The sequence below is a fragment of the Dendropsophus ebraccatus genome, chromosome 1, assembly GCF_027789765.1.
Source record: "Dendropsophus ebraccatus isolate aDenEbr1 chromosome 1, aDenEbr1.pat, whole genome shotgun sequence".
NCBI classification, from domain to species: Eukaryota; Metazoa; Chordata; class Amphibia; order Anura; family Hylidae; genus Dendropsophus; species Dendropsophus ebraccatus.
The window spans coordinates 171,081,679-171,153,767 of NC_091454.1; the positions used below are offsets into that span (position 1 = coordinate 171,081,679).

At 43.5% G+C, this 72,089-nt stretch overlaps 1 pseudogene; it reads right to left on the bottom strand.

The window, feature by feature from the left end:
* Positions 1–29,540: 29,540 nt before the first annotated feature.
* On the bottom strand, positions 29,541–60,694 carry LOC138783719 (ammonium transporter Rh type C-like; annotated as a pseudogene).
* Positions 60,695–72,089: the final 11,395 nt, after the last annotated feature.

Genomic DNA, 72,089 nt, shown 5'->3' on the forward strand with positions numbered 1-72,089 from the left:
TTATTTATTTTACAGCATTAATCGGGTGGGATAATTAATGTAATGGCTCAATAGACCTGGTCATTACGGATGCGGTGATACCAACAATTTGTATTTTATTCATAGGGGATCATTTATAAAGGGGGGTGGGAAATGTGTATATATATTTATTTATTTATATTTATTTAATTAATTAATTTATATAACTTATTTATGTATTTGTGTGTGTTTTTTTCACTTTAACTTTTAGAGGTACATCTATAATACATTACAACACATGATGTGTGCTGTAATGTATTATAGAGTGAATGAGCTGCGGCAAGGGGTTAAATAACCCCAAGCTTGATGACCTTGGTCACCCTCCTCTGCACCTGCTCTAGTTTAGCTGTGTCCTTATATACAGGTGCCCAAAACTGTTCACAGTATTCCATCTGTGGTCTGACCAGTGATTTTAAGAGACAAAAACAATGTTCTCATCTTTATTACTGTATCTATGGCTCTTTTGATGCACCCCATTAGTTTATTAGCCTTGGCAGCTGCTGCCTAACACTGATCACTAAAGTTGAGTTTACTGTCCACCAATACCCCCAGGTTCTTTTCAGAGGCATTTTTATCCAGTTTTTTATTATTTAGCATATAACTGTACTTATTATTTCTGTGGCCGAAGTGCATAACCTCACATTTATCTTCATTCAACTTCATTTGCCATTTTTCTGCCTAAGCCTCCAGCTTCTCAAAATCCCTCTGTAATATTATATTATCTTCTTCTGTGCTGATTACTTTACCCCGTTTAGTATAATCTGGAAAAATGGAGATTCGACTCTGTAGCCCCTCTGTAAGGTCATTAATACAGATATTAAAAAGAAGTGGTCCCAATACTGACCCTTGCAGTACCCCAGTAATAACTGTTACCCAATCTGAGTATGTTTCAACAATGACCACACTATAGAGACAAGAAAAGTGTGGTACTCCACCGTTGTGGTGGACGAACGGTCACTTGCCAGATGGTGAAGTGTGACTTCACTGTAGTAGTGGTTGGTCGGGGAATAGCTCAGCCAGGTGTTATGTTGTCGTGATGCCAGTGCCGGTTGGGCACACAAGAATGATGGCACACCTGCTTTTATTTTAGGTAGGCTGGCTATACTCTTTCCCCCGTGGTCAGTAACCTGCTGGGCTATTTGGGGGTCCCTTGGGCGCTTATCACCCCGGTCCGGAGTGGAGTTGTGACCCACGCGGACTATCGGTACCGCCACCCACAGAAAGGGGAGATGACCCAAGGAAGATGCAATGGCTCTGTAGGTGCTTACAGAATAACTACTGAGTCCAGTTAAATAAATAACTTCTTCACTTTTAGAAATACTTGATACAGTGACATACAGCGGACTTCTGCCTTGACAATACACTTTAGACTTTAGTGACAGGATCTGTGCTGAGAGCCTATAGAGAAGTGCAATCGTGCTGGCTGGGTTGCGTGCTGAGAGGTAGAAAAGGTTCAGAGAAGTAGAGAGGAGGATGTCAAGAGAGTCCCAACCCAATGTAGTACTGTGCTCTGGCGGAACTTTAGAAGTAGAATAAGTAGAATACTTAAGAGCAGAGAGAATACTTGTGACTGTGTTTTGACTCCTTGGTCTTTGCACCACCTATTGCGTCCCAGTGTCGGGCGACCCATCCGAGAGGGTGACACAAGCCCTCTAGACCTTATTACGTGGGTTGAGCAGAGTGGTCAGAGTTCTCTGATTACACCCACGCTGCAAGATAGAGTATGTAGGCTTCTAGAAACTTTTCTCTATCTGGATCAGTTCCTCTTTTTTCAGGATACTGTCCTGCAAGTTTAGACTTGTTCACAGTGTGGGCTGGGATGATCCCTGACTTGTCCTCTCTGAGAGTACTTAGCACTGTACATTACGTGGAAGTGCTGCTTTCAAGGAAAGAGTGGTCGTTCCCATGTGTGCCTGCTCTATTCAGTGTCTAGACTAAGGGGCCTATTATCGCTCTGTGGAATAGAGACAATGATCAGCCAATGATCGTGTCATCGGCTGTTCGTTTATTTAGGTGCAAACCTAAAATAATCTGGCACCCACTGTGCATTGCTACATGGAATAGCAGTGCGCGGTCGGTGCCCTATGATGATTAAAAACAGCATACATTACCTATCCAGGCTGCAGGGCTTCTCCTGCGCTCCTTGTTCCCAGTCCCGCGCACAGCAGCAGCTTCGATGCGGCGTGTCTGAGCTGACAGACCACTCAGCCAATCACTGGCCAGGACTGCCGCGGCCAGTGATTGGCTAAGCGGTCTGTCAGCTCAGACAGGCTGCACCGAAGCTGCTGCTGCACGAGGGACCCGGGGAGAAGGAGCGCAGGAGAAGACCGGCAGCCTGGATAGGTAAAGTATGATGTTTAAACAAGGCCTGTAAGGACATCAGTAACGGTGTCCCTGCAGCCCTCGCTAAACGATTATCGGGCCGTGGAATAGGCCCAGTAAACGAGCACCGATCTAGCAGATCGGCGCTCATTTACATTGTTGATCGGGCCCCCATCGGCCCGTGGAATAGGACCCTAAGACTCGACTTGTCCTCTAACAGGGGACCTGGCATAAGCCAGGGCCCAACTTGACTGCTGAAGGGACCTTTCTGGCTTGCGTCCTTCCTCTACAGAAACCAGAGTAAGGCTCACTAAGTGTGTGACTACACTTCCTCTCCCCATGTGACAACTTCCTACAGCATATGTAATATATGCTGTGTGTGGGTGAGAAGACAGTGCAAGAGAAAGAAGGATAGAGATAGGTAGATAAGAGAAAGAGCTCTCATTTGTGCACAAATCACAGAACAATAACCCTTCAGTGGCCTACAGCTTCGCAATACTTAAGCATACAATATACATACTAGCGACATCTAGTGGTAAAACTTAAGTACTACTTAATTACCACTGCTACTTTGAAGTACAGGCTTTTGCGAGAGGTGTAAAGACAAGAAACACTGGTGATGGGACACCACAAAAGAATAAATGTAGGTATAGGCAATGCTGGAATATGAAATTTATAAAAAACTGGACTGATCTGTTTACTCCTTACATATGTGCTCAGGAAGTATGGAGGGGGTTCATGAGCTGACCCTTACCATGAATAACCAAAATCAGAGTTACCTTAAATGCAGGTGATCTAACCACCTAAATGCCACCTACCCCCCCTCCTGATTGACCACTATGCCGTCAACTTGTGCTTGCTCACTGTGCTTGCTGACAAGTGGTTGAAAATAAGTGGAGTTTAAAAAAGGAGTTAAAAGAAGGAGTTTCAAGTTCTGGTAAGTGCTGAATCTCTTTCTTTTTCACTGTTTTTGTTGCACTGAGGATGATGGCTAGCGAGATGGAAGGATTCATTCGCATGTACGCACAACTGGAGCAGGTGTTCCAGGGTGAGTACCGCTGTGACAGATGTGAGCATGTTGCCCATCTAGAAGCTCGAGTTAGAGATCTGGAGAAGCATATTGCAACACTGAGGGAACTTGGCCACCTTGAGAGGGAACTTCGGCTCACTGAGCAGGAAGTTAGTGGGTTAGAGATGGAGGGTGGTGATATAGATCAGGAGGCCCAAGTAAGTAGCTGGGTTAATGTAGTTAGAGGGACCAGTAAGGGATCCAAGAAAAGGAAGGCCACTTCTCCTACTATATGCCCAAGCAAAATTGCCAAGTTAGGTGATGATGCAAGGGCATCCGTGTCAGAAATGGCAGCTCTAGTGGAACCTGTTCTCCCTAACAGCCGGTGGAACAGTCCAACTAGTAGTGGGCGGGATAGTATTGTAGGCAGGCCTAGACAGCTAGTGGTTGTAGGGGATTCTATAATAAGGAAGACGGATAGAATAATTTGTCGCCAAGACCGCCTCAACCGAATGGTTTGCTGTCTCCCTGGTGCCAGGGTTCGGCATGTGGTGGAAAGGGTGGATAAATTACTTAGGGGGGCTGGGGATGACCCAGCTGTCGTGGTCCATGTGGGAACCAATGACAGGATACAAGGTAGGTGGAGGTCTATTAAAAATAATTTTAGAGAACTAGGTGCTAAGTTGAAGGGAAGGACCTCCAAGGTGGTATTCTCTGGAATACTGCCTGTGCCATGCGCATCACAGGAAAGACAGCGGGAGCTTAGGGAGTTAAATGCATGGCTCAAGTCATGGTGTAGAGGAGAAGGGTTTGGGTTTTTAGAGCACTGGGCTGACTTTTCATTGGGGTACAATCTGTTTTCCGCAGATAATTTGCACCTTAATGGAAGGGGGTCCGCTGTGCTGGGGGAGAGAATCCTAGAAGGGGTGGAGGGGTTTTTAAACTAGGGATGTGGAGGGAGGACAATGTAGTATGTAATGTAGTGGCAGATAGGTTAGAGAGGGGACAGAACAATGAAGAGGGAGGAGAAGGGTCCTGTGGGGGGAGGATAAGAGCATTGGATAGGGAGATCCATCTGTTGCGGATGAACAGTGAGGATGATTGTAGCCACAGCACAGTAAATCCCATTTCTTATAATGAAGCGGTTAAACTCGATGGTAATATAAAGTGTATGGTTACTAATGCCAGAAGTCTAGCCAGCAAGATGGGGGAGCTGGAGGCCTTGGTTCTGGAGGAGTCCATTGATGTGGTTGGTGTGACTGAGACATGGCTGGACTCCTCACATGACTGGGCTGTCAATATTCAGGGATTTACGTTGTTCAGAAGGGACCGGGTGGGCAGAAGGGGAGGAGGAGTATATCTGTATGTCAGAAATGATATTAAAGTGAGTGTAAAAGATGCAATAGTGGGCGATGACTGTGATAATGTGGAAGCATTGTGGGTAGAAATACAGAAGGAGGTAAAGAGTGAAAAAATTATTCTTGGTGTAATCTATAGACCCCCCAACATTACTGAGGAGGTAGATGGCCAGTTGAATAGACAAATAGAGCGGGCTGCCCGGGAGGGAACAGTAGTGATAAAGGGGGACCTCAACTACCCAGATATAGATTGGGGTCACGGTTCAGCTAAAACCACAAAGGGGAGGGAATTTCTTAACCTCCTGCAGGATAATTTTCTGGGCCAGTTTGTGGAGGAGCCAACTAGAAGTGATGCCTTGTTGGATCTGGTTATTTCTAACAACGCTGAGCTGGTTGGGGATATCACTGTCCATGAACACCTGGGTAATAGTGACCACAATATAGTGACTTTTAGCTTAAAGTGTAGAAAAGAAAAACATGTTGGGAGGGCAAAAACTTTTAATTTTAAAAGGGCCAATTTTCCTGGGTTAAGGGCAGAACTTCAGGGCATAGACTGGGAGCGGCTGCTGTCACATACGGATACAGCTAATAAATGGGAAATCTTCAAATCCACATTAAATAACTGTACTGCCAAATATATTCCTATGGGTAACAAATATAAACAGTTAAAATCCAATCCCACATGGCTTACAACCAAGGTTAGAAGGGCTATAAATGAGAAAAAAGGGGCATTCAAAAAATATAAATCAGAGGGGTCAGCTGTAGCATTTAAACATTACAAAGAAGTCAACAAAACCTATAAAAATGTAATAAAAGCAGCAAAAATTCACAATGAAAGGCAGGTAGCTATAGATAGCAAAAGAAACCCCCAAAAATTCTTCAAATATATTAATGCAAAAAAACCAAGGTCAGAGCATGTTGGACCCCTAAATAATGGTGACGGGGAGTTAATAACTGGGGATCAGGAGAAAGCTGAGTTACTTAATGGGTTCTTCAGTTCTGTATATACAAAAGAGGATGGAGCTGTGGTGGGTGGGGCCAGTACTGAGGTGGGTGGGGCCAGTGCTGCTAACACATGTAATGTACTGAACTGGTTTACTATAAATATGGTCCAAGATAAATTAAACAAACTCAATGTAACCAAAGCTCCAGGGCCTGATGGATTGCACCCCAGAGTTCTTAGGGAACTCAGTTCTGTAATTTTTCTACCCTTGTATGAAATATTCCGTGATTCTTTGCTTACTGGTATTGTGCCGAGGGACTGGCGTAAGGCAAATGTAATGCCGATCTTCAAAAAGGGCTCTCGAACTTCCCCAGGTAACTATAGACCCGTAAGCTTAACGTCCATTGTGGGGAAACTATTTGAGGGGCTTATAAGGGACTACATCCAGGAATATGTAGTGGCTAATAGTATTATAAGTGATAACCAGCATGGTTTTACTAAGGACAGAAGCTGTCAAACCAACCTAATATGTTTCTATGAAGAGGTAAGTAGAAGCCTGGATGGCGGCGCGGCTGTGGATATCGTGTACCTGGATTTTGCAAAAGCGTTTGACACAGTTCCTCATGGACGTCTGATGGGTAAGTTAAAGTCTATCGGTTTGGAAAATTTAATGTGTAACTGGATTGAAAACTGGCTTAATAATCGTACCCAGAGAGTGGTGGTCAATGATTCCTACTCCGAATGGTCCCCGGTAATAAGTGGTGTACCCCAAGGGTCAGTACTGGGCCCTCTTCTGTTTAACTTGTTTATTAATGATATTGAGAATGGAATTAACAGCAATGTTTCTATCTTTGCAGATGACACCAAGCTTTGTAGTACAGTACAGTCTATGGAGGATGTGCAGATGTTACAGGATTACTTAGACACACTGAGTGTTTGGGCGTCCACTTGGCAAATGAGGTTCAATGTGGATAAATGTAAAGTTATGCACCTGGGTACTAATAACCCACATGCATCATATGTCCTGGGGGGAGTTACTCTGGGAGAGTCACACAATGTCAGTCAGCTGCTTCTAAGGCCAGCAGGATATTGTCATGCATTAAAACAGGCATGGACTCTCGGGACAGGGATATAATATTACCGCTTTATAAATCTTTGGTGCGGCCCCATCTGGAGTATGCCGTCCAGTTTTGGAACCCGATTCATAAAAAGGACGTTCTAGAGATGGAGAGGGTACAAAGACGGGCAACTAAACTAATAAGGGGAATGGAGCATCTTAGTTATGAGGAGAGATTAAAAGAATTACATTTGTTTAGTCTGGAGAAGAGACGTTTAAGGGGAGATATGATTAACTTATTTAAATATATAAATGGCCCCTACAAGAGATATGGGGAAAAGATGTTCCAGGTAAAACCCCCTCAAAGGACAAGAGGGCACTGCCTCCGCCTGGAGAAAAAAAGGTTCAATCTCCGGAGGCGACAAGCCTTCTTTACCATGAGAACTGTGAATCTGTGGAACAGTCTACCACAGGATCTGGTCACAGCAAAAACAGTAGAGGGCTTCAAAACAGGGCTAGACAAGTTCTTAGAGCAAAATAATATAAATGCATATGTATAGAAACTATCACCCCTCCCCCTTCCCTGTATCCATCCCCTCCTTGGTTGAACTTGATGGACATGTGTCTTTTTTCAACCGTATTAACTATGTAACTATGTAACTGTCGTCATAACAGCATAACTTCAAGTGCTCGTCAGGCCCGCTTGCAGTTAAAGGGTCATTTGCAGAACCTGGAAGGCCCGCTCAGCTACCTGGTGCAGCAAATGATGACAGCTCAAGGGGCCCAATGTATTACAGGGGTAGGCACAGTTACAGCCACCGTTACAGCTTGCCTGGCAACAGGAGAGACAGAGATCATGTGACCTTTGTCTCAGAATGGAGGGGAATGACAAAGAAGCCAAGACAGAGTGGACCCGGAAGTGAGGATTTTCATGAACCATTTAAAAACATTAGTCCTAAGTTGAACAATGTCTTATAACTAGAGATGAGCGAACCGGGTTCGGGTTCGAGTTTATCCAAACCCGATCATTCGGCATTTGATTAGCGGTGGCTGCTGAACTTGTATAAAGCCCTAAGGCTATGTGGGAAAACATGGATATAGTCATTGGCTGTATCCATGTTTTCCAGACAACCATAGAGCTTTATCCAAGTTCAGCAGCCACAGCTAATCAAATGCCAATCGTTTGGGTTCAGATGGACTCGAACCCGAACCTGGTTCGCTCATCTCTACTTATAACACAGCATAAATTGTTGATTTCAGTAAGGCGTTGTTAGATTACCAATATCTAATACAAGACTAACAGAACCCATTAAGAAAGGAGATGAAGAGAAGGAAAAGAAAGAAATATGAAAAGGTAAACTAATGCTGGGTTTACACATAGCGATAATTGGCCCAATTGTACGATTTCAAAGTAACGATTTTTTTATAATGATCAGCGTTTAGACGGAGTGATATATCGTACAGAAAAATCGTTTTGCGATCGCTTAAGTCTATCTCGCACATAGGTATAAATCGGGGAACGACTGTTTGCGAACAACCAACAACGATTTGAGAACATGTTCAAAAATCAAAATGAACGATTTCTCGCTCGTTGCTTGATCGTTCGCTGCGTTTACACGTACGATTATCATTCGAATTCGATCGTTATTGTGCAAATTCACACAATAATCCTTCCGTGTAAACGCAGCATAAGAGTATAGCCTCCCAAACACTTGGTACTGGCCAGAATGATAAGGATTCACCCATAGAAGTATATGAGAGCGACCGCAATTTGGGAATGTTACAGAAGCAATGTCTGTAACATTTGCAAAAAATTACGGATAACCATAAATTAATGGGTCTTCCAATTTTTTTGTGGATCGCTCCCTGCACATATTTAGATGGGGGAAAAACTTTTGTCCATTTTATGAATATACAGCAAAAAATACCATAAAGGAGGAATAATCGAAAACCTTTTAGTGTTTTTTGATAATGACAGCTGTATAATCATCATGATAATTAATGCCTGTCATTATAAAAAAAAACCGCCATTAATCCGCCTAAAAAAGACATTATTTCACACATTGCTTTATCATAAGGAATGCAGACATAAAGCAATGGATGACACGTTTCTTTCTGGAAAAAATACTGCATACAGAGGTTGGCTGGGAGTCATTAGGGAAATATAAAACACTATGTAGTGTCCACTACGTGTTTTCTTCTCTTCTCTTACACCTTGGTAAAACTGTATCACTCTACTGTCACAGGTTAGGACAGGTTGGCCCCTGTTCCTTACTCCAACCACTAGATGTCACTCTTAGGGCCCTATTACACGGGACAATAATGCGAAAAAATTTAAAATTGTTCGAATTTAAACGGTAAACGGTTCAGTGTAATTGCAGGAAACTTGTCCTTGATCGTTGACTTTTAGATCTGAACCTAAAATTATTGTTAATCGTTCGCTAATTGGTCGCTGTAATTCCACGTTCGTTTGCTCAAGTTCCGCATTTTTTCACTAATCGTTCAGTGTAATTGCACATTGTTCATTGTTTTTCAGGGATCAGAAGGAATAAACGATCATAGTAATGATAGCAGTAACGATCATAGTAACCATCTTATCTAACGATTATCGTTCTGTGTAATATGGTGAACGATTTCAGGTTAACGATTAACAGTCTCATTTGCGATTGTTTATCGTTAGTCGGTAATTGTTAAAAATCGCTCAGTGTAATAGGACCCTTACACAGCACAGCTGTAGATAACACTTAGGTCTAGCTACACATACACTTCTTTTTCTATAGTTAGTTAGTGCCTGGTTGCAGGGCAGGCAGGACGTGTTTATAGTTGTTCCTGCTACTAGTTACCCAAACACTGTGGGTTGCTAGATGAGACCCCGAAGAGAGTCTTCGGCCGTTGCCTACGCCGAGAACAGACTAACTGAATAGGACAGTTGACCACCTTAGAAAAGGGATGGTCAAACTCAAGACTGGACCAACAGTAGAGCAAAGTGCAAAGTGCAAGTTCAGCCTCTCTCTACTGACAAGACGCTCAACTTTCTAGGAAGGACACTACAGGCCAGCTACACCCAAAGCAGAGACCTGGGACTCATACTACTTCAATAGGATTAGTCTCCCGGCACTGTGGGGAAGAAGGTGGTTAGGTGAGACAACTAGACTCATTACCGCTTCTGACCCCCGTGACAAGTAGCCTTCAAAACATCAGAAGCGATCAGCAGGCCCAAGACCAGTTCCAGTAACCATTTAACCAGTAATCCATTTTGATGGCTATTTTTTCTATTGAGTGATGATTTTCCAAAGCACAGCATGCGCAAGCCATGAAGTTTGTGGCATTTTCCTCCCAAAGACCTGTATAGATAAGAAAAAAACATTTATCAAGAGCATGTGTAAATGTGCGTGCTCATTTTTAAGGCATTTTCCCACACACAATAAACAAATTAAATAATTTGTATTGAGAAAAAAATTGCACACCATTTTGCGCTATAGGTACATTTTTGTGACATTTTTGGAGGACAAAATACGCATAGCAAAAAGCATGTCCGAGGGAAGCCTTATTTTTTTCAGAGAGCACGACACAACAGGACATGATCTCTACAGCCAGCAGTCATGTGCAGCTATTGGAGCTGTCAAGCTTTCTTCTCTCATATTCCACAGCTTGCTGTATGAAGTGCAGTCTGCTATCTGCTGGTGAAAGAAGACTCTTTCCCATGTAATGTTCTTTTTTCACCAGCAGATGGCAGACAGCATTACATACAGACAACTGCAAGATGGAAACCAGAAGTGAGGACACAAGGTGTACTTGCATTAGCTCGGTTATCTGCTTATTATTCTTTAATCTTTATTTGTATTTTGACATTTCAGGACTTTGGAAACAGTTAGTAATCTTATATGGAGAGATGGTCTCACATTACAAAATTTTCAACAATAGACATCCAAGGACTAATCAATGTTGTAACTCTAGAGACCATTGTATTATATGTTATAGTATATACTTTATTGTGTTTGCTTTAAAAGTTTAAACTGTATTTTTTTTTTACAGCTGTATTATATAATAATGGTCTATTTCTTACTACTAGTGCTCTGAACTTGCATGGCTATCAGATTTATGCCAAAGCTGCTGGCTACGTATTGTAGTGTCCAGCAGCAGAGTGGTTAAGAGTAGAAAAGAAGAGAGAGCAGAGTTATCCTTTGATGGTAACACAACCCCTACAGTGCATTCATGGTATGAAGTGATAAAAGAGTTAATTAAACCCCTGTTTTGCATTGTTTTCTATCCATACTCTGCTGGTTTAAGTCAGGGAACCATTTTCTTCCCACATTATCACATGAATAGAGACAGGGCTGTTCTGCTCTGAACTAGTCAAACTGTCCACTCAAGCAAACAATTTGGCAAGCAAATTGACATAATTATAAGGAACAGAAAGGTGGGGGAAAGCACCCTCCCTTCTCCTCTTCCCCTAGAGGTCCAATTTGTCTACCAAGGCTTGTTCCAACCCCTGCCGAGTTATTTAGCCCTTTTGTGAACTTCAATGCCAGGTACTGATTGGAGACCTTATGCCCTTTTCAAGGGCTGTAAGTGATTGGCTTCTTTAATCTGATTAGAATGTACAGAGGCTTGTTCATAAGGAGCTTTCACACATACACATGCACACACACACGCACATGCAAACTTTGCTTGCTCTCTTGCACTTAGACAGTGAAGCTCTTGTTTTAACCAAAGAGCAAGTGATCTGAGTAGGTCTTCTTAGTTTAAGTAGCTCTGTGGTAGGCCTTTCAATGGATGGAGTATGATCTAAGCCCACCTGCCTGCTTATTAACCACAGGATTAGAGCCCTTGCCTCCCCCTCTCATCCTCTTACAGCTCAGTATGGAAGCCATCTTTTACATGTGAATTTGTCAACCTCTTTTCTGCTTCTTGCCCTGTACCACAAGGGATTATAAATAAGGCCAAGCCCAATGACTACTTAAACATGGACAGCTTGAGGCTTTCCTCACATGGGAACCTGCCTTCTAGTGGTTATGGTCAATTGCTATATCTCCTCCTACCCAATTTGTACATCTTAATCCTTTAGTGCCTTTCCCCTTCAGCCTTATCCTTAATATTTCCCACACTTCCTGCCTAACCTGCAAGTGACCAAAAGCCCTAATCTTCTATACAATTGCCCTCTGTACAGATCCCTGTTCTCCTGATAATGAATTTCAGCAATCAGATCCTCATGAATCTTAGATGTCTACTAAGTTTGTGTGTAGCGTTCCTGAGGATGAAGAGCATATTAGGCCATGCATTTATCTGTCCAATACAGCAATATTTTTCAGAGCATCATATTTTACTGGGTATTGTTTAGTTTCCACTACTATTAAATCTATTAAAGAGCAAACAAACCATTTACACTCATGCGTTCGGAATAAGAACCACACATCCCATTTTCTTGATATGTCCTTTTAAAGGGAACTTGTCAATACTTTCATTACATCCCAACCATGAAACATGGTCTTGTCCCTGGCTGCTTCTCCCCACCCTACCATCTTTGATTGCTGGATTTTTCCCAGTTTGGGTATAGGAGGAGCTCTATCAATTAAAGCTGGCTTGCTGGGAAGAAGCTGCCAGGGACTTGCCCAATAACCTGTGGTTCAGGCATCATAAAAGTGATGATAGGTTCTGTTAGAGTATGTTATGTTATGTCTTAAGGGCACAAACACACATACCGGATCTGCAGAGGCTCCTGCTGTATGTCGCTGTGAGCAGCTCCCGCTGTGAGTATGTCTTCTCATTGAAAATCACAGGCAAGGGAGCCGCAGCGGATGTTCCAGAAGCTTTACCATTAGAAAAAGAGAGTAATACTTAATAGAGTAGATATTTGATCGATTACACTATTTGAAACACTCGTTTTCGATCAAGCGTCCGACTGAAAATGCAGTAGAATTTGTTTCCCCTCCCACCTTCCCTGGTGATTTTTTGGACCAATAACTATTCAGGGGGGGGGGGGGGTGTTAGAGGCCATAGGAGAACGCTGGCATCACTAAAAAAGTGTCTACATTCATTGGCTGGCTTACTCATGTGACCTCTACAGTATAAGAACTTGGCTTTTCCTGCTCGTCGTCAGATACCATCTCGAAGGTATGCCGGCTGGCATACGTAAAATTTCTGATATATACAGCGTACGCCAGACTTGGCCTAGTTCCAGTGTGATAGCAACGGTCACAGTATTTTATTTAGCTCTGATCCAGGTTTAAAATTTTTTAAAAAATTCTCACATATTGCTGGCTGGCATACGTAACATTTCAGATATATATAGTGTATGCCAGGCTTGGCCTAGTTCTGGTGTGATAACAGCGGTCAAAGTATTTTATTTGACTCTGTGCCATGTTTAAAAAACAGAAAAAAAAGAACTCTCACGTATCGCCGGCTGGCATATGTAAAATTTTAAATATATTTAGTGTACACCAGGCCTAGTTTCGGTGTGCTAAAAAATTAAAGACTCTGCTACGTATCCTCTGCCGCCATATATCAAACTTTATAAATATACTGTATACGCCAGTGTTTGTTTAGCTACTGTTAGCTAAAAGCTTTTACAGTACACTTTATCACGCTCTGCGCAAATTTTGAAAGAAAATACAGGACTCTGTTACGTATCGGCTGCCACTATACATCAAACTTTATCAATACACTGTATATGCCAGTGTTTGCTTAGCTACTGTTAGCTAAAAATTGTCATAGGACAGGTTATTCTGCTCACAAATTTGTCTGTTTTTGCAAAGTATTTCTTGGAATACTTTAGTTACTTGCGTTAAAATAGAACACATAGACATATATTCCGAAACTTTGTAAAAAATTATAACTTTTCCAATGCGGAAGGCTAGCCAAAGGGAGGAGGAGGGGGTGGGGAAATTGTGGTGAAGGCACAAGCCGCGGGCAAGCACATGTGAAAAGAATGCCTGCTTCTGAGGGGCAGCCAGAATTGTGCTCATCCAACATCCATGGCTTCATAGGCCAGTTAACCCCTTAAGGAAATGGCCTTAAGGACAGAGACAAATTTTATGAATATGACCTGTGCCACTTTATTCATTAATAACTTCGGGAGGCTTTTACCTATCTGGCTGATTCTGAGATTGTTTTCCCATGACATATGGTACTTTACATTTCTGGTAAATTGGAGTTGATAATTATAACGAATCTTTATGAAAAAAAAAAAATAATAATGTGAAAAATTGTGAAAAAATGCATTTTTCCAACTTTGAAAATTTTCTACTTATACAGAAAATGGTTATGCCACATAAATTATATATCAAATAGCATTAGCAACATGTCTATTTTATGTTGGCAACATTTATTAAACCATCTTTCATTTTTTTTAGACAATAGAAAGCTTAACCCCTTAAGGTCCAAGCCAATTTTCGTTTTTGCGCTTTTGCTTTTTCCATTTTATGTTTAAAAGTCCATAGCGCTTGCATTTTTTCACCTAGAGACTTATATGAGTGCTTATTTTTTGCGAAACCAATTGTACTTTGCAATTACAGGCATAATTTTGCCATAAAATATGTTGTGAAACCGGAAAAAAATCATTTGCGATGTCAAATTGAAAAAAAAAACAAATTTGTTTTGATTTCGGGGAGTTTTGCATTTACGCCGTTCGCCCTATGGTAAAACTGACTTGTTATGCATGTTCCTCAAGTCGTTACGATTACTATGATATATAACATGTATAACTTATATTGTATCGGATGGCCTGTAAAAAATTCAAACCATTGTTAACAAATATACGTTCCTTAAAATCGCTCCATTCCCAGGCTTATAGCGCTTTTATCCTTTGGTCTATGGGGCTGTGTGAGGTTTCAGTTTTTGCGCCATGATGCGTTCTTTCTACCGGTACCTTGATTGCGCATATACGACTTTTTGATCGCTTTTTATTACATTTTTTCTGGATTTGATGCGACCAAAAATGCGCAATTTTGCACTTTGGGATTTTTTTGCGCTTACGCCGTTTACCGTGCGAGATCAGGAATGGGATTAATCAATAGTTCGGGCGATTACGTGTGCGGTGATACTAAATATGTTTATTAATTTATTTATTTATTAATTTATATTTATAAAATGGGAAAAGGGGGGTGATTTGGACTTTTATTAGGGGAGGGGATTTTTTATTAATAAAAACACTTTTTTACTTTTTTTTTTACATACACTAGAAGCCCCCCTGGGGGGCTTGTATATACATAGCACTGATCTCTCATAGAGATCAATGCTGTGTATATACACTGCAAAGATCGATGAGATCGGTCATAGATTACTATGGCCTGCTGCAGGCCATAGCAATCTATTGCCGAGCCGGGATCAGCGTCATTCCGACGCTGAGGCCCGGCACGGGCAGAAGAACGGATCTCCCCCCCGCGATCGCATCGGGGGGGGAGATCCGTGCCACTAGACACCAGGGATGCACGGAGGAAAGCACTTCAATGCAGCTGTTAGGTTTGACAGCTGCATTGAAGGGCGTAATTAGCCGGCGCAGCAACGGGACCCGCGCCGGCTAATAGAGGCACTGCCCGGCTGCGGATTGCACCCGGGATCGGTGCCGTTCAGAGCGGGGTCCCGGCGGGACCCCGCTCTGAACACCCCCTGCGGCACCATGACGTATTTAAAACATTAGTAGCAATTTTCTAAATTTTCGGTAAAATTTCAAAATCAGATATTTTTAGAGACCTGTTCAGGTTTTAAATGTTTTATAGGGGACTGTATGTTAGAAACCCCACAAACCACCCCATTTAAGAAACTTTACACACTCCCCCCCCCCCCCCAAACTCTGCAAAAGCACAAGCAGAAAGTTTTTTAACCCTTTAGGGAAGACACAGAAATAAAAGCTAAGTGTGTAAGAAATTAGAAAATTTTAATTTTCTGTGCAGAGATTTTATTGTAATCCAAAATTTTTCATAATTATAAACCTATTACCAGAGAAATGCACTCCAATATTGATTGCCCCGTTTCTGCAGTTTCTAGAAATACACCATAAGTGGTCCTACTGCGCTCTTTGACGCACCCACAAGCCTCAGATGTAAAGGAGCGCCTAGTGAATTTCAATGCCTCCGTTATATTTGGTCATTTTTGACTGTACCACTTCAGGTTGGCAGAGGCTCTGGGGTGCCAAAACCTAAAAAACACCCCTAAAGGGACATAATTTAGAAAACTGCGCCCTCCAGGAATGTAAAAAGGGGTGCGGTGAGCATTTGGACCCCACAGGTGCTTCACAGATTTTCAGAACAATGTGGTGTGAAAAAGGAAAAATTAAATTTTTTACACTAAAACGTTCTAGCCTTCATTTTTCATTTTTACAAGGGGATAAAAGAAAAAAAAACACCAAACGTGTAGCGCAGTTTCTCCCGAGTACAGAAATACCCCACATGTGGACATAAAGTGCCAGGCGGGTGCAGGACGAGCCTCCAAAGGGAAGGAGCGCCAATTGGCCTTTGGAAGCTGAATTTCACTGGAATGGATTTCAAGGGCCATGTCGCATTTCAAGAGCCCTTGTGCTGCCAAAACACTGGAAACCCCCCACAAGTGACCCCATTCTGGAAACTACACCCCTTAAGGAAACTAACATGTGGTGCAGTGAGCATATGGACCCCACTGGTGATGGGCACAAATGTGGAACAATGTGACGTGAAAGTGAAAAATGTCATTTGTTCACTTTCACAGCACAAATGTGCCCGTCATCAAGGGGTCCATATCCTCATTGCACCCCTTGTTAGATTCCTTGAGGGGTGTTGTTTCCAGCATGGGGTCACTTGTGGGGGGGTTTCCAGTGTTTTGGCAGCACGAGGGCTCTGTAAATGCGACATGGCGTTCATCATCCATTCTGGCCAAATGCAGCCTCCAAAATCCAAATGGCGCTCCTTCCCTTTGGAGGCTTGCCCTGCGCCCACATGGCGCTTTATGGCCACATGTGGGTTATTTACGGACTCAGAGGAAATTGCTCTACACATTTTGTGTGTTTTTTTTCTCTTTTAAACCCTTGTGAAAATGAAAAATTTAAGGCTAAACCAACATTATAGTGTTAAAAATGTAATATTTTATTTTTACGCCACATTGTTTGACATTTGTGCCCGTCACCAGTGGGGTCCATATGCTCATTACACCTCTTGTTACATTCCCTGAGGGGTGTAGTTTCCATAATGGGGTCACTTGTGGGGGGGTTCAACTGACTTGGCAACACAGAGGTCTTTTAAATGCAACATGGCTTTCGAAATCTATTACAGCCAAATCCAGCCTCCAAAAGCCAAATGCTCCAAAAGCCAAAGCGCTTCTTCCGTTTGGAGGCTTACCCTGCGCCTGCCTGGCACTTTATGTCCACATACGTACTCAGGGGAAATTGCTCTACACATTTTGTGAGTTTTTTTTTTTTTTTATCTTTTAACCCCTTTTAAAATCAAGACAAGATCAATAATTTAGTGTAAAAATTTTACATTTTTTACACTAAATGTTGGTCTAGCCTTGATTTTTTTCAAGGGGTTGATTTCTTGATTTCCACAAGGTGTTAAAAAAGAAAATGAACGCAAAACGTGTAGGGTAATTTCCCCTGAGTACGAAAATACCCCACATGTGGACATAATGTGACATATGGGCATAGGGCAAGCCACCAAAGGGAAAGAGCACCATTTAAAGGCTGGAATGGAGGATGGAGGCCATGTCGCAATTACAAAGCTCCTGTGCTGCCAGGACAGTAGAAACCCCCCACAAGTGACCCCATTCTGGAAACTACACCCTATAAGGAATCTAACAAGGGGGGCAGTGAGCATATGGACCCCACTGGTGACTGGCACATATGTAGAACATGTGCCGTGAAATAAAAAATACCATTTTTTTTTTCATTTTCATGGTACCAATGTGCCCGTCACCAGGGGGCCATATCCCTGCTGCCCCCCTTGTTAGATTCCTTATGGGGTGGAGTTTCCAGAATGGGGTCACTTGTGGGGGTTTCTACTGTCCTGGCCGCACAGAGGCTTTGTAATTGCATCATGGCATCCTCTAATGGGAATGGAGGCCATACCTATTTAACTGGGAAAAAGGGACCATTCTAATTTATTTGGGGGTATTAGGCTAATTATTAGTTTATAAGGTTGAAAAGGACAGGTGTCCATCAAATTTAACCTGTGTTGATCCAGAGGAAGGCAAAAAACCCTCATAAGGCAGACGACAGTAGCCTCATCACAGGAAAAAAATTCCTTCCCGACTCCATAATGGCGATCAGAATAATCCCTGGATCAATGTGATCCCTGAAATAGTAATAAGGGACAGAATTTAGATAATGTAGAACTCCAATGACGTGTGGTACGCCTTGAAGCGATCCAGTATGCAGAGGCCGGGGTGATCAGGACAGGTATCACACTGGAAAATGGTGTTCTTCCTGATCCCCCTGTTACACAGCACTCTGCACTTCTTCTGGGGTCTCCTGTTTTCCAGTGTGGGGGACGTCTCCTGGAAAATGTTGCCCTGGTGCGATATGGAAGCGCTGGGTCCGCTCCATGGCTGCTAAATATCAGGGCTCTATTACTGCTTTTGATATTTTCGGATTGTACAGTAGCTCAGGCAGCGGGGGACCGTAAGAGGGAATGCTGGTATAAAAGCTATCCCTGTACAGATATCACGTATTAAAATATAACTTTTAATAATTAGTCTAAAAGTGTTAAATCAACTACAAAAAATAAAAAAAAAACAAAGCAAAATAAATGGGCACTTCACAACAATGCTGGAGTGTTGAGTCTCCAAAATCCCTGTCCCAACCACATGAAATGATGCTGGTATAGATATAAGGCCGGAATCACCATCTCGGGCACGTTGGGGGCAGTGAGTGATCCATGTGGGGACATAAGCTATGCTGTATATTGCAGTTGTGCGATTAGAATGTAGCACCTACCTAAGTGTATATGACACTAGATGCTGGTAACTGTGTGGGATTTATCTATTGCCGCACTGCACATTTCTTGTTGGAGATTATGGAATAATGTGGATGCCTTGCTAGGTATCAGGGTACATGATATATACATTGAGCTATTGTGGATGGCAGTATATCAATCTATATAAACACTTGGTCTCTGTTGGATGTAACCCTTTTCTATTATAGAACAGCTCTCCTCTAACAGTGTGTCAATCCTACACTATATAATTGATGCATGATATATCTGTCTAATTGCATCATCTTGATCAAGCGCTCCAAGCGTTTATCGGGGGCCGATCTTCTGATGATGCAATGTACAGTTGCTAATATACACAAATAGACAGAAGGCATTACCTTGTCCCCTCATATCCCCCATACAGGTGTGTATGCATGCATTGCCCAGCCGGGCTGCATGTGCAATACAGCCTATTTTATAACCTTTGTTGAAAAGATACATGTTGATGAACTATTATGTTATCCTATGGTCTCCTGATGATCCCAGAGTAACATCTGGGAGAAACGCGTAGAGACAGAGATAAAGACATAGAGACATCTGTGTGAACCTGCCCCTTATATCTATACCAGCATCATTTCATGTGGTTGGGACAGGGATTTTGGAGACTCAACACTCCAGCATTGTTGTGAAGTGCCCATCTATTTTGCTTTGGTTTTGTTTGATTTTTTGTAGTTGATTTGGTTATTTAACACTTTTAGACTAATTATTAAAAGTTATATTTTAATACGTGATTCCGGTATTTAGTTATATATTATTCCACGTATTTCTGACCAGTACTATCTGCGCAACTTATCGTTTGACACAGCTGTGATTTCTCTATCCCTGTACAGGTGGTAACCTTTATCAGTTCCTGAACGATCTTCCCACTATCTCTAAGGATGGGGGGGCATCTGGGGGCTGGATTCGGGTGTCCCTTCCTTCACACACTCTAAGGATACGTGCACACTGCGGAATGGCGAAGGATAACCCTTCATGCATTCCGCAGCTGGCACCTGCCGGCGGACTGATGCGGGCGTGCGCGTCTCCACTAATGTCACACTCCATTCTATGCACGGGCGTATTCCGCCCTCTGTCCAAAGAATGTGTTCATTCTTTGGACAGATGACGGAATCTGCCCGTGCATAGAATGGAGTCTATGACACGGGCGGAGAAGCGTGCCCGCATCAGTCCGCCGGCGGGTGCCAGCTGCGGAATGCACAAAGGGTTATCCTTCACTATTCCGCAGTGTGCACTTACCCATAATCTGTAAATGTACCCTGAGGTACTCTCACAGAGTTTGTAGAATTTGACGCCATACCGTCATCTCTTATTGGGACGGTATTGGCGGAAAAGACGTGTCTGGGGGGCAGCGTACGCTACGCTACCCCCAGACTTGTCACTGGATGATGAGGATGATGAGGATGAATCGAGGAAAGAAGGATTCCCCCATTCATCCTCACTGGCTGTTTTGGTGTCGGAGGCAATAATATCGCATGCCTCCGATGCCGAAAACCACTGGGGGCCATCTTTATACAGGGATTGGTATATGGGGTATGTAAATGTGTAGTGGTGTAGTGTAAAACTTTATTTCATGTAGTGTGGTGTAATGTAGTGTTTTTTTCCTTTTTTTTGACAGCAAGAAAAAATATACCTCCGCCAAGAAAGGAGTTGCTGATAAATGCCGCACTTATGTGCGGCACTTATCAGCAAACAGTGGCGGTAGGATATAGGAGGGAAAAACGCCCCTACGGCAAAAAGGAGGAGTTGCTGATCAGCGGCGCACTTACAAAATAAAAATCTTTTTAACCCAAAGCAACTGATTATTGAATAATATTCACTGATCAGCCGCTAGGGGCAGTACAGCGAAGATTGCCGAAGCCCTGCCGAAACCCAAAGAGCAGAAGATTGCCGAAGACCCGACGGCGTACCCGACGAAACCCAGAAGTCATCCATCGAAGACAAGAGGATGCCACGGACCGGCGATCGTCGCTGAGGGGTGCAGAACCCGTGATGGGCCGGGCAGCCCATCACGGCGATCGTGGGGGTGGCACCGGCGCCATCTTTCCCCAGGTCACTAGAGGCGATTGGTGCTGTCTCGGACAGCACCAATCGCCATTGCTTTCCGGGTCACCGATGACCCGGAAAACTGTCTTAAGCAGCTATATGCTGATCTGTATTGATCAGCCTGTAGCAGCTATCGTCGGCAGGGGGGGGGGGGGTTAATCGCCCCCCGTGCCGACGAGCAGAGATGGCCTGCTATACATTATAGCAGGCCATCTTCCCCCTTCGCTGTGTGTGAACACACAGTGATCGGGGAAACATCGGGCGTAAGTGTACGCCCGTTTGTGTTAAGTACCAGCCTGTGGGAGCGTACACTTACGCCCGATGTCGTTAAGGGGTTAAGCAGGGTACACCACTGTTGAAGCCAGAAGAGCAGGAGCAGGTGGTCAAATGGATAGTGGATAATGCTTCCAGTCACCTGTCCACCACCCAGTCGTTCACACCTGGGCAAGTGTCATGTCTAGCACGGAAAGCAGTACAGAGGTGGAGGCATGTGCAGCACCGCAAAATGCATGAAGATGTAGTGGGGTGGCCAGAGGCAGAGGACAGTCTCAACTCTCACTTGTCTAACTAAATTTTTGGAGGGCTCACCTATCTTTGGAAGGTCTCAACTTTGACTTTTCTAACTCTTCTTTTGGAGGGCTCACCTCAACGGCACCAAAATCAATCTTTGGAAGCTCTCAACTCTGACTTCTAACTCTCCTTTTGGAGTCTTTCAGTTATTGTCCTCCAATTGTAAAACATCTCAGCAGCACTAGGTAAAAAAATAATTGGTCTCCTTGGTCACAGAAAAAGTATACAATAGTCAGAGGACATATACTAGAAATATAATTAGTGATGAGCGAGTACTAAAATGCTCGGGTGCTCGTTACTCGAGATGAATATTTCCCGATACTCTGGTGCTCGTTTCAATTAACAAACCCCATTGAAGTCAATGGGAAACTCGAGCATTTTTGCAGGGGATCCAAGCTCGGCACAAGGAAGGTTTTGTGAAAACCCGTCAACCTCAGAAAATGATGGAAACACCACTGAAATGGACAGTAAACAGCAGGGGCAGCATGCATAGATGCCTCTGAGGCTGCCTAATTGCACCATTACGCCAAATTCTGGGCAACAGCATGGCAGTGATCACACAATGAACCATTAAAACAGAGGTAGCATATGAACCACCCCAAAATTTAGCCTTACACAGCGTGGCAGTGAGAACACAGGGAACCATTAAAACACAGGTAGCAAATGAATCAACCAAAAACTTAGCCTGACACAGCATGGCGGTGAGAACACAGGGAACCAATAAAAGTGAGGTAGCAAGTGAGCCTCCCAAAAATTATGCCACACACAGCATGGCGGTGAGGACAGAGTGACCGAGGTAGAGCGGTAGCAGGTGAGCCTCCCAAAAATTATGCCAGACACAGCATGGCGGTGAAGACAGAGTGACCAAAGTAGAAGCGGTAGCAGGTGAGCCTCCAAAAAATTATGCCAGACACAGCATGGCGGTGATGACAGAGTGACCCAGGTAGAAGCAGTAGCAGGTGAGCCTACCAAAAATGATGCCAGACACAGCATGGCGGAAGAAGAATTGGCTGTTGGCTGAGAATTGAAGGTGGAGGAGGAAGAGGAGGAGAGGATATACGAAGAATCCTCATGTTGAACTGCTTTCCCTGGGTGGACAATTGAATTCAGGTGAAATCCATGCTTTGTTCATTTATATAAACATCAGCCTTTAAGCGCTGTCAGTTGACAGGCGGGTGGGCATATTAGGGATGATGCCACCAGCTGCACAGAAGACCCGCTCTGACAACATGCTAGCGGCAGGGCAGCCCAGCAGTTCCAAGGTGTAAAACGCCAGTTCGGGCCACGTATCCAGCTTTGCAACTCAGCAGTTGTATGTAGCAGAGTGATCGGAAGAGACGTTGGTATGGGCAGCAAGGTACTCCCTCACCATCTTTCTAAAGGCCTCCCTCCAGGGGCTTAGCTAGAGGCTCATGGGCACTGGTGCAAAAGTTCAACCTGCCCCCCCCCTTTCCCTTCTAACTGGCCTCCTTGCCTGCCAATAACCCTGCAGAGTGTGCTGACAGGACAGGGAGCCGTGACTAGTTACAGCCCAGATGACTAGTTCATGGCTCTCGTCCTGCCTCACGTGCAGTATTAAAATGCATTTTACCACACATACAGCCCACAGAGCCCGGATTCCCTGGCACCACCGGAGAACCATCTGCCATGTACATGCAGCCGTTCCGGGAGCGTGAGAAGCACAAATGTGCCAATTGGTTCCCTTTAAAGCAGATGTTTTTACAAACATTTATCTATATAAAGAATAGATGAAGGGTGAGGAACCTCTTAACTACCAAGGATCATTTGGATATTCAAGCTGCCCATGTAAGGTGGTACATTCATAAAGGATTACAACCCCCAACATGCGCATTAAATTGATACATGATTGGGGTTGTAATTTTTGCATGGTAGCGAAAAGGCTCATTGACTCCCTTATAGGATGGTGTGGCTAGTTCATAGTTGGCTAATTAGCTGGCGGTAACATGGATGCAACTGTATACATAGTGCACAGAAGCATGGAGCACAGTGTACACCATCAGGGGCAAGCCTTAAAGAGGATGTACCACCCGGTACATCCTCTTTAACCCGAACCCACGGATCGAATGGCACCGGCAGGGGGAAGCCGGTGCCACGGTCCGTTTTTCGGAACGCCGCCCGGTTCCCGAGCACGGCACCGTTCGATCCAACGGTACCGGTCCCTGCTGAAGCACTGGAGGCCGGCCCGCCCCCAGTGGGAGGGAATTCCCTCCCCTGTATGACACGGCTTCATTCATTCTAAGGGAGCCGCGTCATACAGGGGAGGGAATTCCCTCCCACTGGGGGCGGGCCGGCCGGCCTCCAGTGCTTCAGCACCTAAAGATCACATGGGTCAGACAATCCTTACTGATGGAGTACACGATAAATGTATGGTCACCAGGAGGATTGGAGAGTTGCAGAGCCGCCACCAGGTTGCGCGCATTGTCACACAACCATGCCTGGTTTGAGGTTCCGCGGCGCAAGCCAAAGTTCGGTCTGCGCGTGATGCCCTGCAACAGCTCCTGGGCGGTGTGCCTCTTGTCTCCTAAGTTCACCAATTTCAACACCGCCTTTTGGCGCATACCCACTGCAGTGCTGATGCATTTAGCGCTAACAAATGGAGGCAACGTGCACATGGAAGGTAATAGAGAGGAGGAGGAAGAAGAGGAGGAAGAAGAGGAGGAGGAGAAAGAGGTATACAAATTATGAGAGACCGCAACCAAGGTAGGCCCTGCAATCCTTGGTGTGGGCAACACATGAGCGGAACCAGATTCTGTCCCAGCCTCCACCAAGTTGACCCAATTTGCCGTTAGGGAGATATAGTGTCCCTGCCCGCCAGCAGTTGTACACGTGTCCGTGGTTAGGTGGACCTTATCACTGACCCCGTTGGTCAGGGCACGGAAGATGTTATTTTACATGTGCTGGTGTAGGGCTGTGACGGCACACCGTGAAAAGTAATGGCTGCTGGAGAAAGAGTACCGAGGGACAGCCACAGGCCATGAGGTTCCTAAAAGCCTGTCTCTACCAGCCGATAGGGCAACATCTCCAGGCTCAGCAGTTTGCCTATGTGCACATTTAGGGCTTGTGCATGTGGGTGAATGGCAGTGTATTTGCGTTTCCTTTCAAAGGTCTGTTGTAGGGAGAGGTGAACGCTGTGCTTGGACACCTTGCTGGAGGGTGTGGAGCATAGTGGAGGTGAAGGGGTGGGTGTAGGGCGGGAAGCCCTTGTGCCTTGGGCCTGGGTGGGGGACTGACAGATCCAGCACGTGACACAGGGGAAGCAGCAGGGGTGTGACTTGCAGTAACTGAACGGCCTTGGTTTCACTGAGTGGGGTGTTTAGCACTCATATGCCTGCGCATGCTGGTAGTGGTTAGGCTGGTAGTGGTGGCTCCCCTGCTGATCCTGGTGTGGCACACGTTGCACACTACAGTCCGTCGTTCATCCGCAGTTTCTTTAAAGAGCCCCCAGACTTGCGAACATCTAGGCCTGGCAACGGGAGTTTGACTCCGTGAAACAGTTGCTGATCTACTTCCTCTTGCCCTGCTTCTCCCTCTGCCCACCCCTCTTCCAACCGTTCCTGTGGCTGAACTTGCCTCCCCCTCAGAAGCACTGTCTTCACTAGGCTTATCCACCCAGCTCGGGTCAGTCACCTCGTCCTCATCCACCAGCTCTTCCTCCAATTCCTCACTCTGCTCCCCACTTTAGTTACATACATCACAACAACGTCACTGTGTGACAACCGGGTCTCATCATCATCATCATCAGACACCTCTTCAAACCCCGCTTGCAACTCCCCACTCTCATCACCCAATGACTTTGTGAGCTGCATAGTTTGGGCATCGAGACAGATCGACTGCTCTGGTTGCTCAGACTCAGGAAAGAGTACAGAAAATAGTTCCTGGGAGCATGGTGGTGGATCTGAATCCCTCCTTTCCCTGGAGGGGCCAGGCTGTGGGGAAGGAGGCTGAGCTGCTGGAACAAGGGTTTCACTCCCTTGGTTAGTGTGGGTGGACTGCGTGGAAGACTGGGTGGTGGATAAGTTACTGGACACATTATCCGCTATCCATGTGATTACTTGTTCACACTGCTGCGGTTTCAATAGCAGTGTACCCTGAGGCCCCCGTAAGTTGCGAGAAGAAGCTAGGGAATGAATGTCTGCAGTGTGCCACTGCTCCCTCTTCAATGGGTGCTACTGTGTCACCCTGCTCAGAACCACGGCCTCTGTCCACTGCATCACTTGGAACCCCACGCCCATGCCCTTGTCCTCGACCCTTACCCCTGGGGTTCACCATTTTATGGACACTGCACAGTCAAGACTGAGCTAGCTGCACTACAGATCACAGCAAGCCAAGAAAATATATTACTCAGACTACTTTTGGAGGTATTCGTATAGAGTCTGTGTGTAAGTGGTGCTATATGGTGTATGCCACCCTCTTACACAGGACAATGAGCAGTGAGGTTGGATATTGCTGCACTAAGAAATAAAGCAACCCTGTAGACTGTCTGCAGATGATGAAAGATACTGGTCACACTGGTTTTTGGAGGTTGACATATATAGTATGTGTGTAAGTGTTGCTATACGGTGTATGCCACCTCTTACACAGGACAATTAGCAGTGAGCTTGGATGTGGCTGCACTAAGAAATGAAGAAATAAGAAAATATACTGGTAAGTGGTGGTATATGGTGTATGCCACCTGTTACAGAGGACAATGAGCAGTGAGGTTCTATGCAGCTGTACTACAAATCACAGCAATACAATGTACAACAGCAGCAGCACCAGACACAAAAAATATAATAATACTGAGGACTTCTTTGGGGTCTGTATGCAGCACCTAATGTCCCCTTTCTGCCAGCAGCCGATCACCACAGCGTGCTGCTAAAATCGTGGTAGCTGCACTGCAAGTCACACTGCCTACTGAAATGCTAATTCCCTCCCTAACGCTCTCCCTGACAAGCAGCAGTTCTGTCCCTATTTTCTTCCAGCGTGCTTGTGAGCCGAGCGCCGCCAGCCCAGATTATTATATGGCAGGGTCATCTGATCTGGCCAACCAATCGCTGCTATCGACATGTATGGGTCCCACGTGATCGTAGGATGTACCAAAGAGTCTCCTGCATGTATATTGGCTGAGAAATTGCGCCCAAACTTACAGGAAAAGGATGAAGCCCTTCTCTTGAGTATCGCGAGATGCTCGTCCGATTAATGAGTACCATCGAGCAGGGCCGTCTTACCCATTGCGCAGGGTAGGTGGCTGCCCGGGGGCCCTTGCGCCCTAGGGGGGCCCTGACCTCTGTGACCTGTATTTTTCGCTTTATAAGACCCACTTATAAAACAAAGTGTGTCCTATAAAGCGAAGACGGCTCCCAAGCAGTGCCGAGCACCGCAAGGAAGCCGTCCCGCCCACTATGCATATGCATAGTGAGCGGCCCTGAGCGACCCCCTCCGCCCGCCCAGCCCACCCCTTCTATCGCCGCTCAGCTGTGCCGATCAGAAGCCCAGAAAAGTGCAATGAGCAGCACTTTCCTGGGCTTCTGATCGACTCAGCTAAGTGGCGATAGAAGGGGCCCCAGCAGCTGATGTCTCCCGTCAGTGCGCTCCCGTCATCTTCCGGCACAGGCAGTGGGGTACAGAGACGCTGCCTGTGTCCCGGATGTGTCGTGCAGCCGGACACTTCCAGCACAGGCAGTCTCTCTGTACCCCGCTGCCTGTGCCGGAGGATGACGGGAGCGCACTGACGGGAGACATCAGCTGCTGGGGCCGCCGGACAGGTGAGTAACTGGTTTGTTGTTTTGGGGGGCACTGGCTACTATGGGGGGCACTATATGGGGGGATTGGCTACTATGGGGGGCACTATATGTAATGATGTGGGGGATTTGATGGCGGCGGTTGGGGGGTCAATACGCACCTCTGCCCAGGGGCCCATAATGCTGTTAAGACGGCCCTGCCATCGAGTACCCTAATACTCGAATGAGTACCAAGCTCGGACGAGCATGCTCGCTCATCACAAGATATAATGTATAGTAAGTGATATAATAGAGATATAATTAGTGAGATGAGATTTTGTTTATATTCGGATACATCCCACCATGTGAGTAGTGCTGATGTATTCCACCTTCTATTACAACACAGCTTGTGTATCCTTCCATCCTCCATTTTCTTACATATTGTTTTCTCTACATTCCTTATCCCTTAACCCCTTTAGGACCGGAATTTTTTTGCGCTCCTCATGTTTAAAAGGCCATAGCGTTCGCATTTTTTCACCTACAGCCACACATGAGCCCTTATTTTTTGCGCCACTAATTGTACTTTGAAATTTCAGGCTTAACGTTTGCATAAAGTGCGCTGCAAAACCAGAAAAAAATTAAATGTCTGATGAAATAGGAAAAAAACACATTTTTTAAATTTGGGGAGAATTTGTATTTACGCCATTTGCCCTAGGGTAAAACTGACTTATTATTCATGTTCCTCAAGCTGTTACGATTACAGCGATATGTAACATGTATAACTTTTATTTTATTTGATGGCTTTTAAAAAATTAAAACCTTTTTAATAAATTAATGTTCCTTTAAAATCGCTCCATTCCCATGCTTATAGCGCTTTTATCCTTTGGTCTATGGGGCTGTGTACTTTCTATCGGTACCTTGATTGCGCATATGCGACTTTTTGATAGCTTTTTAATACAATTTTTTTGGATTTGATGCTACCAAAAATGCGCAATTTTGCCCTTTGGAATTTTTTTACGCTTACTCTGTTTACCGTGAGAGATAGGGAATTTGATAGTTTAATAGTTCGGACGATTACGCACGCGGCGATACCAAACACATTTGTTTATTTATTATTTATAAAATGGGGAAAGGGGGGTGATTCAAACTTTTATTAGGGGAGGGGGTTATTTATTAATAAAAAAACATTTATTTACTTTTTTACACGCATACTAGAAGCCCCACCTGGGGGACTTCTAGTATGGCTGCTCTGATCTCTCATAGAGAGCTATGCAGTATAGATATATTGCATAGAACCATGAGATAGGCACTCTATTGCTTTCGGCTGCTGCAGCCGAAAACAACAGAATGCCGAGCCGGTATCAGCGCAATTACGGCGCAGACTCCAGCCAATATGAGATGCGGGGATCGCTCCTCTGCGACAATGTCACGGAGGGACGATCCCCCTCACTAGACACCCCTGAACTCCCCCACCCACATGAGGACGTACAGTTACGCCCTCATGCAGGAAGGGGTTAAAGCAGGGGTGTCAAATAGTTGCAAAACTACAATTCCCATGATTCCTGGACAGCTAAAGCTAGTTTTGGCTTTCTGGTACACCTGGCTGCTCCTCCGGATATGCCATAAAATGTCCCAGATGAGGGATACTTGTCTGACCTGGTGTTCTATGTCTGGGACAGGGTCATTAACATAGCGTGCACCCTGCACAGGAGATAGATTTGAAAAAATGGACTGTGCCACAGGGATTTCGGCGCCAGCACAGACTAGGTTATACATTCGCTTTAATTAGGATGTGACTATAGAACAAATGACACAGTGAAGTAATATCAAATACATTATTCATGCTCACGTGAGATACATTTAGAATAAACAAAACCATCACTGCATGCCAAACCCAGTTGTGAGAGAGCTGTGAGATGGTGGCTGCTTTGTGCCAGGTTGAAATTGAAGTAAAAAAGCAGTAACAGTTGCCCTGTATTCTAGACATTAGACTTGTCTAGACTTTACATTGACTAGACATGCATTGCAACCTGAAAGAATATTGCACATACATTCCTGAGTAGGTGGCAGCACTGAATACAGGCCCTTCTACTGTAGTGCTTCAGGAAAAAACTCTACAGATGCATGGAGACACCGCTTGACACCAGCCTAATAATATAATTTAACATGACACCAGCCTATTAATATAATTTAAGTTGGTAACATGACCTTTAAACTTTCATTATATTTACAAGATAAATGACAGCAAACCTGAACACAAAATGTTATTATATTCCTCTGTAGAAAAGATCCCATCACATTGCATGCTTTACTTTTCTTCTAAAAAACAGACTGCCACCAAAAACCAGACCTTCCTCACCCCCCACTCCCACCCCTACCAACACACATTTTTCTCCTATTGTTCTATAGGTAGATGACACAGATCCCTCCATTTGAATCAATTCTGAAACAAAACAATAAATTGATACTCTAATAAAATCTAAACGAAAATGCAGTAAAAAACATGATGTACAAACAAGAGATAAGGTTTAAATATTCCATGACATGATACTCCATTAACAAATCTATGAGGTTTTATCGATTTGCCTCATTTCAGGTACATGAGTCGCATAATGTTTGGGAGCCTCCACATCTTCACTGTCGTCTGAAGGAAGCTATAGAAATAGAACAATAAAAAAGAAACGAATGCCTAATTTAGGAGCTCTGACAAGAATAGGCCAACAACATTTGATGCTGCACTTTATTATGTACAGATTATGTGCAGTTTATGAAGCCAATGACACAACAATGTAAAATATGTTGTCTTATGAATAAATGTTAATTTAGTGTTAGAGCATATTGCTGTGATATATGTGACCCCCACCTTCTTTTGACATGTCAAAAGTTTTTCTTAAAGGGGTAGTGCGGCGCGTGAACAATTATTCACTAAATAACACACATTACACAGTTATACAACTTTGTAATGTATGTTATGTTAGTGAATGATCCCCTTCCCCCGTGTCCCCCCACCCCCGAAAGTGTAGTGCTCTATACTCACCCAATGCGTGTCAACTCCGGCCGCCATCTTGGGGACAATAATGTCCCCAAGATTGCCTGAGCACAGTTATGCTCAGCCAATTCGCGGCTGAGCAGCTGATGACGCCGCAGAGGGGGGCCGGCACGAGGGACGGTCGAAGTGGTCCGGCCAGGGTCGACACGCATCGGGTGAGTATAGAGCACTACACTTCCGGGGGTGGGGGGACACAGGGAGGGGGGCCATTTACTAACATAACATACATTACAAAGTTGTATAACTTTGTAATGTGTGTTATTTAGTGAATAATTGTTTAGCGCCGCACTACCCCTTTAATGACAGATACACTTTAACATTAGAGATGAGCGAATATCGAGCATGCTGGAGTTCGTCTGAGCTCGAGCGTTCGGCATTTGATTAGCGGTGGCTGCTGAAGTTAGATAAAGCCCAAAGGCTATCTGAAAAACATGGATATAGTCATTGGCTGTATCCATGTTTTCCAGCCAACCTTAGGGCTTTATCCAACTTCAGCAGCCCCCGCTAATCAAATGCCGAACGCTCGAGCTCAGACGAACTCCAGCATGCTCGATATTCGCTCATCTCTATTTAACATACATATACACAGAAGCATTTTTCAAATTAGTTCAGATAAAAATGTATGATGTAAACAATTATTTGATTGTGGGACCCCGTTGTTAAGAATCAGTATACAGTTTAAGTTTTAACAATTTAGGCAACCACTTACTAAATATATAAAAAATTTATTGAAATCTTATGAAGTTATCTCTTAAGGTGCGTTTACACGTAACGATTATCGTGCGAATTTGCGCGATAACGATAGAATTCGAACGATAATCGTACGTGTAAACGCAGCGAACGATCAAACGACGAACGATACATCGCTCATTTTGATCTTTCAACATGTTATCAAATCGTCGTTCATAAAAAATTCGCAAATCGTTCCGTGTGAACAGTCGTTCGCCGATTTAACCAATGTGTGAGATAGGTTTAAGCGTTCGCAAAACGAATTTTCCGTACGATATATCGTACCGTATAAACGCTGATCGTTATGAAAAAAAATCGTTACTCCAACATCGTTAATCGTACGAACGGGCCAATTATCGTTTCGTGTAAACGCACCATTAGGATAGGGGATAACTAGCTGATTATTGATGGTCCCCAAAACAAACAGTGTCTCCGTTAATTTTCTATGGGACCCTCAGCAAGTTCAGCAACCCTTAGAGCAGTGCTTCTCAATTCCAGTCCTCAGGCCTCACCAACAGTTCATGTTTTGAGGATTTCCTTAGTATTTCACAGGTGATATAATTATCCTCAGTGCATCAGGTATTATCACAGGTGATCTTTGAATGGGATATCCTCAAAACATGACCTGTTGGTGAGGCCCGAGGACTGGAATTGAGAAGCACTGCCTTACAGAATATATTGAGTGTTTGGCTGTGCATGGATCGGACCTGCACTGATCAGCTTGTGGTCCTCTATCTAGCTGATAAGAGATAACAACATGAGATGGGAATACCCTTTAAAAGGCAATATTAAGCTAACAGAATAAAGAAATTGGACAGATGCACAATGCAGGATTTTAAAACTTGTGCAACCAATAAGAATACTTTAATAAGACTTCTTTTTACAGTAGTTATGCCACATTAAAATAACAGTAACCTTACCTTCCAATATGGAGAATCACTAAAGCACTCCTCATCTGCCGGATCCCCCCAGATTGGCAATTTCAAGACGAGTCCTAAATGAAAGAAGGAATGTAACAATGATCAACTAAATTCCTTGAACACTTGTGTCAATTGGCTACAGAAATTATGTAATTGTAATGTCTGTTTGTTATGTACCTACAAGGAAGAGGACATGCACTGGGCAAAATCTTGTGCACTTTCCCACACTTTATATGTAATAATAGTCTATGGCACATTTGTTTGAAGTGGTTTTAATAGAAGACAGGTAGCTGAGTGTTCTTAGGACATGTGAAAAGTTTTGACCCCGTCCAATCGCTAAGGTTATTGGTATGGAGTGTGCGGCTAAGTACTAATTCAGCTTCCTCTGACAACGGTAATCAAATGCAGAGCTTTCGGGCTCAGACGAACTCAAGTGTGCTCGAGCTGGGGGGGCGGAATCTAGGTCCGCTTAATTTATTATTTTTCACGTCGAAAAATGATAAGGAAACCTATACCAACTCTGAGCTGGTGTAGGTTTCCTCGGGCACACACTGGTGCGCATGGGATTTATGTAAAGGCAGTGCGCCTGTACATAAATCAGCGAAGTGTTGGAGATGCGGGGACATGTCCCCCTAAGAGTTTTTATCTAAATGATATGAGAATGTTATATATGTATGGTCAATGGAGAGTGAGCTCTTTCTTACCTACTGCAGTGCCTCCACAAAAGGCAAACGCCAGAGACACACAGATACCCGCAGCTTGATATCCTCCTTGTATGCTAAGAGTTCTGCTTGCATAGTCCCCTTCAAATTCGAACAGAATTTTCAATCTAAAGAAAAAAATGTTGTCATTACATTGTGCCCACATACGTATTATATATATATCACTGTGAAAAGTACATTAATAAGGGCACAGCTGCTTTGTTTGTCCCATTGTTCTGCTCTGTCACTGGAACAATACAACATGAATACAGAAATATCAACTGCACACCATTTGTCAAATTGCCTTTAATCTTTATGTTTTTATTTTATGTGCTTAAAATTTTGTTTCCAACACAGGTAGAGAGGATTTAACATAAGTTTTGGTGTACCATATCACTATTGTGGACGTTTCGGTCGTTTACGACCTTTATCAACATGGTATACTGTGCTCAAGAGTTATAGCATACACTGTGTGTAGGAACTGCATAGGAGTAAGTGATGGTGTCCATGGAACAGAACAACAGGGTAAGCTGTGCTGGCTGGGCCATTGCGACCTGGACATCAACATTGACTTTAATTGAGTGTGCTGGACTTCAGCATGGTGTCCAGAATTTGCATATTGTTCTTGCACATAGACCCACTACTGTCACTTCATGTCATCCATGTAAAATTTCAGCAGACTTTAATCTGCATTTATATAGTTATATACATGTGAGGAAGAATAATTTACATCAAAAAACACCAATGCAGTGCATGGCTTTTTTTCATAGGGTTGCTTTTTTAGTGGTGTTTTTGACTTTATGTGTGAATGTGTTTTTTTGGGTGTTTTTCAGGTTTTTACCCGACCCGACCTGAATGCACCCACTCGAGTAAGGAAGGGGTAAAGTGTCCCCTTCCTTGCTGGAGCGGGTGGCAGACACGACACACAGAGTTTTCCATGTGCCTTGTCGCGCAGCCAGGAATGGGGTTAAGTGCCCCCTTCCTTGTAAGGATGGGTACAGTGCTGGGGGGAGAAGGAGGGGGGGGGAGTCTTTCTACTCACCGCAGTCATCTTCTTTCTTCACCAGAACCTGACACACTGAGCTACAAGTGTGCCAGGTTCTGGCTTTGCAAATCTGAAAACAGTGAGTCTGCAGCTGCAGACGGGACATTGCTTCAGCCACTGATTGGCTGAAAGGACAAGCCACAAGTGTTATTTTAGCCAGTCAGCAGCTGAGGCAGTGTCCCTGCTCAGCCACTGAGTGAAGACAGGGAGAAGACTGGAGGGTAAGTACATACACACACCCCACACCCACTGGGGACCAGATTGTCACCCCCTGGACCACAGTCTGGCCCACAGGGAGTTAAGTTAACCTCCTGGGAACCAGGCAGTGGCATTTTTCTCCCTGAAAAGTGCCACTAAAAAGCACCATATGCATAGGCTATGGCATTTTTTTGTGGAGCAGAAGACTTCCATTGAAGTCTATGGGAGAAAAATGCCACAGTTTGCCAAAAATAAAACACCAAACCCTCAACATGCTGTGTTTTGCAAAAACTGCCACAGAGCACCAAAACACCAAGGAGGAGAGACAAATGCCAAAAAACAAACATAAAAACGCTATTTGTGCACAGCAAATCATAAACTTCTATTGACTTCCAGCTAACATCTGGCCGCTGGTGTTTTTTTGCAAAAAAAAAAAAAAAAGAGGTAGTGTGAAGCCAGCCTTACAGTATTCTGGCATTGCCAATTTCCTTATATATCAATTACCACAATTTGTTCTCATTTACTAACACGGCTATTCTGTGCAGTATTAAAGCCATTACTTGGAATGGATTTGCATGGGTGTATTGCAGCCAAGGATCAGATGACTTAGAAATAAACATTTCTGACCTCACAGTACAGGATCAGATCCTATGCTTAAGATACATATGCTTAACAAATCCCTCAGCTAACATGACAGATGGTTGGCACATCACTAGTGCTTTTCAGTAAGAGTTATTCTTTAGTATTCTCTTGTGGAATTGATCTTATTTTCAAGAAGGGATTTAAGTGTTTTTTGCATTTGAATTGTGATTCTCACTTTTGGACACTAGATGGTGCAATTCCATTACAAGGCAGAAGATACCAGATTATCCCCTTTAGAACAGGGCTAATTTTCTTTTAATAGTTTGGGCGATTCCGCATGCAAAGATAGCAAATATGTTTATTTTTGTTATTTTATTATTTATTTTTATTTTTAAAATGGGAAAACAATGGGTAATTTAAACTTGGATTTTTTATTAATGAAAAAACTTTTTATTTTTACAGTAACTTAAAGCAAATGTGTACCGGCATGTAGCCGCCCTCAAACCGCCGATATTGCGTTGTAGAAGTCCTTGCACTATTTATATGTATTCACTTTAATTGAGGCTATGTTCACACTACGTATTTTTTAAAACAAGAATGGCGGTTGTTAGTAAATAAAACAACAGTCGTTCTTGTCATAAATTAATGAGCAGCATTACAATCAAGGAAACAGTGACCGTTGTTAACACAGTGTATTGCGGCCCTTGTAGCGAAACAGCGACCGCAAAAAACTGACAGTTCACACACTGTGTGGCTGTCATGTCGGCCGTAGTGTGCCTGGAAATCAATGCTTAATTGATTTACAGGCACACCCATATAGCGGGCGGATTTCAATGATTTTAAAATAATGTTCATCCAGCCGATAATGCTGTATTGGCCAGTTGTACATGTAAAACAGCGGCCGTTCTTATACGTCGAGTGAACATGGCCTGATTCTGTAGGATAAACAGAGACAGACTGAAGAGGAACACGCTAATAAACTGTATGAGACCTCAACATTATTTTAAGTAATGCAGTTTTAGGGGAATCTGTCAGCTGCAATTTAGCTGGATTACATGATAAAGAATCACAATACTTGTACTGAAAAAAAGTGGAGGGAATAAAATGCCAGAGAAAAAAATGCTTATAGTAATTTACACTAAAATGAGAAAATGCCAGAAAAACCTGACAGAAAAAGGGCTATAGTAATTTACACTAAAATGCAAAAATGCCATAAAAAATGCAGGAAAACAGGAAAAACTGCTGACTTTTTTTGTACGTTCTTTGAGCTTAAAAACAATAGATTCACTGTGTGAATCCAGACTTCAAGTATGTTCACACATTGAAGGTACTAGTTATTGTAGACTTGCTGCAGATTTGTTCCAGATTTTGCCATTTACCTCAACAGGAAATTCAAAATCCGCATCAAATGCACAACAAATCTTCTGCATGGCCGCAGCATGTGAAAGAACCCTTAAAGAGATCATGTTTACTTCTTTCTTGAACCATATCTCACCCTTCATCTGTGTAAACACCACCGGTAGCACAAGCTGCTGTTATTGCTCCTACAATCCCTCCAATTATTCCAGGCATCCCATGAAGATTGTGGATTCCACAGGTGTCATACATATGAAGCTTAGTGTTTAAAAAAGGCTGAAAGGTATGGTATGAAAAACGTTAACATGTTGCAAACTTTTTAACACCAAACATATTATTACAAGTTACTGTATTTAATTGAATGAATTGCTGGATTAGAAGCCGTATGGCATCTTGCTTATACTTGACATTGTTAAGGAGCTTGCTATGCATTGTTATCTGCAATCGTCAGAAGCCAAATGGTGTGCATTGTTTAACAGTAAACAATCTCGTAGTAGATTCAATTCAATAACAATAATTTAAAGTCCATTGTCTTTAATGAGGACCTGTCAGCTTTACTAAGACATCATTCACACGTCCCGGGAAATTGTCCGTGGTCGCGGATCCGCAACCATGGACAACTTTAGGGCCCATTAAAGTGATCATTTACATGATCCGTGCCGCGATCCGCACCGCGAAAAAATAGGACATGTCGTAGTGCGGATCGCGGCACAGATCCCCCTCCCCCCCGGCCGCAGAGATGACAGGAGAGCATGATGTGCTCTCCTGTCATCTCATCTACAACTCACCTTCTCCCTGCACTGGCCGGCTTCATCTACAACAGAAGTGTCCGGGACTACGCTACCTTCTCCTGGCAGCGTAGTCCTGGCCACTTCCAGGGAGCGCCTATAGGCGGTCAGTGCGGGGAATAGGTGAGTAGTAGATGAGATGACAGGAGAGCACATCATGCTCTCCTGTCATCTCTGTGGCCGGATGGGGGAATCCGTGCCGCGATCCGGATGAGGATCGCGGCACGGATCCCCTAGCCGGAGCCCCCACCGCTGCTCGGCACGGATCCCCCCCACCCGGCCGCAGAGATGACAGGAGAGCATGATGTGCTCTCCTGTCATCTCATCTACTACTCACCTATCTCACCTCATCTACTAATCACCTATAGTGTGAAAGAGCCCTTAGGCTAGGTTCACACATCATTTTATTTTAGTAAAGAACGGACACTGATTGCAATGGCCTCAGCGTCCGTTCTTTACTGTGTTCATACATTGTTATTCTAACACCCGATCTTTAGAACGGGCGTTAGAATACTGGTTCTTTAAGACTACATTGTTTAGCTCTAGTAATATTTTGTTGGCAATTTTTAAATAACTCCCTGGGCCCATAGACATTTATTGTGCTGCCATATGTGTCCTCATATATAAATAAAATTAACAAACCATATAACTTACCGTAATGCTGCGTTTACACGTAATGATTATTGGCCCGATCGTACGATTAGCGATGTCGGATTTACGATTTTTTTTTTATAACGATCAGCGTTTAGACGGTACGATATATCGTACGAAAATTCGCACTGCGATCGTTTTGCGATCGTTTAAGCCTATCTCACACATTGGTTAAATCGGCGAACGACTGTTCACACAGAACGATTTGCGAATTGTTTGCGTACGATGAACGACGATTTGCTGACCTGCTGAAAGATCACGATGTAAGATTTATCGTGCGTCGTTCGATCGTTCGCTGCGTTTACACGTACGATTATCGTTCCAATTCGACCGTTATTGCGCAAATTCGCACGATAATCGTTACGTGTAAACGCAGCATAAGGTAGATAAATCCAAGAACGGAAACTATTCCAGCGATGAATCCAACTATCAGAGCTCCATAAGGTGTCAGAAACATTTGTGCTGCTGTTCCAACTGCTATCCCTCCAGCCACGGTTGAATTCTGGATGTGTACCTAGGAGAAAAAAAAACTTTATAAATCAGTCTGGCGTTTGCTATAAAGTAATAAAGAGATACAAGAGATATTGCACATGCCACATCAGAATCATGCCACATTATTTTTAGCAGTAACATTTGGCACACCTGACATGTCAATAGGAGCTGTATACTTACAAATACACTTGGCTCCCCCTAGAGGAGGGTGCAGGTAGCCTAAGTTTTATCATTTGCTGTGTGAAGGAAAGAAGTGCTCTAAGGGGTGGATTTATCACTGGTGTAAATATATTGAAAAATTTGTTTTTCAGTCTAAATACCTTATTTATGAAACATTTGTACCACTTTTCCAAATGTATCATTAATAATGAAAGGCTTAAAAGTTAGTACATTACAGGTGCAATTTGTGACAACACAGACACTAGACCAGTAATGGCTAACCTTGACACTCCAGCTGTGGCAAAACTACAATTCCCATCTTGCCTGAACAACCAAAGATATGGCTTTGGCTACCCAGGTATGATGGGAATTGTAGTTTTGCAACAGCTGGAGTGTCAAGCTTCGCCATCACTGCACTAGACAGTGTGAGATCCTGGCGCTGGACCCACCAGTCTGTCCCTTACTTTTGGGGTACCAGACTCCTTAATAGGCTGGTCAAAAATACAACAGTGCTTTGGTACTTAGTGGAATAAACAGCAGCAATCTTAGTAGGCAACTTGACGTAAGATATAGTAGAAATAAAGCTGTAACAGTATATATGGACCAGATAGGAGCACTTGCCTAAGTAGTCCTGCACTCTGCTGGCATGTGTGTAAAGTGTGTGTCTTGAAGAGCTCCTCATATTCACGTTTAGATAAGTCTTTATCTGACCGCTTTCTGCCTCTCAGTATCGGTCACCACCTTGCGAGGTAGTACAAGAACCAGGACTCTATCTCTGGGTGAAGCTAACTAGTAGACATTTTCCTACGTAGTTGAACATTGGTAGAGAGAGGCTTACTTGCATCTGTGCTCTATTGTGGATTAGTCCCACTGCTTTTTCTCTCTAGGGGGTGACTGTCCTGAGGTGAAGATCCACGGTATGGCAAGAGGTTACTCCTGTAATACTGGTTACCCCTTAGTTAGGTTCTAGCAGAGCATATCTGCTGGCACCAGTCTCTTAATAGAAAGTTGTAGTCACCATCGAGGCTTTGTCCTAAGCCAGTCCTGCTTAGTTACTGCAGCAGGAACTCTAGTCTGTGGTCTGTCTCTCATACACTGTCTAGGAAAAACTAATTAGAACAGGAAACCCCCCTAACTTATATAGGGTTGTGTGAAAGGGAGTGTGGAGGATAGAGAGAAGAAGTGTATAGAGTGTAAAGACCGTTAGATACAATACACAACAACATAGCTTAACCTTACCATATACTGCAGCTGTGCCCAGGGGGGGTGAGACACCAAGTGGCTGCAGTAGAGATTGCAGCAAAAAAATCACTTGGTGTGACACCTGTAGGAGTTACATTATCTGGGTGTGTAAAGACAAGAAGAACCACCCAAAGTGTGATGCTACAATATTTTGTGTATGCCCCTGTAGGTTGGGAATTAGAATAATACTGATATCTAATTTGCTCCAGTTTCATATGACCTTGTTTTATTAAAAGAAGAACATTTGTGTTGTCCCAGAATCATGTAAATGTAATGTAAATGAACCTGAGACAAGGTAAATCAGAGATTGGGTTGGTGGCATGTCAACATAATTAGAGATGAGCAAGTACCTGATTCATCCATCCATTCATGCCTGTTCTGACATGTTTTCCATTGATAAAATACTATTTTTATAGAACCAATTTTAAAACACGATATGGAAGGAAAAAATATTTACTAACAATATATTTACGACAAACAAGCAAATGTTGGCACTTACCATGGTTGCTTTACCCTCTTTGTTTACCAAACTGGAAACGGCAAAAGTTGTTACAGTACATGCAGCCAAGGAACAATATGTGTTAATGGCAGCCCTGTGCTGTGCATCCCCATGAGGTGATATTGCTGAGTTAAAACTGGGCCAATGGACTTCCAGTTCCAGCGCGCACAGGATGGCAGCACTGTAAAGGAGCTCCCACAGTAACTCGCTATAGACTCGGCTCCCAGTTGTTACCCGTTACCACGGTAAATACCAGAACACCTGACATACTCCTCTACCCGTTAGGGACATGGAGAAACAACAGCAGCGCGCTGGGAAGCAACACAGAGCCCCCTCTTCCTCTATACCTCTCCCACAGAGGGAGAAAACAAAATCCAAGATGGCTGTGTCTCCTCACACAGCAGCGCAGCAGATCACCACAGGAGACACAAATATAAATCATTCACCTCCTGCTTCTTCTGAAATGGTCACAAATGACCCCAACACTGAATCTTTTATTCCTGGACTGTCTATTTCCTGTAAATCACTAGCCATGGAAGTGGCCAAAATAATAATACCAGACATTACTGCTTCCTTGGAAGCCACTATAATGACCTCACTATCTGCTATACAGGGAGACATTTCTCATCATACCTCCCAAATACATGAATTAGAAGAGCGCCTAGGGTTAGTGGAGGATGAACTAGCCACGACTAAATCTAAGCTACAAACAACTATGAAACTTACAGCAACATTAAGGGACAAGACAGATGATCTAGAAAATAGATCAAGACGGAGTAACCTTCGCATAATAGGTCTGCCTGAAAGCATAGCATTGTCACAATTATCCATCATCTGTACCTCAGAATTACCACAGACCCTAGGTTTACAAGGCTCTTGTCAAGTAGAAAGGGCACATCGTATAGGCCCTCCAGCAAACACTTTAACCCCTTCCAAAAAGGCTACTACTAACAAACCGAGACAAGTGATAGTCAAATATCTTAATTATGCAGATAAAGCGTTACAGGCGTTTAGGAAAATGAAAACTGAAGTTCTTATAAGAGGTCACAAAATTCTGATATTCAATGACTATTCTGCTACAGTAGTCCAAAAACGAAAAGCATTTGCACCAATATGTACGGCTCTAGTACATCAGCAAATAAGATTTGCACTGCTCTTCGCTGCTATTCTAAAAGTCTTCAAATCAGATGGATCTACCAGTGTATACCAGACCCCTGAAGAAGCTTCGTCTCTCCTAGAGAATTTGAGAGACCCGACTTCTGCTACTCCTCCTGGGGATAAGAACAAGAGACGACGTCTTGATAGTCCTACATCTCCTTCAGCAGATATGGAGTGATGAACTATACTGACTAACATGTCTAACAAGAGTCATCATCTTACTTCAGATATTTATTTATATCTCCTATTCCTTTATATTCCATCATTTTCTCCCTTTACTTATGCTCCTCCTATTCTACTATGACTTCCTAAGGTTTCACCTTAAAGAAAGAGTTTTCCTTTACCAAATTAGTCATGGCATTTGTTTACTTGTACAAATCCTGCTTGAATAGGAAAATGTATAGGAAGAGATATTGCTATGTAGTATTATTGATATTAGCGAGTTACGTTTTCTCGCCATGTTTCTATTTGTTTTCTATTTCTTCTTTTTCTTGTATCTTTCTATTTTCTCACCAGGCTATATGCCCGCTCGGAGTCAGCGAATACTCCGTATGTTTCTGTGTGAAAAAAGTGAAGTCTTATACCAACTTTCTTTCGCTTATTTAGTTGTAAGATTTAGATATATTGCAATATTATTGCTATACTGCTCTCTGTATATATTATGTAAGGTTTTTTTCAGTTTTTATGCTCTCAGGTGTAATTTTAACATGAATCTCTCATCTATATTTTTCTTATCCCTACTACTGCTGTGTGCTCTTGGGGTGCCTGCCTCTTATCACTTCATCCGCTCCTGGCTTTTATGAAAATCGTTTCTTGGAATGTAAAAGGTTTGCGCTCTCCTTCCAAAAGAGCGCTCATCTTTAAACACCTTAGAAGACTGGGAGCGGATGTGGCGTTATTACAGGAATCTCATTTGTCTGAATCAGATTATGTTAGAATGAAAAGGTTTTGGGTAGGTGAGGTCTTTGGATCTCCTGCTCAACGTAGGAAGCGTGGTGTGGTAACTCTTATTCATAGAAATTTTGTCCACTCTATTGTTTCTCAAACCTCAGACTCAGAAGGGAGATTTCACCACATGGTTTTGGATACTCCATCTGGACATATAAGCTTATATAATGTTTATGGCCCTAATAACAGACAAGCTCCATTTTTCCAACACTTAGAATCGTTCCTTCTTCAAGATGGTGAATCCAAAATAATAGTAGGCGGTGACCTCAATACAGTTTTACACCCGCATGAAGATAGGAAACATTCCACTCCTCTGACAAGGAATTCTCCTCCTCCTGAATTATTTTTAACAAATCTGTTATCTAGTACTCATCTAGTGGATTCCTGGCGTCATCTTCATCCTGAAGAAAGAGAATTTTCTTTTTTATCACATTTTAGATGGCTTGGCCCAGACTTGACTATATGTTAGTCTCACAGGGAGCCTTGAGCCTACTAGATGACTCTGTCATAAATGATATGGTTATATCTGACCATTCTCCGATTACTTTAACCCTACGTGATTCTTACCCTAAAGGAACAGACATTATTTGGAGATTCCCAGCAGTTTTAGCTTCAGATGAAGTCTTCAAAAATCTTCTTAAAAAATGGTGGTCACAGTTTTGCGACACTAATTCGCAACATACCACAACTCCTATACTGTTCTGGGAAACTGCCAAAGCTGTACTAAGAGGCAATATAATCTCTTATCTCTCTGCACGTAAAAAAGAAGCGACCACCTCTTACAATACTCTTACTACTAAACTTCGTAATGCATACACTACCTTCTTATCTTTACCTTCTGAACAAAATAAATCCCTTTGGTGTATAGCAAAAAAGGAATTTGAATTAGCTCAAGAAAAACTTAATAATTTATATAAAGATCACTATTTTTCTCGTCTTTATAAATATGGTAATAAAACAGGAAAATTATTAGCTAACTTAGCAAAGAGTAAACGCCCTATTTCCCATATCAAAAATATGAAAGATCATAATGGTTTATTACATTCTGATCCAAAAACTATTTCTAATATTCTTCAAAAATTTTACCGATCCCTTTACTCTTCTGATCTTATAGATCCTTTAGCGGGTCAACAGTTTCTCCAGTCTCTGAATCTTCCCAAATTGGATGAATCTTCTCTGGCATCATTAAATGCCCCCATCTCTCCTGAGGATATCTCTAAAACAATATCTTCCCTTCATAATAATAAAACACCAGGGCCAGATGGATTTAGTGGAGAATTTTATAAAGTTCTAAATACTGATCTGGTTCCAACTCTCCAAAAAGTATATCAACATATAATAGATAATAAATGCATGTTACCTTAAGGGGAAATGGCCTATATTAGTTTACTCCATAAACAAGGGAAAGACCCACAACTTCCATCCTCATATCGGCCTATTTCTCTTATAAATCAAGATTTAAAAATTCTTACAAAAATTATGGCTGACCGGCTTGCTTTATTTTTCCCTAAGTTGATTAGTAGCCACTAAGTTGGCTTTATAAAGGGCCGCTCAGCGATAACTCATATTAGGACAGTTCTAACCATACAGGAAGTAGTACGACGAAGGGAAAATCCAAACCATTCACCAGGACTGCTTGCCTTAGACGCTGAAAAGGCATTTGATAATCTTAACTGGGAATGGATGGATATGACCCTCTCTCGTTATGGCATTACAGGACCTTTTAAAGATCTTATCTCTACCATATACAATAACCCAATAGCTCGCATTCATACACCTGGATTCTTGTCTGACACTTTCCCAATCCTTAAAGGAACCAGACAAGGTTGCCCAATGTCCCTCCTTCTTTTTGATTTAGCATTAGAGCCCTTAATTAGATTTCTTCTCCTCACACCTGAATTTAAAGGCATTCAAGTAGGCAATGAAGAAGTACGTATAGCTTGCTTCGCTGATGACACCTTATTATTCCTAGAAAATCCCACATCACACATCCCTGGTGTTTTAAAAATCTTGAAAAACTTTGGCTCATTTTCTGGTTTTAAAATTAATATTACTAAAAGCCAATTGTTACCCTTAATACCACACTTGGCTCCCCATATTTACCCTGAAGGTATAGGTATAGCAAAACAACACCTTTTATATTTAGGAATTAAAATTGGACATACCCCTTCTTCTCTCTACTCATTAAATTATATCCCAATCTTCCAAAAAAGAACAAGAACTTGATAGGTGGAAAAATTTACCCCTTTCAATCTTAGGCCGTATTCATCTTATTAAGATGATGTCATTTGCTAAATTATTGTATCCCTTACAAATGATCCCCTTACTACTAAAACATAAGGATATTTTTCGACTCAGATCAGCCTTTACCAAATTTATTTGGAGGTCAAAACGACCAAGAATAGCATATGATACTCTCAGCCTCCCCAAACATAAAGGTGGTGCTCAATTACCTAATATCAGATTCTATAATTTGGCCTCCATCTTCAGACACATCAGAGACTGGATTAACGGTACTTCTTTCTTTTCTAATTATTCCTTGGAGTCTGCTCTTTCTTCTCCTTGGCCTTTGGCCTCGCTTCTTTACTTCTCTATTTCAGAACTACCCTCACATTTAAAACACAATGTTATTATCGCTGATACCATGGCCACATGGAAAGCTTTAAGAAAATTGTATAAACTCCCATTTAGTCTTTCTAAGTTTTTCCCATTATGGGACAATCCCCTCTTTCTACATGGTAACATCAATCCTGACTATATGGTATGGAAACAAAAACAAATCACTCACTTAAGTAACTTACTGGACTCAGACAAGGGAGAGTTGTTATCTTGGGAAAAATTTAGAGACATGTATGATATCCCTCCCCATCACCAGGTTTTATTTGAACAACTGTGTTCTTTTGCTATTAATAGAGTTAAATCTTGTGCGAAGGCAGAAAAAACTAATGATTTTGATTTTCTATGCTCCAATTCTTCTCCCACCTTATCTCTTTCACAAATATACCGTAGGATATGTGTTGATTCCTTACACAAATCTCCTCCCCCTTTTCTTCGGAAATGGGCTGCAGAAATACAAACAGATCATTTGGAACAAAAATTGCTAAATAGCATCCGATATGATACTGCAGCCACTCCCAGTGTGAAATTGAGGGAAATCCAATTCCGGCTACTCCATAAGGCAATTTACGCTTTTAACTTTTCTTACTCCACCATGCCAGATGATTTCTTGACATATTGTCCAAAATGTAAAGAACCTAGCGCAGATTTATTACACTGTGTTTGGTCTTTTTCTCAAATTCAGACATACTGGCAATTAGTACAAACCTTTATTCAGAATACATGGAATGAATCCATACCTCTAACTCTACTCAGTTATATTTTTCATGTTGTGGTGGCCGGGGATGGAGATCCCTCTGAAAAACCTATAGCCTCAAAATGTATTCATCTTACTCTGTTATTAGCCTTAAAAGGCTTACTAAACTACTGGATCTCTGACACACTTCCCACTATTTCTGAGCTAACAACCTCGCTTAAAGAAACTCTTCATTGGGAAATGCTAGATGCAATCCGCAACAAAGATGTTTCCACAAAAAATTTCATTAAAAAATGGAAATTTTTTCTCATAAAGGTTATGTCGCAGGAGGAGATGGAAGCTGTCATTAAACACTTTTGTAATACTGTTTGGTATCAGACGGCGGAGGCAAGGGGCACCCGAGGAGTACTCAGAGTTCCTTAATTATATTAAAGATAGAGATTCTTTATCTACATTTCTTTTGATCCTGTAGAGCATTAATTTTTGTTCTTTAGATTCTATTGTTTTTTATAGCAAAATTGTTTTCAAACTTACTATATTGTATCCTATTTATGTCTTCCTTTGATATGTAACTGTATTGTTATAGATAAAATTTGAAAAATCTTATAAAAATATTTGGAAAAAAAAAACTGGGCCACTGCATCCAAGGAAATAGGGTTCCTGTATTAACACAAAAGATGCATTTATTCTATGGTCTTTTGCAGTATTTGTTCACTACTTCAGTAACTATAGTATAATCTGATGAAATCAGGATGTCTGGTCTGGGATCTGATCATAAATCTCTTCCCTGACTTTTAAATCAATCTTGGTGTCCACCCATTTGTAGTCTGAATTAATTCAATGGTTTTGTCTGGAGAAGACATTGTAACTTAGAGCCACTTAGTAAATGAGCTTTGATCTTGTTGATCTGCTCTTGTTTACTAATTACACAGCTCGGTAATCGTGTGGCCTGGGCTGCACAAACGATCATTAGCTTGTTCATGTGACCCTTTACTCTAATGGTACCCTTAATCCGCCCCTGTTGCTAATTGTTTCTCTTTATGCCTTTTTCAGGTCAATCGTACTTGGACTGTTTTCAGAGCCCCTATTCAATTTGAAATGGCACAGTGCGTAAACCACGCTCAATTTTTGCATCGTTATCTGAGTTACCATTGTGGACTTGGAAACCTAAATTCGAGCACTTGGAGTTTACCAAGTCACAAGCATTTTTTTCCCATAGACTTTAATGGGATTCGACATTCGATCGAATAGTCGAGCATCGCGATCTACTCTAATCAAATTTCGAACTTTCGAATATTTCACTACTTGCTCATCTCTAGAAAGAATTGCATTCAGGCATTCCATACTTGTTTGAATCAGAAGGTGGAAAAGTATGAAGTATGCAAATTCTGTAACTATTTTGACATTTCCCCTTAAAGTGAATTTGAAATTCTAAAAATACTCTTTAATCTAAAGGCACCGTGTTACAGAGGAAGAGCCAAGCAGATAGATATATAGCTTCATGTGTAAAGATTCAGTATAACCTGTCACTTACTCAATTAAATCTCTGTTTATTTGATGCTTTGGATTCCTGTACACAGTTCCTCTGAGTTGCTGACAGTCTATCATATATGAGTGTACATATGCTGTCAGTCACTCATTAGAACCACCCACTGGACCCCCAGGCCTAAAATGAGCAGAAGTTCAATCTAAGAAATGACAAGTATCCTATCTCTTTCTCTATCAGCTTCCTTCCTTCTGTTCTATAACTGCTCCCATAGTTTATTGTGACAGGTTCCCTTACCATATGAACAGAGCAACTCACCAATCATGGAAAACAGATCGGAGACATATGTTGATCCTTCCTTGTTGTTATTTTAAAGAAGATGTGGACGCCTTAAGACCGTAGCGACTGTCATTTCAAAATATGCCCCAAATATGTGGATTGTCATTGATCCACCAGCATCAAGGACCTGTGGTGGGATATAGAACATATCAGCGTTACTTGCTGTAAGATGTGATTAGGAAATACAGGGCAACCTGTGTTATTGCACAGAGCGCATGAATTGTCTATGCTGAAGAAGTACCCTGTGACCCAATGCTCATGACCACCACTAATTATAATATAAACTGTATAGCATTGTATAGAATTGAGATTCCTTTTAAATCTATGTAGAGAAAATGTTAAAATTCTTACATATCTGTTTACTGTATGATAGTATGAGGGCAGCACCAAAAGGTACCACGCTGGTACTATCCAACCTAATTCTGGACCAGGACTTCATTCATATTTCCATACTTGGAGCAAAAATTGGTCAAAAAATGTAAACAATAATAGTTTTAATGTAAGTTTAGTTTTTAAAAGTCATCTGTTTCTTCGTTGTATTTGTTCAAAACAGGTTTGTTTAGGGACAATCCATCCTCTAGTAGCTGAAGACCGTGATTATATATAAAAACTTTTATTTGCATGGGTAATATGAAGATGTGATATGAAGTTTTATTATTGCTACGGGTAGATAATAAAAGAAAAAAATACAATTCTTGTTTGGCAAGGTGTCAGGAATTACTGATAAACAACTCCCAATCCTTAGAAAAGTCATTTACATCAGATCCATAGAACTCCAAGAGAAAGATCATCATTACCAGTCTAACAATTGCCACATCCCTCCTCTACCCAAATGACACGCTGTGGTTTAGTGCCGTAATTATTTTTAGGGAGTGGGTTATCCTCTAATGACTTATCAGAGACAGCAAGTCACCTGCAGCTAATATCAATGTAATAAAGCTGCTACTATGACTGGTAATGTGTAATACTTTATTAACCCTGTGGAGGTGCTACAGAAGAGTTGAACACCTACTTTCAGGACCTCCCACTGGTTAATTGAACTTTTTTTTTTTTATAGATTTTATTTAGAATCTCCAATTATTGCTAACCTACTATAGAACACTACCCTAGTGTTCTATAGATTGCCTCTAAGAATGTCCACCAAATGTTTTCCAGTGTGGTGGTCACACATGCTTAGTAGCTCAGTCCCACTAGCAGGATGATCTTGTAGACAGGTTATTCCTACTACAGTACAGGCCAGCCAATAAGAATCAATAGAGCACTAGGGGGCACTATGCCACAGAAATATCTAAATTAGTGTTTATTCATGGGAAAACATTTCATTATATAATAAAGTGCCTTTTCTTTGCATTCAATTATCTTGAATTACATATCATTAGTCAATTCTACAAATGGGTTTTCAGTGGTTTCTTCCCCTATATCTGGAATTTGACTACTAAGGCCAATGATACAATGAACAGTATATGTAACAGGACCAGTGGCAGAGCTGGGGCAGCAGTGAGTTTTGGGGTGAGTTTTTGTTTACTTTTTTACATTAAAGGGGTTATCCAGCACTACAAAAACATGGCCACTTTCCCCCTACTGTTGTCTCCAGATTGGGTGGGGTTTTGAAACTCAGTTCCATTGAAGTAAATGGAGCTTAATTGCAAACCACACCTGAACTGGAGACAACAGTAGGGGGAAAAGTGGCCATGTTTTTGTAGCGCTGGATAATCCCTTTAAGTCCAGTATGTTGTCCAGTATGTTATCGGAAAAGCCATATAAACCCTGGACCTCAGAGCAGCTGAAAAGTAACCTATTTGGTGTTATCTCAAACCGACAGAAAATGTAAAATTAGCCTTGGTTATACAGTAAGATGTATTTGTTTATGATAAGGAAAACAAAGCTTTGAAGGCAGGATTCTTCACCAATTAATTTATGAACTAGTTGGATTCACATACAGAGATAAAGGCCATTAGATGTATATCTTGCATGTAGTTTATCGAGAAGAACGTATTCATTCACAGAGAAGAGGGTCACTTGAAAAAGAGCCATTATCATTATTTGCACAGGGCTGACCCTGCCCAGAATAGCTCTAAATGCAATTGCTACAGAGCCCGCACAGTAGTCGGCATTGATTAAGCTGAAAAAGAGAACATCAGGTTATTTCTAATTTATAAATAGTCATCTGGACCACATTCTTATTTATATTTTTTTTTATTATTTTAACATTTCTTTTGAATTCATAACAAACACATAAAATGGTGGTGGTAGTTTAAGGATATGTTCATACATCACAAACAACATTTTTGTCGTATTTAAGGACAACTGTCATTTGAAGCAAAAATACTGTATGACAGTATTTTGTTAATTACAGCCGTAAATAATGATCATGCTCTTTATTTACAGCCATTATTTAGAAGTAACTATTCAAATAGTCAGCGAATGCCTTATCCCCATCACTAACTAAACTCTTGCAGCAGAGCCCATGAGTCATTAGCTATATCCCTGTCTACACTACTAGTAGGTAACAAACACCAGTCTTAGCTAATGTGCTGTAGGCAATATACTAAACTAGCAGTATAATTGCCTCCTTCTCAGCCCCAGGGTTGCTCACTCACACCTTGTTTTACATTTACATGTATATTAAGTCTTTCTCTCTATGAACAACAAAAATGCACTTTGTCAGCTCACCATTGACATATTGTAAAAGGACCACCTGCTGTAGAACACAGGACAAATAGTCCGGAGCAGTGTCTGAATCCAAATTGTTAAAACCTCTGTCTTTAGTAGAACATTTAAGACAGGTACATAGCGACATCTTGTGGCGAAACTTTAACACTACTACATCACCACTAACATCCAAAAAGTACAGGCTTTTACGAGGGATGTAACTACTAGCAACACTTGTGGTGGGACACCACACAAGCCCCAGCCTGAAGTGGATCTGCCATGATTTGGAAGGTGAGGGAGACCTCCTGGGTCAGAGTACAGTGCTGTAGATCATAGTGCTATGCAGACCATGCCCCTCCCCGTACTCCCCCTCCCACACAGCACAGGGAGCTCTTAAACCAAATCAATTCTCTTAAACCAAGTTACAATTTTGAAAAACTGTGAGCTCCTTCTGCAAAACACTCTCAATCCAAGTTACTCTAAGGCCATGTTCACATGGCGTAAGAGACCGGCTGTTCTGTAACCTGGTCGAGTCACAGAAAGGCCGGTCTCTGAAAAGATCCGGCCGGACGATCTTTTCGACCACAGTGTTCTGATGCGGGCACCTCCGTGCGCCCCCGCATCAGAACTCCCCAAAGCACACTGTGAAGCTTGCGGACGGATCCGCTCGCTCCACAGTGTGCACTGACAGGGGATTCTGCGGCCGCTATTCACTGAAAAGCGGCCACAGAAAACTGACATGTCAGTTGTTTGCGGCGCCGCAAGGGATCCCGGCCAGATCGTTTACTATGTGTATACACTTCGGCCGGGATCCCATAGGCAACAACGGAATGTATATTATCTTAATAATCACGGCCATTGTACAACGGCCGTGATTTTACAAAAATATACATTGTGTAAATGTAGCCTAGAAACTGTATATTGCATATAATCCAAACCATTATGTGGATAGAAATTACTGAATGAATAACATTATATTCTGTTCACCTTGAAATGCTGACTTGAATTTTTCCACCTTCAAACGTGTGGAGCCATCCCTGCATAAGAATAGCCCATTGTATTGAAAATGCTGCCACCAAGAAGTTTAACCCAATAGCGCTGAAACCATAAAACTTCAGGAAAGTCATGAGGAAACCAAAGCCAAGAAAGATGATGACATGGATATCTTGAAAACCTAGAAAACAAAACAAAACAAAAAAAAAAACAGCATTGGTTTATTCTTCCTATAAATTGGTCGAGATCTAAACAATGTGGAACATCTTTATGAATTAAAGGGGTTTTTACAGATTTGATTGATGTCATATCCACAAGGTAGGTTGTAAATTACTTGTCAGTGGAGTGCCACCAACCAGTACCCCTGTCAATCAGCTGTTCAGCTCCCTCACAATGCAGTGAACCTGAAAGCGAATGTACCACTAGTAAATCGTTTTTTACACGATGCCAGTCTATTACCGAGCACTGGCTGGGCATTATGCACTGGAGATGCTTAATGGTCAGCCACCAGAGTGACGATCTCCCCTCTGTGACGCGGCTCCGTTGATTCTAAATGAGCTGCGTCACAGAAGGGAGGGCAGATTGTCACAATGGGACCTTGACACCGGTATCCCCACACTGGAGCCCATCTATTCATGTAAAAAAAAAAAAAAAAACAATGTACTAGTGGTACATTCGCTTTCAGGTTCATTGCATTTTGCGGGAGCTGTACAGCTCATGTCAATTTTTTAAGCGGAGAGCGAAGGCGCACGAGAAATCCCATTGAAGCAATGGGACAGGCCCTAAGACCTAAAGCAATGAGAATGGGCCCTAAGACCTAAAAAATTAAATGCTCTCAAAACTAGCTGGCCTTACTCACCAAGTCCCCCTCAGTATTTTGAGCCATCTCCTGTCTTTCTAGACGCTGCCATTCCTGAGTTTAGACGTTTTTCTAAAAGCCCTTACTATTGCACAGTAAACACAGGACTGTTTTTTTTCACTGTTTTTGCATCACCCCAGTATGTATTCCATACTAGCTGATGAGCTAGCTGGTGTAGCTATGTTCTGCATAATGGGCATCTCTTTACCAGGGAATGAGGGGTGTACTGTAGGTTTAGATCTCTGCTTGCTGACTGTGAATGAAAATATTCTAGTTTAACTTTTGTCTCTAAGAACATCCATAACACTTGCACTATACAGAACTGAGACAAAAAGACATGTACATGGTACATGACAGGCCTGCATTCACTGACAGCAAGCAAAGGTAGAACTATAACTTTTCATATTACAGAAACGTAGGCCCAGGGACACATGTAAGTCTATGGAAGCAGCACAAGTGCATGGAGATTATGCAGATTATGTCTCCTGGGGGTCGGGTTACCAAGTCAATAGACAGCTAACCCGCCCCCCAGAGAGGAGTTTACATTTGTGATCTGTGGTTCACAACCATCAGCCCTGAAGGTCCAGCAATACATCTGCCAACAGCAGCAGTTATCAGAGGACCGTACTACTACTCCCAGCATATTCGAAGGGCTGCAGACTGTGAACTTGGCCGTCCCCTTCCTCGACCAAGCGCGTGTTATTGGTATATATATACATATAATATATATATATATATATATATATATATATACAGATATTACCAATAATACCAGTATATAGGAAGGAAATCCAGTATACTGAGACCAATATACCAGTATACAAGGGGGAAATATTACCGCTACGCCATAACCACTACCATCACCACCATATTGTTACTGACTAAATCCTGTATACTAAATCCAATAAAACACAGTAAAACTCTCAGTTATGCTCAGCCAATCGCTGTTGAGCAGCTGATGACGCGCTGGAGGAGGGCCGACATGAGGGAGGGCTGGAGCGGTCCGGCCGGCCTCCTGAAGATGACGTGTTCGACCCAAGATGGCTGCCAGGGTTGACGGTGATTCGGTGAGTATACAGCATCACACTTTCGGGGTGGGGGGAACACAGGGAAGGGGACCATTCACTTAAATAAAACTTGCATTACAAAGTTGTATAACTTTGTAATGTATGTTATTAAGTGAATAAATGTTGAACACCGCACTACCCCTTTAATGCTTTTTTGCTCTAATTTCTGATAATAATCAAGCATATTTGGGCTAAGTACAACATAGGTAGTTAGATATTAAGGGGAAGATTTATCAAACATGGTGTAAAGTGAAACTGGCTCAGTTGCCCCTAGCAACCAATCAGATTCCACCTTTCATTTTCCAAAGATCCTGTGGGGAATGAAAAGTGGAATCTGATTGGTTGAGCCAGTTTCACGTTACACCATACACCATTTATAAATCTCCCCCTAAATCCTTAAAGCGACTCTGTACCCACAATCTGTCCCCCCCCCCCCCCCCCCCCAAACCACTTGTACCTTCGGATAGCTGCTTTTAATCCAAGATCTGTCCTGCGGTCCGTTCTTCAGGTGATGCAGTTATTGCGCTAAAAAAACAACAACTTTTAAACTTAAAGCCCCAAGCCCTACGGGCGTATCTGTGCCCTAACTTTGCACCACCCCTCTGTCCCTCCTCTCCACCCTCTTCATCATTAGGAATGCCCCTGGCAGGATTTTCTCCATGCTGAACATTGCACAGGTCCTTAACGATCCAGCCCATGTGCTGGGCTAAACAGGTGGTGAATAGGAGGCAATCAGCCTGGAGCATTCCTAATGATGAGGAGGGACAGAGAGGTTGTGCCAGCCTAATGCATACACAATCCAGGCCACTCCCGTAGGGCATGGGGCTTTAAGTTTAAAAAGTGTTTTTTAGCACAAAAACTGCATCACCTGCCAAACGGACCGCAGGAAAGATCTTGGATTAAAAGCAGCTATCTGACGGTACAAGTGGTTTGGGGGGGTCAGATGGTGGGTACAGAGTCACTTTAAACTCAATTCAATTACACCTACAGTATGACCCTGTATGCAGAGTAATAGGTCAGTCACAATTTAAAAAAAAGGCACAAAATTCAAATGAATTAAAAAATAATAAATCCAAGATGTTCACGCAAAGGATTTCAATCAAACAGTCTTTTGATCAGTATTTTTTTTTTAAACCAAAACCAGGATTGGGTTGAAATCACAGAAGCTGGTCAAATGTTTCCATTATAAATACTGACAGAAATACTGACCAAAATACAATGCGTGAACCTAGCCATAAAGATAATTGGGAAAAATCGCAACAGATCTGCAGCATTTCAGTCCTTTACATACTGTACCCTGCTTGGACACACAGGGAAAAACCATATGGAGTTCTCTGCAAAAAAATCCTTTTATTAATTTCAGTAGGAAACTGATAACAACGTTTTTAGCATGGAAAAAGAATCCTTTCTGCATGGAAGCTCCCTTTGAAATGTTGAAATAAGAAAGTTCATGAGTTTGAAAAAGAAACACGTGAAAATCCTAATTTAGATCAACACCAAAATGTACATGGCAGATTCTGCACAGATTTTTAAGGTTTTATTTCAAACATGCTTCTTTCTCATGTGAGCATGCCCTGAGGGCAAACACTGACACTGTCACCCCCTTTTTGCATTATGACTTCTCTACACAGGTTTAAAGAGTAAATTTTGTGGTTTCCATACCTTATTTTATATCATACATCATGGTGCTTGTTCCAGTAAAAACTGATCTTTTATCATCTGCGGATTGTGCTACCTGGGCTGGTCTTCGTGGGCGCATCACCACTTAGCCCCAACCACATGACCACTGTATCCCCACCCCTCCATGACGCCCACCCCGCCCACTGAGGGGCTATTGGAATGGGCCGGCCTATGCTCAGATGACGTCACGGAGGTGCAGGGCTACTGTGGCAATGTGGGTGGGGCTAAGCGCAGAGATGAGCGAACTTTTCAAAAGTTCGGTCCGACTGGACTTTCAGATTTTTTTCGGAAAGTTCGGTTTGACCAAATTTCGGATTTCTTCAGATTTCATAGTTTAAAGCATCTATATGATATGGGGGTAGTGTATTTGGATGAATTTAGGGCTCTACATGTCAGTAACATCATTATCTTTTCGATATCTCAAAGTCAAATTTTATTTTTAGACTTCAATATTCACCATTACAGGGTCTATGCAGGAAATTCACCATTACAGGGTCTATGCAGGAAATTCACCATTACTGGGTCTATGCAGGAAACTCACCATTACAAGGTCTATGCAGGAAAAAGGTCACAAATGCAGTGAAGGAGCAGCAGTAGTCATTGGAGGCCAGTGGAGGCCCAGCAATAGTCATTTGAGGCCAGTACAGGAGCAGCAGTAGTCAACATGGAGGCCAGGCAGGAGCAGCAGTAGCCAACATGGAGGCCAGGCAGGAGCAGCAGTAGCCAACATGGAGGCCAGGCAGGAGCAGCAATAGCCAACATGGAGGCCAGGCAGGAGCAACAGTAGTCAACATGGAGGGAAGGCAGGATCAGCAGTAGCCAACATGGAGGCCAGGCAGGAGCAGCAGTAGCCAACATGGAGGCCAGGCAGGAGCAGCAATAGCCAACATGGAGGCCAGGCAGGAGCAACAGTAGTCAACATGGAGGGAAGGCAGGATCAGCAGTAGCCAACATGGAGGCCAGGCAGGAGCAGCAGTAGCCAACATGGAAGCCAGGCAGGATCAGCAGTAGCCAACATGGAGGCCAGGCAGGAGTAGCAGTAGCCAACATGGAGGCCAGGCAGGAGCAGCAGTAGCCAACATGGAGGCCAGGCAGGAGCAGCAGTAGCCAACATGGAGGCCAGGCAGGAGCAACAGTAGTCAACATGGAGGGAAGGCAGGATCAGCAGTAGCCAACATGGAGGCCAGGCAGGAGCAGTAGTAGCCAACATGGAGGCCAGGCAGGATCAGCAGTAGCCAACATGGAGGCCAGGCAGGAGCAGCAGTAGCCAACATAGAGGCCAGGCTGGAGCAGCAGATCAGCAGTAGCCAACATGGAGGCCAGGGCAGGAGTAGCGGTTGTAATGGGGTGACATGAGCAGCAGAAGCAGAATAATGAGGTCCATGGACAGGCGAGAGGTAGCAGGGCAGCAGGAAGGGTGGAATGACCAGTAAGGTCTAGTTCACATATAGGCCATAATAGATGCAGAAAAGGTCCTACATCTTGGTGACAACAGGACCAAATCCTACTCTGTGGTATCAGGAGCAGGTGTCACAAAGTCTCTATCTATCCATGTGGCGTTCATTTTGATGAAAGTCAGATGTTCCACACTATAACAGGACAATCTGGTTCTCCTGGGACTGACAATATAACCTGATGTGCTGAAAACTCACTCGGATGGCACACTGCTGGCGGGACAGGAGAGTATGTCTAAAGCAAATTCAGCGAGTTGTGGCCAGACATCTAGTTTTCCCACCCAGTAGTCCAGGGGTTCGGGGACGTTAGGTGGCAACATAGAGTCTAAAAACACCTGGACTTGTTGTTTGAGGTGTGCCGCCATGTCCTGCTGCTGTGCGGGTGCTCCTTTAACCCCGGCCTGTGGCTGCATGAAAGCGTGCATCATGGACATCAAGCTCAGACTGGTGCCGCTGCTCATGCCACCCAAGCTGCTAGAGGAGGATGTGGAAGAGGCAGCGCTGCTGGTGTGGCCCTTGTGAGAATGGCATGAATGAGAGCGCTGTGTTCCAAAGGCTGCCACTAACTGTGCACCCAGCTCCTCTCTATAATAATTCATTTTTTCTTCCCGTTGGAAAGGGTGAATGAATTCACAAAGCTTGTTGCGATACCATGGGTCCAGTAGTGTGGCCAGACAGAACTCGTCCCTTTGACGAATCCTTTGCAAGCGTGGGTCAGCCCGAAAGCATATCAACATGCGCTTAGCCATTTCCACCAGCGAGTGGGAAAGAGTCCCCGCCTTCGTCTCCACAGCATACTGCCAATGGATACTGCCTCCATCCTCCTCATCCTCCTCATAGCCCTGCATATCCTCCTCTGGCCCCCCCCTCTGGTCTGGCAGGAAGGCTTATCTCCTTCTCCTCCACCTGTCTCCCCTAAGAGTTCCTGTGCGTTCAGGTACTCCTCCTCCTCAACTTCCTCTCTCTCCTCTTCCGCCAAGCCTTCCTCCAGCGACCCAGGCTGCGACTGTGGCAAGACCTCTTCCCTCTCGCCACTGAGTCGCAGCAGCATCAGCTCCAGTACATGAAGCATGGGTATGATGGCGCTCAGTCCTGTGTCTTGCCCACTGACCAGAAAGGTGGCCTCCTCAAAGAGTCGTAGCAAGCGGCAGGTGTCACGCATGAGCTGCCACTGGCCGAGCTCCAGGTTACACAGGGGAGTTGCAATCAGTCAAGGCCTTCCTCTGCTCGTAGAGCCGGTCCAGCATGTGGAAGGTGGAGTTCCACCGTGTGGCTACATCACAAATGAGACGATGGTTGGGAAGACCATTCTTCCGCTGCAGGTCGAGGAGGATTTGATGAGAGCGACTTGAATGGCTGAAATAGTTACACAGCTTTCGAGCCATTGACAGCACAGTCTGTAAATGGGATGAAGACTTTAGAAAGTGTGTAACTATACCTCCTCGAAGCAGCGCGTAGAGAATTTTGCTCCCATTGTCACTCACCACCATCCTAACTTTAAGATGGTGTGGAGTCAGCCACGAGAAGATTTCCGTCTCAAGCAGGCGATGCAGCTCTTCTCCTGTGTGTCTCCTTTCACCCAGGCAGGCTAGATGCAGCACAGCGTCACACCTCCGAGCTACACCCAAGTGGTACAAGGGAGGAACCCACTGGAGGAGGTGGAGGAGGACCACGACACAGAAACCCTGCTGTGACAACGGGGTGGTGTCATCGCCCTTCCCTGGCCAAGTTGCTGGGGGTCCGCCGGCCATATTACATTTACCCTTCGAGCATTAATGGACATATACTGCCCTTGCCCGTAATTACAGCTCCAGATTTCTCTGCCTGGGCCTGCTGTGACCCACTATCACCCCGTTTCTCCCAGGTGGAAAGGTGGTGGTGCTTCATATGGGCAGCCATGGCGCTGGTGCCAGGATGGCAACTCTTGCCTCTTTTAATGCGCCTGTCGCACAGGCGACAGATAACCACATAGGTAGCCTCCGGGCACTTTTTAAAAAACTGCCACACAGGTGAGGTGTAGAGTCTAGTACCGACAGGCTGCGAGGATGGGCGGGCGCTGCCGATACTAGGACCTGCAGTGGAGGAAGGTTCCCCAGTGGTCATCTGCTTGTCCCGGCTACGCTTCCGACTTGTTAGTTGACAACTGCTGCCTGTCTGCTTTTTAGTTGTGGCGGGCCTGCTGGCAGACGGATTCCCGATTGACGAATCTGTCGAATAAGCCAACTCCTGCCGCGGATCCCATGTAACATCCGATGTAGCATCATCCAGTTCCAGAATGATGTTATCATCCTCATCAGGCTCCTGCCCAGCCCTCTCTCGTCTACTGCCTACTGCTCTCCTGCCAGGCCTAACATGGGCCTGCTCTGATATCGCCTCCGACACAGTTATGCCCTGCACTTGATTGTCCCCTGTCTCTTCCTCTACGTGCTCATCGTCATCAAAGAGCAGTTCGCTGCTCATAGACGCCAACAGTTCCCTTGCAGGCGGCGGGTCAAAAGTTAGCGGGATGTTGCTGAGGATGTCAAATGGAGGACGTGGGGGAATTGCTGCGTGCCTGTGCCAAGTCAGGGTCGTGTCCGAGGTACCCACAGATACCTGGCTGACTGTCTCACTACTCATCCTTGTGAACGTCGAAGTGTGAGCCAGCCACTCCAGGACTGTGGAATTAGACCTGTGGACACGACGCTGGTGTGACAAAGGAATCTCAGGCCTGCCACTGGACCCTCTTCCTGCGCTACTTCCTCTTCTGCACCTTGAGCCAGACTCTCTGCCCTGCCCTCTGCCTGAAACGCTTTGTGAGATTTCCTGCTGCCGCTGTGCGATGACTTTATATTCAAACTCTGATTTCTACACTTGGTAGATGAGAACAGTATTTTCTGTAGTATATAGGACTTGTATATATATATATATATATATATATATATATATATATATATAGGACAACTATAGAAATTGTCTATATATAGCACTTTTTTTAAGATACAATGCTATACACCTGAACCAGGTATTTTAGTCTCTCAGGATAAGACAGATGTGATACACACACTTTCAATCAGAAGGGTCCAAGTATGGAAATTGGGTATATATATATATATACATATATATATATATATATATATGTATGTATATATATATATATATATATATAGCACTATTTTTAAGATATAATGCTATACACCTGAACCAGGTATTTTAGGCTCTCAGGATAAGACGGATGTGATATACACACTATCAGAAGTATAGGACTTGTATATATGTACTGCACGTTTTGGTTCCGTGCACCCTTTTCTGTCCTATCCCTAATCTATCTATCTTTCGCCCTCTCTATATTTCTCTCTCCATCACTAGATGTTTCTCCTCTCTGCTTTCCTAATCTTTCCTTTCCCACAATATCTTCTCAGTACTGCGTGGTGTGGTCATGTGACCGCTCCTTTTAAAGCAATACCGACGTCACACAGGGGGTGGGTTAGTACAAGATTTCTAAAAATCCGAATCCGATCGGAAAATCCGAACCGGCTCCCATTCCGTGCGAACCGGTTTGCTCATCTCTAGCTAAGTGGTGCTTCAGCCATGAAACCCCGCCCAGATAGCACAATCCACAGCTGACAATGACGCAATGGCCTGTCATGCCCAAGAAAAAAACAATTCAACTCCACCCACTCCCAGTTTGGCACTCTTGTTGCTGATACTTGACCCTCCCACAGGGCTGATTCTAGATTTGCTGCAGCCTGAAGCACACCTCAGGCGGCTGCCCCATCATGAAACCTTGGATGCCCAACTGCTGCCGCCGCTCTTTCACATTAGCATCCCCCCGCAACAAGCTAACCCAACTCCCAATCCCTTGCTTACTATAGTACATATACCTTTGCCACATCCTGTTAGTATTTTATAGTAAGCAGAAAATGGACACTAGTCTTGCACATGAATGAAAAAGAGGGCTGCACTTACCAAAAAGTCTTTAGGTTGATGCTTTATTAAGTCCCAACAGCAGAGTAAAAAAAAAAAGCATAACAAATTGCACAAAAATGGCCATTTTGCGTATCATAAAGCATCAACCTAAGGACTTTTTGGTGAGTGCAGCCCTCTTTTTCACTCATGTGCAAGACTTTTGCTAATCATTTTAAGACTGTGCACCTCCTACCTTGTTCGTGTTGAACCACACCAGTGCATATTTGCAAATACTCGCCCCCTGTGTCCCATTGAGCGGTGGTTGCCGTCTATCTCTATTGCTTGGACAGACAATAGATACTTACGCTTTTATAAGCCTTATAGTATTCCACATATATTTTGCTGATATTGTACTATGGTTCCTGGGATTGCCCCGGGTGTTTGTATTATTCTTTTTTTTTTTTCTAAAAACTTAATAAATACAGATTTACAAAAAAAAAACATAGATTGATAAATACATAGTCATCATTTTCATTTGAGAGGTGGCTACTTGTACAGTAGTCACAGCCTTAATGACAATCCCAAGGGTTATCCCAATAATAAAATGTGTATCCTATCCACAGGGGATAAGTATGTGATGGGTAGTGGAAGCTGTTTTAGGAAGAAAGCTACTATGTTTGTGTAATCCTGTACAACCCCATTAAATGAAAGTAACAGTCACAAAAGCCACACAGTTAGGGGCTCTGTTTTTGGAAAAAAGTAGACATGTTTTTCTAATCATGGATAACCCCTTTAAATTTTAAATTAAGGCACTGCAAACGGGAACATAACTACAATGTGTTGCCTAGTATTAGGTTGGGGGAGCTCTAGGAATCTTTGAGAATTTGCTGGTGTGTTGCTGATGGGACAATGTTCATATTGCAATGAAAACTTTTTAGCCTTTAATCGATTTACTATATATGTAAAATCTAAAATGTATGAAATTAGAAGATTTATTCCAAATTTCCCTTTCCCTGACATTGTACCAAATCTTGTTACCAAGGTTATGAAATAGTCTTAAAAGAATATGTTGCAAGAAGAAACAACTGTTATACATGAGTAGATGATGTACTTACTTGGAAACCTGTAGTAGAAATCATTTTCACCATCACTGGTGATATTTAGGGCTATTTTCTTCTCTCTCCAATGGGGATCAGCATCAATATCATAGTGAGCAAAAACTCCAAACAGTATTATCATAGCAATCTGCCAGATGAAGCAGATGAGGGGCAGCTTCAATCGCATGTAGGTGTTCTTTGCCATATTGGATGTCTAGCGTTATATGGTAAGGCAATGCTGGCTTATGACATATGGATGTCCATTCAGCTCTAAGAAAGTCTGAATGATGAGTTGAAGGTTTTCTTTCTTCTATATATAGGAGAATTTAGGGGAGTGAAAATTGGGTTATACCACAACATACCACTCCTGGGTTAAAGGTGGAGCCACAGTGACTTGTGTGTCAGCTCTCATAGTATTTCTGCCTGTCATTTACTTTACAGGATTAATTCTAGTCAAGTCTATTACAAGTGAATGTCTGCAGCCTTCTTGTCTTGTTGCCTAGTGAAAATTTACTGCTGTATAACAAATAATCTAAGACCCATGTACCCTGCTTAAAAGTCAGAAATAAATCCCAATTACTTATGATCTCACTTGACTAAGGTCAATAGACATATACTTCAAAAAAATCCAATATTAAAAGTTTGATAGGTTACATTAAAAAGATACACAACCAAAACTAGCCTGTGGTCTACACACACAGGGTAAGGTAATGGGGTATTCCAGAATATGGTCATTAAAAAAAATAGGGTGGGGAAAAATAGAATAAAAACCTATACATATCTATCCCTAATCACCCAGAGCTTCCATTGTTATGTTTCTGATTCCCTGATCTTCTTTCTTCTCCCTGATTCAGAAATGAACGCAAGGAGCAGGACCTGCAGGACAGGTGGGTGGGAGCTGGTCATATATGATAAACAAAGTGTGCGCTTTATGACCAGTAACCATCAGATAACCTAATCCCTTAACGCATTGATATCCTGGTATGTCATAGTGCCATTAAGGGGGTACAGAGATTCACAACACTATCGGTTAATGAACCATTTAAATGCCACTGTCAAAACTGACAGCAGCATTTACATGGCTTATACAAACCATCCCCGGTTGTCCAGTGGCGGGATCAACTTGCTGTGATATAATCGCAGCAAGCCAAGCCGTCATACTTACAGCACGGGTCTGCTTCTGGCTCCAGGCGCTGGCCTCGGCTCAGCAATTGTTTCAGGCTGTCTGCAGCAGGGTGAAACAATCAAGTGTAGAAAACATTGATCAATGCAGTACATATGTTCTACAATGATCCTTATGAGTAATCGTGGTATTGCTCATGGGAGTCTTCTAGGGTTATGTTTGTGAACCTTTTCAAGCCAAGTACCCCCATGTGATGAGATGTTACAGGCAGGTACCCCCAAGGATGTCATCAGTTATAAACATATACTAAATAAGGACAAGATAGGGTACAGGGGTTTGGGTTCTTGAAAAACTGAGCTGACACTGTCGGTTACAGGCTCTACGGTAGGGGCGGGCTGCATTTCAATGGGGAAGGTGCAGCCGTGCTGGGGGAGAAGATGGTTGGAGGAGTGTTTAAGCTAGGGACTGGGGAAGGGCAACTACAATACAGTGAGTGAAGAGCTGGATGGAGAGTAGATGGAGAGCTGGGGCTAGATCATGGAAGTGGGGGTGGAGCAGTGGGAGGGGATAAAGCAGTCACTAGTGAAGAGAGGAAAGGAAATATGTACAACCGTATTAAATGTATGTATACAAATGCTAGAAGCCTCGCTAATAAAGCAGAGGAATTAGAACTCATAATGGTGGAAGAGAAATACGATATAGTGGGAATAAGGGAGACATGGCTGAATAAGAGTTATGACTGGGCGGTTAATATCCAGGGTTATAGTCTATTCAGAAATGACCGTAAAAATAAGAAAGGGGGAGGGGTCTGCCTATTTGTTAAATCCTGCCTTAAGACCATTCTGCGGGAGGATATACATGATGATAATTTGGAGTCTCTTTGGGTAGAAATAAGGGGAGGGACGAAGAATAATAAAATTCTTACAGGAGTGAGTTATAAATCTCCAAGTATAGTGAAAGAAGCAGAAAATCTCCTTATAAGGCTTCGTTCCCACTGAGCAAAAGTAGCGGAATTCCGCAGCGGAATTGTCCGCCGCGGAATGCCTTTAGCCTCCCTCTCATAATGGGAGTCTATGGGAGGCGCGCGTGCCTGCTTTGTCCGTGCTGAAGAATGAACATGTTCATTTTTCCGCATGGACAGAGCAGGAGCGTGCGCCTCCCATAGACTCCCATTATGAGAGGGAGGCAAACGACATTCCGCGGTGGACAATTCCGCCGCGGAATTCCGCTAGTTTTGCTCAGTGGGAACGAAGCCTAAGACAAATAGATGTGGTATCGAAGCAGAGTCATTAGTATGGGGGACTTTAACTACCCAAATACAAACTGGAAAGCAGAAACCTGCAACTCCAGCAAAGTAAGCAGGGTTTTGGAAATAGTAAAAGATAATTAACTTTCCCAATTAGAACAGGAACCAACAAGAGAGGAGGCACTTCTGGACCTGATTTTAACCAATAAGACAGACAGAATATCAAAAATAGAGGTGGGCGGTCACCTAGGTAATAGTGACCACAAAATAATAAGTTTTCAATTATCCTTCAATAAAATGCTTAGTAGAGAGGCTACAAAAACATTAAACTTCAGGAAGGCTAGTGTCCAAAAACTAAGAAAGGACCTTGGGGACATAGACTGGGGCAATGCCTTTAGAAATAAAAGTACACAAAAGAAATGAGACATATTTAAAGAAAATATGTCACTAAGTTAAAAAAAAAATAATAATAATGAAAATGTTAACCCCTTAACGACATCGGGCGTAAACTTACACCCTCGCGCCCTGGTACTTAGCGCATCAGGGCGTAAAGAGTCCCCCAAAATAGTAAATACCTGCTCTGGATCAGGACCCCGGGACAGGTGAGTAATGTACAAATACCTGCTCTGGACCCCTCAGCTACCTAGCTGAGGGGTCCAGAGCAGGTATTTGTACATTACTCACCTGTCCCGGGGTCCTGATCGGCGTCTTCCGGGTTCGCAGCGTCCTCCGTCTTCTCCTTCGGTCTTCGGCTCTTTCCGGCAGTCCCCGTCGTCTTTTTTTGGCTATTTTCGGCTCCAGCCTCGTCTTTTTCCGGATTTTGCGCTCTGCTGCCCCCTAGCGGCTGATATGTGTAATACACTTATCAGCAGCTACAGGGATGTTCAGAATGTAGAAAAAGTTTTTTTTTTTTCCAAATTTTTTTTTTCTATTTTCCGCATCCTATCGCCGCTGAGTGCTGAACAGCATCGCACTAAAGTGCGTTGCTAATCAGCAACTCCTCCTTTTTGGCGTAGGGTGTTTTTTTTCTATATCCTACTGCCACGGTCTGCTGATAAGTGCCGCACATAAGTGCGGCATTTATCAGCAACGCCTTTGTTGGCGTAGGTTTTTTTTATACTTACTGTAAAAAAAACACGTAAAAAACACTACATTACACCACACTACATTGAATAAAGTTTGACACTACACCACTACATACCCCATATACCAATCCCCGTATAAAGATGGCCCCCAGGGTGTTTTCGGTGTCAGAGGGATACGTTATTATTGCCTCCAACACCGAAACAGCCAGTGAGGATGAATGGGGGGGATCCTTCTTTCCTCCATTCATCCTCATCATCCTAATCATCCAGTGACGTGTCTGGGGGTAGTGTAGCGTACGCTGCCCCCCAGACACGTCTTTTCCGCCAGTAGCGTCAGAATAAGAGATGACGGTATGGCGTCAAATTCTACAAACTCTGTGAGAGTACCTCAGGGTACACTTACAGATATAGGGTACGTGCACACTGCGGAATGGAGAAAGATAACCCTTTGTGCATTCCGCAGCTGGCACCTGCCGGCGGACTGATGCGGGCGCATGTCTCCACCTGTGTCATAGACTCCATTCTATGCATTGGCGGATTCCATCGTCCATCCAAAGAATGAACACGTTGGACGGAGAGCGAAATCCGCCCGTGCATAGAATGGAGTCTATGACACGGATGGAGACATGCGCCTGCATCACTCCGCCGGTGGGTGCCAGCTGTGGAATGCACGAAGGGTTATCTGTCGCGATTCCACAGTGTACATGTACCCTTAGAGTGTATGAAGGAAGGGACACCCGAATCCAGCCCCCAGATGCCCCCTCCCCCCCCATCCTCGGAACAAGTGGGAAGATCGTCCGGGAACTGATCTTCCCACTGCTGGATAAAGGTTACCACCCGTACGGGGATAACTTTTATACCAGCACCTCCCTCCTCTGGTCTCTCGCTGCCCGAGCTACTGTAGCTTGCGGCACGATCCGTAAATATCAGAAGCAGTAATAGAGCCGTAATATTTAGCAGCCATGGAGCGGACCCAGCGCTTCTGGATATGAGGGACCCCGTATCGCACCAGGGCAACATTTTCCAGGTGACGTCCCCCACACTGGAAAACAGGAGACCCCAGAAGAAGTGCAGAGTGTGGCGTAACAGGGGGATCAGGAAGGACACCATTTTCCAGTGTGACACCTGTCCTGATCACCCCGGCCTCTGCATACTGGATCGCTCCAAGGCGTACTACACGTCACTGGGGTTCTACATTATCTAAATTCTGACCATTATTCCTATTTCAGGGGTCACGTTGATCCGGGGATTATTCTGATCGCCATTATGGAGTCGGGAAGAATTTTTTCCCCTGTGATGAGGCTACTGTCTTCTGCCTCACGAGGGTTTTTTGCCTTCCTCTGGATCAACACAGGTTGAATTTGATGGACACCTGTCATTTTCAACCTTATAAACCAATAATTGGCCTAATACCCCCAAATAAATTAGAATTGTCCCTTTTCCCCAGCTAAGTAGGTATGGCCGCCATTCCCATTAGAGGATGCCATGATGCAATTACAAAGCATCTGTGCGGCCAGGACAGTAGAAATCCCCCACAAGTGACCCCATTCTGGAAACTACACCCGATACGGAATCTAACAAGGGGGACAGGGGGGATATGGCCCCCTGGTGACGGCCACATTTGGGACGTGAAAATGAAAAAAATGGTATTTTTTATTTTCTCGGCACATGTTCTAAGTAAGTGCCCGTCAGCAGTGGGGTCCATATGCTCACTGCACCCCTTGTTAGATTCCTTATGGGGTGTAGTTTCCAGAATGGAGTCACTTGTGGGGGGTTTCTACTGTCCTGGCAGCACAGGAGCTTTGTAAATGCGACATGGCCTTCATCCTCCATTCCAGCCTCTAAATGGCGCTCTGTCCCTTTGGTGGCTTGCCCTGTGCCCATATGGCACATTATGCCCACATGTGGGGTATTTTCGTACTCAGGGGAAACTACCCTACACGTTTTGTGTTCATTTTCTTTTTTAACCCCTTGTGGAAAAGGAAAAAATCAAGGCTAGACCAACATTTAGTGTAATTTTTGTAACATTTTTACTCTAAATCATTAATCTTGTCATGATTTTTTCATTTTCACAAGGGGCTAAAAGATAAAAAAAACAACTAAATGTGTAGCGCAATTTCCACTGAGTACGGAAATACCCCACATGTGGACATAAAGCGCCATGCGGGTGCAGGGTAAGCCTCCGAAGGGAAGGAGCGCCATTTGGTTTTTGAAGGCTGGATTTGGATGGAATGGATTTCGAGGGGCCATGTTGCATTCAAAAGGCCCCTGTGTTGCCAAGACAGTTGAAACCCCCCGCAATTGACCCCATTATGGAAACTACACCCCTCAGGGAATGTAACAAGGGGTGTAGTGAGCATATGGACCCCACTGGTGACGGGCACAAATGTGGAACAATGTGGCGTGAAAATGAAATATTACATTTTTTACAATATAATGTTGGTTTAGCCTTGAATTTATCATTTTCACAAGGGGTTAAAAGAGGAAAGAAAAACAAAATGTGTAGATCAATTTCCCCCGAGTCCGTAAATACCCCACATGTGGACATAAAGCACCGTGTGGGGGCGCAGGGCAAGCCTCCGAAGGGAAGGAGCGCCATTTGGATTTTGGAGGTTGGATTTGGCCAGAATGGATGATGACCGCCATGTCGCATTTATAGAGCCCTCGTGCTGCCAAAACACTGGAAACCCCCCACAAGTGACCCCATTCTGGAAACTGCAGCCCTCAGGGAATCTAACAAGGGGTGCAGTGAGGATATGGACCCCTTGATGACAGGCACATTTGTGCCATGAAAGTGAAAAAATGAAAATATTCCCTTTCACGTCACATTGTTCTACATTGGTGCCCGTCACCAGTGGGGTCCATATGCTCACTGAACCCCTTGTTAGATTCCTTGAGGAGTGTAGTTTCCAGAATGGGGTCACTTGTGGGGGGTTTCCAGTGTCTTGGCAGCACGAGGGCTCTGTAAATGCGACATGGCCCTTGAAATCTTTTCCAGTGAAATTCAGCTTCCAAAAGCCAATTGGCACTCCTTCCCTTTGGAGGCCCGTGCTGCGCCCCCTTGGCGCTTTATCGCCACATGTGGGGTATTTCCTACTCTGGAGAAACTACGCTACACATTTTGTGTCTTTTTTTTCCTCTTATCCCTTTAAGAAAATGAAAAATTGAAGGCTAGAACAACGTTTTAGTGTAAAAAATAAATTTTTCTTTTTTCACGCCATATTGTTCGGAAAATCTGTGAAGCACCTGTGGGGTCCAAATGCTCACCGCACCCCTTGTTACATTCCTTGAGGGGTGTAGTTTTCTAAATGGTGTCCCTTTAGGGGTGTTTTTTAGTTTTTGGCACCCCAGAGCCTCTGCCAACCTGAAGTGGTACAGTCAAAAATGACCAAATATAACGGAGGCATTGAAATTTACTAGGCGCTCCTTTATATCTGAGGCTTGTGGTTGCGTCAAAAAAGACGCCAATTTACCAGAAATGTAAAGTACATTATTATCTCGAGAAAAGAATCTCAGAATCAGCCGGATAGGTAAAAGCATCCCGAAGTTATTAATGAATAAAGTGACACTGGTCATATTCATAAAATTTGTCTCTGTCATTAAGGCCATTTCAGGCTCTGTCCTTAAGGGGTTAAAATTGAATTTGTCATTTTTTTGGTTTATTTATATTTTGTTTTGTTTTTTTTTTGTCAGTTTTTTTTACGTGTAGGGAAATACGAATAACTATCTAATTTTTCATATTTCACAGTGATGGCCACCAGGGAGAGCTCCAGCAGGTAAAAAGTAACCTGAAAAAAGAGGCAGCCTCTCTCAACTGCTGTGGCATCCTCACCTTCCTCCTCCTTTCACAAGGAGACAAAGAGGGGAAAGGTGATATTATGTATACTGCTGGGCAGCACCATTTTGTTGTTGTCTGCAAGGCAGTACACATACAACAAGTGTGTCCCTAGCCCTTTATAATATACCTCAGCTGCTGCAGAACATCATAATAAACCTCAGATGCTGCAGAACATCAAAATACACCTCAGCTGCTGCAGAACCTCAAAATACACACTTTAACCCCTTAAAGACAATTTCGCTTTTTGCGTTTTCGTTTTTTTCTCCTTGTGCATAAAAGGCCATAGCAGTTGCATTTTTCCACCTAGAAACCCACATGAGCCCTTATTTTTTGCGTCACTAATTGTACTTTGCAATGACAGGCTGAATTTTTGCATAAAGTACACTGCGAAACCAGAGAAAAATTCAAAGTGTGGTGAATTTGAAAAAAAAAATGCATTTTGTTTATTTGGGGGAAATGTGTTTTTACGCCATTCGCCCTGGGGTAAAACTGACTCGTTATATATGTTCCTCAAGTCATTACGATTACAACAATATGTAACATGTATAACTTATATTGTATCTGATGGCCTGTAAAAAATTCAAACCATTGTCAACAAATATATGTCACTTAAAATCGCTCCATTCCCAGGCTTATAGCGCTTTTATCCTTTGGTCTATGGGGCTGTGTCAGGTGTCATTTTTTGCGCCATGATGTGTTCTTTCTATCGGTACCTTGATTGTGCATATGCGACTTTTTGATCGCTTTTTATTACAATTTTTCTGGATTTGATGCGACCAAAAATGCGCAATTTAGCACTTTGGGATTTTTTTGCGCTGACACCGTTTACTGTGCGAGATTAGGAATGTGATTAATTAATAGTTCGGGCGATTTTGCGCGCGGCAATAGCAAACATGTTTATTTATTTATTTACTTTTATTTATAACCTGGGAAAAGGGGGGTGATTCAGACTTTTATTAGGGGAGGGGGCTTTTTATTAATAATGACACTTTTTTTTTTACTTTTACACTTATACTAGAAGCCCCCCTGGGGGACTTCTAGTATAAGTGCTTTGATCTCTCATAGAGATCTCTGCAGCATAGATATGCTGCAGAGATCCATGAGATAGGCACTCGTTTACTTCTTGGAGCGGTCCCCGGCCGGCTTCAGTTACGGAGATCGCTCCTCCGGGATAACATCCCGGAGGAGCAATCGCCCCACTAGACACCAGGGATGACGCTGCGTCCAGTAATCGGATGCAGCTGTCATGTTTGACAGCTGCATCTGATTACTGTATTAGCGGGCACGCCGATCGGACCGTGCCCGCTAATACCTGCGGTCCCGGGCTACAAGCGGCACCCGGGACCGCCACGGTTCAGAGCGGGGTCGCCGCGCGGCCCCGCTCTGAACTCCCTTACCGGCAATAGGGCGTAAATATACGCCCTTTGTCGTTAAGGGGTTAACCTGCTGCAGATCCACATATAGCTGGCCTGCCCACACTCACCTCCCGCACTTATCACCAGCCATCCCTCACATGTTCTGTCAGGACAGTTCAGGGCACACAAGGAAACACTCACACAGACAGGTGAAGCCCTGACACTATCACACTCCCACTGTCCCTGCCTACTTGCCACTAGACCACCCTAAATCATGGCGGACAGTCAGGTGACATTGCCTGCACTGAAATAGGGTTACACATGAGACAAGACAAAAGATGGTAACAAAGACAGACAAAACACAATGGCGGGTAGTCAGGCAAAAATGGGTCAGAACCAGGTGAATCAAAATTTAGATCAGAATCACAGAGCCAAAGAATAGTCAAAAGCAAGCCGAGGTCAGGTATATCAGGAGTTCACAGGAATACACAGGCGTAGAAAGCCAGAGACAGGTACAACAAGTGTAAACCTATAGCAGGCATCAGGCTTAGGAAATGACTGAGCTTTATCTGAAACCAGGTCCGGGTCTCAGAGATGATTGGAGCAGAGAAACAAGATTGCACAGGCCGACCAGGCTGTCAGTCATTATCCAAGGCAAGGTGTTAACTGTATACCTGCTGGAAGAAATCTTCCCAGAAAATGAGCAGGGAGTTAACCTAAATCAATATAAATGTCAAAGCAGAAACACACCGTGTTCACACTAATAAAATGATACAAGAAAATAACTATTGTGCTCGTACATTTTGCCGCCACTATCGTAACCGGCGACCAGAGCTCGCGAGCCTGGTTTTACCAGGTACAATCCTGACATGCTCATATTATTGTTGTTACACTAATACAGACAGCTCATACACGCACTCTCATACAAACAGCTCATACATGCACTTTCATACAGGCAGCTCATACATGCACCCTCATACACAGGCCCACTTCTGCCATGAGGCAGAACGAGCCTTCTGCCTCAGGCGGCAGATTTTGCGGTCCGGCAGGGGGCGGCATTATGTCATTTTAGTTAAGTATCACTTAACAAAAATGACAGCGGCCGCTCACCTTTCCCGTCGCCCGTGCTCTCCGCTGTCTCCACATTTTGTCAGGTCCCGCGACGTTAACCTGCAGCTGTCATCGACCTCGAGGCTGTGGTGAGTGCCCGGGGTCAGTGGGGGATGCGCTGGGGCAATCGGGGCGTGCAGGGCCGCTGGGGGGTTGTTTCAAGCCTGGAGGTCCATGACAGCTGCATGGTGACGTTGCGGGACCTGGCGGGATGTGGAGACAGCGGAGAGTGCTCATGCATGCACTTTCATACAGACAGCTCATACATGCACTCTCATACAGGCAGCACATACATGCAATCTCATACAGACAGCTCATACATGCACTCTCATACAGGTGGCTCATACATGCATTCTCATACAGACAGCTCATTCATGCACTCTCATACAGGCATTTCATACATGCACTCTCATACAGACAGCTCATACAGGCCGCTCATACATGCACTCTCATACAGACATCTCATACATGCACTTTCATATAGGCATCTCATACATACGCTTTCATAAAGACAACTCATACAGGCACTTTCTCACAGGCAGCTCATACATGCAGCTCATAGTGGCATCTCATACATGCACTCTCATACAGACAGCTCATACTGGCATCTCATACATGCACTGTCATACAGACAGCTCATACATGCACTCTAATACAGGCATCTCATACATGCATTCTCATACAGGCATCTCATACATGCACTCTCATACAGACAGCTCATACATGCATCTCATACAGACAGCACATACATGCACTCTCATACAGGGGGTTCATGCATGCACTCTCATACAGGGGGTTCATCCATGCACTCTCATACAGGGGGTTCATCCATGCACTCTCATACAGGCATCTCATACATGAACTTTCAGATAGGCATCTCATACATGCACTCTCATACAGACAGCTCAGACAGGCCACTCATACATGCACTCTCATACAGGCATCTCATACATGCACTCTCATATAGGCATCTCATACATGCACTCTCATACAGACAGCTCATACAGGCACTCTCATACGGACAGCTCATACAGGCATCTCATACATGCACTGTCATAAAGACAGCTCATACATGCACTCTCATACAGGCGGGTCATATATGCACTCTCATACAGGCTTCTCATACATGCACTCTCATACTGAAAGCTCATACAGGCCCTCTCATACAGGCAGTTCATACTGTAAATGCACTCTCATACAGACAGCTCATACAGGCATCTCATACATGCACTTTCTCACAGGCAGCTCATACATGCCCTTTCATGCAGGCATCTCATACATGCACTCTCATACAGACAGCTCATACAGGCATCTCACACATGCACTCTCATACAGGCAGCTCATACATGCACTCTCATACAGACAGGTCATACATGGCATCTCATACATGCATTGTCATACAGACAGTTCATACATGCACTCCCAAACAGGCAGATCATACATGCACTCTCATACAGATAGCTCATACATGCACTTTAATACAGACAGCTCATACAGGCATCTCATACATGCACTGTCATACAGACAGGCAAGTCTCCTTGCTGCTCCTGGCACTTCACTGCTACCCTCGGACCTGCCTCTCCGTTCTCATGCAGCTCCCGGCTGCTCCTCTACTCTGAGAAAGGATCAGTGTTCACCACTCACTGCTCTGGCGCACTTGACCACAGACCCAGGAGCCTGCACACTTCCCGACCCCCGACACTGACTCACCTGCCGGGCGCCAATAGCTGCTACAGAACATCATACTACATCTCAGCATCTAACTTGATGGGCTCTTAGTTATATCCACTTGAAGGGGTGTAGCTACGCCTGTATTTTGACAGTTATTTATAGTGATGGTGCGCTCTTATTTTTCAGCAATTGTTTGCAATCTCACAATTTGTAGAGAAACAAAGCTTCTGTTCATACCTGCACTGGGTTATCCTTTGCGATTCTTACTAGCAAAAGTGACGAAAGACCCCATGGAGCACAGATAATGTACACTAATATAAACTGAGCTTCGGATTATTTT